The sequence below is a fragment of the Salvelinus alpinus genome, chromosome 2 (genome assembly GCF_045679555.1).
Source record: "Salvelinus alpinus chromosome 2, SLU_Salpinus.1, whole genome shotgun sequence".
Taxonomy (NCBI): domain Eukaryota; kingdom Metazoa; phylum Chordata; class Actinopteri; order Salmoniformes; family Salmonidae; genus Salvelinus; species Salvelinus alpinus.
Genome location: NC_092087.1, coordinates 115,699,607 through 115,771,695, shown reverse-complemented (window position 1 = coordinate 115,771,695; position 72,089 = coordinate 115,699,607). Strand labels below are relative to the sequence as shown.

At 41.8% G+C, this 72,089-nt stretch overlaps 3 protein-coding genes and 1 long non-coding RNA gene across 4 annotated transcripts; 1 reads left to right on the top strand and 3 right to left on the bottom strand.

Moving 5' to 3' along the window:
- Positions 1–16,485: 16,485 nt before the first annotated feature.
- Positions 16,486–47,736, bottom strand: LOC139547788 (protein mel-28-like). The gene is made up of 8 exons (XM_071356861.1): positions 46,835–47,736; positions 44,608–45,013; positions 41,618–42,391; positions 38,105–38,279; positions 37,655–37,923; positions 20,070–20,236; positions 18,565–18,813; positions 16,486–18,465 (listed from the first exon to the last, which is right to left on the bottom strand). Exons 1-8 carry the CDS (start codon positions 47,387–47,389, stop codon positions 18,202–18,204), a joined length of 2,859 nt encoding a protein of 952 aa, XP_071212962.1. The 5' UTR covers positions 47,390–47,736; the 3' UTR covers positions 16,486–18,201.
- LOC139550595 (uncharacterized) lies at positions 47,239–48,277 on the top strand. Its single transcript, XR_011670085.1, has 2 exons — positions 47,239–47,371; positions 48,138–48,277. It is a non-coding gene; the product is annotated as an uncharacterized lncRNA (long non-coding RNA).
- Positions 48,278–48,650: 373 nt separating this feature from the next.
- On the bottom strand, positions 48,651–50,330 carry LOC139542250 (uncharacterized abhydrolase domain-containing protein DDB_G0269086-like). The gene has a single exon (XM_071347458.1). The coding sequence runs from the start codon at positions 50,328–50,330 to the stop codon at positions 48,651–48,653; it is 1,680 nt and encodes a 559-aa protein (XP_071203559.1).
- Positions 50,331–50,861: 531 nt separating this feature from the next.
- Positions 50,862–63,688, bottom strand: LOC139548600 (zinc finger protein 678-like). Its single transcript, XM_071358389.1, has 2 exons — positions 62,898–63,688; positions 50,862–55,673 (listed from the first exon to the last, which is right to left on the bottom strand). Exons 1-2 carry the CDS (start codon positions 63,256–63,258, stop codon positions 54,580–54,582), a joined length of 1,455 nt encoding a protein of 484 aa, XP_071214490.1. The 5' UTR covers positions 63,259–63,688; the 3' UTR covers positions 50,862–54,579.
- Positions 63,689–72,089: the final 8,401 nt, after the last annotated feature.

Here is a 72,089-nt window from a genome sequence, read left to right as displayed (position 1 = left end):
CTAAACTGATGCAGTCCCCAACATATCACTAGTCTACCTGGTTGCACCTCCTCTATCCACTACTAAACTGATGCAGTCCCAACATATTACTAGTCTTCCTGGTTGCACCTCCTCTATCCACTACTAAACTGATGCAGTCCCAACATATTACTAGTCTTCCTGGTTGCACCTCCTCTATCCACTACTAAACTGATGCGGTCCCAACATATTACTAGTCTTCCTGGTTGCACCTCCTCTATCCACTACTAAACTGATGCGGTCCCAACATATTACTAGTCTTCCTGGTTGCACCTCCTCTATCCACTACTAAACTGATGCGGTCCCAACATATTACTAGTCTTCCTGGTTGCACCTCCTCTATCCACTACTAAACTGATGCAGTCCCCAACATATCACTAGTCTTCCTGGTTGCACCTCCTCTATCCACTACTAAACTGATGCAGTCCCAACATATCACTAGTCTTCCTGGTTGCACCTCCTCTATCCACTACTAAACTGATGCGGTCCCTCCATATTACTAGTCTTCCTGGTTGCACCTCCTCTATCCACTACTAAACTGATGCGGTCCCACCATAATACTAGTCTTCCTGGTTGCACCTCCTCTATCCACTACTAAACTGATGCAGTCCCAACATATTACTAGTCTTCCTGGTTGCACCTCCTCTATCCACTACTAAACTGATGCGGTCCCAACATATTACTAGTCTTCCTGGTTGCACCTCCTCTATCCACTACTAAACTGATGCAGTCCCAACATATTACTAGTCTTCCTGGTTGCACCTCCTCTATCCACTACTAAACTGATGCGGTCCCAACATATTACTAGTCTTCCTGGTTGCACCTCCTCTATCCACTACTAAACTGATGCTGTCCCAACATATTACTAGTCTTCCTGGTTGCACCTCCTCTATCCACTACTAAACTGATGCAGTCCCAACATATTACTAGTCTTCCTGGTTGCACCTCCTCTATCCACTACTAAACTGATGCAGTCCCAACATATCACTAGTCTACCTGGTTGCACCTCCTCTATCCACTACTAAACTGATGCAGTCCCAACATATTACTAGTCTTCCTGGTTGCACCTCCTCTATCCACTACTAAACTGATGCAGTCCCAACATATCACTAGTCTTCCTGGTTGCACCTCCTCTATCCACTACTAAACTGATGCGGTCCCTACATATCACTAGTCTACCTGGTTGCACCCCCTCTATCCACTACTAAACTGATGCGGTCCCAACATATTACTAGTCTTCCTGGTTGCACCTCCTCTATCCACTACTAAACTGATACGGTCCCAACATATTACTAGTCTTCCTGGTTGCACCTCCTCTATCCACTACTAAACTGATGCGGTCCCTACATATTACTAGTCTTCCTGGTTGCACCTCCTCTATCCACTACTAAACTGATGCAGCCCCAACATATTACTAGTCTTCCTGGTTGCACCTCCTCTATCCACTACTAAACTGATGCGGTCCCAACATATTACTAGTCTTCCTGGTTGCACCTCCTCTATCCACTACTAAACTGATGCGGTCCCTACATATTACTAGTCTTCCTGGTTGCACCGCCTCTATCCACTACTAAACTGATGCAGTCCCAACATATTACTAGTCTTCCTGGTTGCACCTCCTCTATCCACTACTAAACTGATGCAGTCCCCAACATATCACTAGTCTTCCTGGTTGCACCTCCTCTATCCACTACTAAGCTGATGCGGTCCCAACATATTACTAGTCTTCCTGGTTGCACCTCCTCTATCCACTACTAAACTGATGCAGTCCCCAACATATCACTAGTCTTCCTGGTTGCACCTCCTCTATCCACTACTAAGCTGATGCGGTCCCAACATATTACTAGTCTTCCTGGTTGCACCTCCTCTATCCACTACTAAACTGATGCGGTCCCAACATATTACTAGTCTTCCTGGTTGCACCTCCTCTATCCACTACTAAACTGATGCGGTCCCAACATATTACTAGTCTTCCTGGTTGCACCTCCTCTATCCACTACTAAACTGATGCGGTCACCAACATATCACTAGTCTACCTGGTTGCACCTCCTCTATCCACTACTAAACTGATGCGGTCCCAACATATTACTAGTCTTCCTGGTTGCACCTCCTCTATCCACTACTAAACTGATGCTGTCCCTACATATTACTAGTCTTCCTGGTTGCACCTCCTCTATCCACTACTAAACTGATGCGGTCCCAACATATTACTAGTCTTCCTGGTTGCACCTCCTCTATCCACTACTAAACTGATGCGGTCCCAACATATTACTAGTCTTCCTGGTTGCACCTCCTCTATCCACTACTAAACTGATGCAGTCCCTACATATTACTAGTCTTCCTGGTTGCACCTCCTCTATCCACTACTAAACTGATGCGGTCCCCAACATATCACTAGTCTTCCTGGTTGCACCTCCTCTATCCACTACTAAGCTGATGCGGTCCCAACATATTACTAGTCTTCCTGGTTGCACCTCCTCTATCCACTACTAAACTGATGCAGTCCCCAACATATCACTAGTCTTCCTGGTTGCACCTCCTCTATCCACTACTAAGCTGATGCGGTCCCAACATATTACTAGTCTTCCTGGTTGCACCTCCTCTATCCACTACTAAACTGATGCAGTCCCCAACATATCACTAGTCTTCCTGGTTGCACCTCCTCTATCCACTACTAAGCTGATGCGGTCCCAACATATTACTAGTCTTCCTGGTTGCACCTCCTCTATCCACTACTAAACTGATGCGGTCCCCAACATATTACTAGTCTTCCTGGTTGCACCTCCTCTATCCACTACTAAACTGATGCGGTCCCAACATATTACTAGTCTTCCTGGTTGCACCTCCTCTATCCACTACTAAACTGATGCGGTCACCAACATATCACTAGTCTACCTGGTTGCACCTCCTCTATCCACTACTAAACTGATGCGGTCCCAACATATTACTAGTCTTCCTGGTTGCACCTCCTCTATCCACTACTAAACTGATGCTGTCCCTACATATTACTAGTCTTCCTGGTTGCACCTCCTCTATCCACTACTAAACTGATGCGGTCCCAACATATTACTAGTCTTCCTGGTTGCACCTCCTCTATCCACTACTAAACTGATGCGGTCCCAACATATTACTAGTCTTCCTGGTTGCACCTCCTCTATCCACTACTAAACTGATGCAGTCCCTACATATTACTAGTCTTCCTGGTTGCACCTCCTCTATCCACGACTAAACTGATGCGGTCCCAACATATTACTAGTCTTCCTGGTTGCACCTCCTCTATCCACTACTAAACTGATGCAGTCCCAACATATTACTAGTCTTCCTGGTTGCACCTCCTCTATCCACTACTAAACTGATGCGGTCCCAACATATTACTAGTCTTCCTGGTTGCACCTCCTCTATCCACTACTAAACTGATGCGGTCCCAACATATTACTAGTCTTCCTGGTTGCACCTCCTCTATCCACTACTAAACTGATGCGGTCCCAACATATTACTAGTCTTCCTGGTTGCACCTCCTCTATCCACTACTAAACTGATGCGGTCCCTACATATTACTAGTCTTCCTGGTTGCACCGCCTCTATCCACTACTAAACTGATGCAGTCCCAACATATTACTAGTCTTCCTGGTTGCACCTCCTCTATCCACTACTAAACTGATGCAGTCCCCAACATATCACTAGTCTTCCTGGTTGCACCTCCTCTATCCACTACTAAGCTGATGCGGTCCCAACATATTACTAGTCTTCCTGGTTGCACCTCCTCTATCCACTACTAAACTGATGCAGTCCCCAACATATTACTAGTCTTCCTGGTTGCACCTCCTCTATCCACTACTAAGCTGATGCGGTCCCAACATATTACTAGTCTTCCTGGTTGCACCTCCTCTATCCACTACTAAACTGATGCGGTCCCAACATATTACTAGTCTTCCTGGTTGCACCTCCTCTATCCACTACTAAACTGATGCGGTCCCAACATATTACTAGTCTTCCTGGTTGCACCTCCTCTATCCACTACTAAACTGATGCGGTCCCAACATATTACTAGTCTTCCTGGTTGCACCTCCTCTATCCACTACTAAACTGATGCGGTCCCAACATATTACTAGTCTTCCTGGTTGCACCTCCTCTATCCACTACTAAACTGATGCGGTCCCTACATATTACTAGTCTTCCTGGTTGCACCGCCTCTATCCACTACTAAACTGATGCAGTCCCAACATATTACTAGTCTTCCTGGTTGCACCTCCTCTATCCACTACTAAACTGATGCAGTCCCCAACATATCACTAGTCTTCCTGGTTGCACCTCCTCTATCCACTACTAAGCTGATGCGGTCCCAACATATTACTAGTCTTCCTGGTTGCACCTCCTCTATCCACTACTAAACTGATGCAGTCCCCAACATATCACTAGTCTTCCTGGTTGCACCTCCTCTATCCACTACTAAGCTGATGCGGTCCCAACATATTACTAGTCTTCCTGGTTGCACCTCCTCTATCCACTACTAAACTGATGCGGTCCCAACATATTACTAGTCTTCCTGGTTGCACCTCCTCTATCCACTACTAAACTGATGCGGTCCCAACATATTACTAGTCTTCCTGGTTGCACCTCCTCTATCCACTACTAAACTGATGCGGTCACCAACATATCACTAGTCTACCTGGTTGCACCTCCTCTATCCACTACTAAACTGATGCGGTCCCAACATATTACTAGTCTTCCTGGTTGCACCTCCTCTATCCACTACTAAACTGATGCTGTCCCTACATATTACTAGTCTTCCTGGTTGCACCTCCTCTATCCACTACTAAACTGATGCGGTCCCAACATATTACTAGTCTTCCTGGTTGCACCTCCTCTATCCACTACTAAACTGATGCGGTCCCAACATATTACTAGTCTTCCTGGTTGCACCTCCTCTATCCACTACTAAACTGATGCGGTCCCAACATATTACTAGTCTTCCTGGTTGCACCTCCTCTATCCACTACTAAACTGATGCAGTCCCTACATATTACTAGTCTTCCTGGTTGCACCTCCTCTATCCACTACTAAACTGATGCAGTCCCCAACATATCACTAGTCTTCCTGGTTGCACCTCCTCTATCCACTACTAAGCTGATGCGGTCCCAACATATTACTAGTCTTCCTGGTTGCACCTCCTCTATCCACTACTAAACTGATGCGTTCCCAACATATTACTAGTCTTCCTGGTTGCACCTCCTCTATCCACTACTAAACTGATGCGGTCCCAACATATTACTAGTCTTCCTGGTTGCACCTCCTCTATCCACTACTAAACTGATGCGGTCACCAACATATCACTAGTCTACCTGGTTGCACCTCCTCTATCCACTACTAAACTGATGCGGTCCCAACATATTACTAGTCTTCCTGGTTGCACCTCCTCTATCCACTACTAAACTGATGCTGTCCCTACATATTACTAGTCTTCCTGGTTGCACCTCCTCTATCCACTACTAAACTGATGCGGTCCCAACATATTACTAGTCTTCCTGGTTGCACCTCCTCTATCCACTACTAAACTGATGCGGTCCCAACATATTACTAGTCTTCCTGGTTGCACCTCCTCTATCCACTACTAAACTGATGCAGTCCCTACATATTACTAGTCTTCCTGGTTGCACCTCCTCTATCCACGACTAAACTGATGCGGTCCCAACATATTACTAGTCTTCCTGGTTGCACCTCCTCTATCCACTACTAAACTGATGCAGTCCCAACATATTACTAGTCTTCCTAGTTGCACCTCCTCTATCCACTACTAAACTGATGCGGTCCCAACATATTACTAGTCTTCCTGGTTGCACCTCCTCTATCCACTACTAAACTGATGCGGTCCCAACATATTACTAGTCTTCCTGGTTGCACCTCCTCTATCCACTACTAAACTGATGCAGTCCCAACATATTACTAGTCTTCCTAGTTGCACCTCCTCTATCCACTACTAAACTGATGCGGTCCCTACATATTACTAGTCTTCCTGGTTGCACCTCCTCTATCCACTACTAAACTGATGCGGTCCCAAGATATTACTAGTCTTCCTGGTTGCACCTCCTCTATCCACTACTAAACTGATGCGGTCCCCAACATATTACTAGTCTTCCTGGTTGCACCTCCTCTATCCACTACTAAACTGATGCGGTCCCCAACATATTACTAGTCTTCCTGGTTGCACCTCCTCTATCCACTACTAAACTGATGCAGTCCCAACATATTACTAGTCTTCCTGGTTGCACCTCCTCTATCCACTACTAAACTGATGCAGTCCCAACATATCACTAGTCTTCCTGGTTGCACCTCCTCTATCCACTACTAAACTGATGCGGTCCCTACATATCACTAGTCTACCTGGTTGCACCCCCTCTATCCACTACTAAACTGATGCGGTCCCAACATATTACTAGTCTTCCTGGTTGCACCTCCTCTATCCACTACTAAACTGATACGGTCCCAACATATTACTAGTCTTCCTGGTTGCACCTCCTCTATCCACTACTAAACTGATGCGGTCCCTACATATTACTAGTCTTCCTGGTTGCACCTCCTCTATCCACTACTAAACTGATGCAGTCCCAACATATCACTAGTCTTCCTGGTTGCACCTCCTCTATCCACTACTAAACTGATGCGGTCCCTACATATCACTAGTCTACCTGGTTGCACCCCCTCTATCCACTACTAAACTGATGCGGTCCCAACATATTACTAGTCTTCCTGGTTGCACCTCCTCTATCCACTACTAAACTGATGCGGTCCCAACATATTACTAGTCTTTCTGGTTGTACCTCCTCTATCCACTACTAAACTGATGCAGTCCCAACATATTACTAGTCTTCCTGGTTGCACCTCCTCTATCCACTACTAAACTGATGCAGTCCCCAACATATCACTAGTCTTCCTGGTTGCACCTCCTCTATCCACTACTAAGCTGATGCGGTCCCAACATATTACTAGTCTTCCTGGTTGCACCTCCTCTATCCACTACTAAACTGATGCAGTCCCCAACATATCACTAGTCTTCCTGGTTGCACCTCCTCTATCCACTACTAAGCTGATGCGGTCCCAACATATTACTAGTCTTCCTGGTTGCACCTCCTCTATCCACTACTAAACTGATGCGGTCCCAACATATTACTAGTCTTCCTGGTTGCACCTCCTCTATCCACTACTAAACTGATGCGGTCCCAACATATTACTAGTCTTCCTGGTTGCACCTCCTCTATCCACTACTAAACTGATGCGGTCACCAACATATCACTAGTCTACCTGGTTGCACCTCCTCTATCCACTACTAAACTGATGCGGTCCCAACATATTACTAGTCTTCCTGGTTGCACCTCCTCTATCCACTACTAAACTGATGCTGTCCCTACATATTACTAGTCTTCCTGGTTGCACCTCCTCTATCCACTACTAAACTGATGCGGTCCCAACATATTACTAGTCTTCCTGGTTGCACCTCCTCTATCCACTACTAAACTGATGCGGTCCCAACATATTACTAGTCTTCCTGGTTGCACCTCCTCTATCCACTACTAAACTGATGCAGTCCCTACATATTACTAGTCTTCCTGGTTGCACCTCCTCTATCCACGACTAAACTGATGCGGTCCCAACATATTACTAGTCTTCCTGGTTGCACCTCCTCTATCCACTACTAAACTGATGCAGTCCCAACATATTACTAGTCTTCCTAGTTGCACCTCCTCTATCCACTACTAAACTGATGCGGTCCCAACATATTACTAGTCTTCCTGGTTGCACCTCCTCTATCCACTACTAAACTGATGCGGTCCCAACATATTACTAGTCTTCCTGGTTGCACCTCCTCTATCCACTACTAAACTGATGCAGTCCCAACATATTACTAGTCTTCCTGGTTGCACCTCCTCTATCCACTACTAAACTGATGCGGTCCCTACATATTACTAGTCTTCCTGGTTGCACCTCCTCTATCCACTACTAAACTGATGCGGTCCCAAGATATTCCTAGTCTTCCTGGTTGCACCTCCTCTATCCACTACTAAACTGATGCGGTCCCCAACATATTACTAGTCTTCCTGGTTGCACCTCCTCTATCCACTACTAAACTGATGCGGTCCCCAACATATTACTAGTCTTCCTGGTTGCACCTCCTCTATCCACTACTAAACTGATGCAGTCCCCAACATATTACTAGTCTTCCTGGTTGCACCTCCTCTATCCACTACTAAACTGATGCAGTCCCCAACATATTACTAGTCTTCCTGGTTGCACCTCCTCTATCCACTACTAAACTGATGCGGTCCCAACATATTACTAGTCTACCTGGTTGCACCTCCTCTATCCACTACTAAACTGATGCGGTCCCAACATATTACTAGACTTCCTGGTTGCACCTCCTCTATTCACTACTAAACTGATGCGGTCCCAACATATTACTAGTCTTCCTGGTTGCACCTCCTCTATCCGCTACTAAACTGATGCGGTCCCAACATATTACTAGTCTTCCTGGTTGCACCTCCTCTATCCACTACTAAACTGATGCGGTCCCAACATATTACTAGTCTTCCTGGTTGCACCTCCTCTATCCACTACTAAACTGATGCAGGCCCAACATATTACTAGTCTTCCTGGTTGCACCTCCTCTATCCACTACTAAACTGATGCGGTCCCAACATATTACTAGTCTTCCTGGTTGCACCTCCTCTATCCACTACTAAACTGATGCAGTCCCCAACATATTACTAGTCTTCCTGGTTGCACCTCCTCTATCCACTACTAAACTGATGCAGTCCCAACATATTACTAGTCTTCCTGGTTGCACCTCCTCTATCCACTACTAAACTGATGCGGTCCCTACATATTACTAGTCTTCCTGGTTGCACCTCCTCTATCCACTACTAAACTGATGCAGTCCCTACATATCACTAGTCTACCTGGTTGCACCTCCTCTATCCACTACTAAACTGATGCGGTCCCAACATATTACTAGTCTTCCTGGTTGCACCTCCTCTATCCACTACTAAACTGATGCAGGCCCAACATATTACTAGTCTTCCTGGTTGCACCTCCTCTATCCACTACTAAACTGATGCGGTCCCTACATATTACTAGTCTTCCTGGTTGCACCTCCTCTATCCACTACTAAACTGATGCAGTCCCAACATATTACTAGTCTTCCTGGTTGCACCTCCTCTATCCACTACTAAACTGATGCGGTCCCAACATATTACTAGTCTTCCTGGTTGTACCTCCTCTATCCACTACTAAACTGATGCAGTTCCAACATATTACTAGTCTTCCTGGTTGCACCTCCTCTATCCACTACTAAACTGATGCAGTCCCAACATATTACTAGTCTTCCTGGCTGCACCTCCTCTATCCACTACTAAACTGATGATGTCCCAACATATCACTAGTCGTCCTGGTTGCACCTCCTCTATCCACTACTAAACTGATGCAGTCCCAACATATTACTAGTCTACCTGGTTGCACCTCCTCTATCCACTACTAAACTGATGCAGTCCCAACATATTACTAGTCTTCCTGGTTGCACCTCCTCTATCCACTACTAAACTGATGCAGTCCCCAACATATCACTAGTCTTCCTGGTTGCACCTCCTCTATCCACTACTAAGCTGATGCGGTCCCAACATATTACTAGTCTTCCTGGTTGCACCTCCTCTATCCACTACTAAACTGATGCAGTCCCCAACATATCACTAGTCTTCCTGGTTGCACCTCCTCTATCCACTACTAAGCTGATGCGGTCCCAACATATTACTAGTCTTCCTGGTTGCACCTCCTCTATCCACTACTAAACTGATGCGGTCCCAACATATTACTAGTCTTCCTGGTTGCACCTCCTCTATCCACTACTAAACTGATGCGGTCCCAACATATCACTAGTCTTCCTGGTTGCACCTCCTCTATTCACTACTAAACTGATGCAGTCCCAACATATTACTAGTCTTCCTGGTTGTACCTCCTCTATCCACTACTAAACTGATGCAGTCCCAACATATTACAAGTCTTCCTGGTTGCACCTCCTCTATCCACTACTAAACTGATGCGGTCCCAACATATTACTAGTCTTCCTGGTTGCACCTCCTCTATCCACTACTAAACTGATGCGGTCCCACCATATTACTAGTCTACCTGGTTGCACCTCCTCTATCCACTACTAAACTGATGCGGTCCCAACATATTACTAGTCTTCCTGGTTGCACCTCCTCTATCCACTACTAAACTGATGCAGTCCCAACATATTACTAGTCTTCCTGGTTGCACCTCCTCTATCCACTACTAAACTGATGCGGTCCCAACATATCACTAGTCTTCCTGGTTGCACCTCCTCTATCCACTACTAAACTGATACGGTCCCACCATATTACTAGTCTACCTGGTTGCACCTCCTCTATCCACTACTAAACTGATGCAGTCCCACCATATTACTAGTCTACCTGGTTGCACCTCCTCTATCCACTACTAAACTGATGCGGTCCCAACATATTACTAGTCTTCCTGGTTGCACCTCCTCTATCCACTACTAAACTGATGCAGTCCCAACATATTACTAGTCTTCCTGGTTGCACCTCCTCTATCCACTACTAAACTGATGCAGTCCCTACATATTACTAGTCTTCCTGGTTGCACCTCCTCTATCCACTACTAAACTGATGCAGTCCCAACATATTACCAGTCTTCCTGGTTGCACCTCCTCTATCCACTACTAAACTGATGCGGTCCCAACATATTACTAGTCTTCCTGGTTGCACCTCCTCTATCCACTACTAAACTGATGCAGTCCCCAACATATTACTAGTCTTCCTGGTTGCACCTCCTCTATCCACTACTAAACTGATGCAGTCCCAACATATTACCAGTCTTCCTGGTTGCACCTCCTCTATCCACTACTAAACTGATGCGGTCCCAACATATTACTAGTCTTCCTGGTTGCACCTCCTCTATCCACTACTAAACTGATGCAGTCCCCAACATATTACTAGTCTTCCTGGTTGCACCTCCTCTATCCACTACTAAACTGATGCAGTCCCCAACATATTACTAGTCTTCCTGGTTGCACCTCCTCTATCCACTACTAAACTGATGTGGTCCCAACATATCACTAGTCTTCCTGGTTGCACCTCCTCTATCCACTACTAAACTGATGCAGTCCCAACATATTACTAGTCTTCCTGGTTGCACCTCCTCTATCCACTACTAAACTGATGCGGTCCCTCCATATTACTAGTCTTCCTGGTTGCACCTCCTCTATCCACTACTAAACTGATGCGGTCCCAACATATTACTAGTCTTCCTGGTTGCACCTCCTCTATCCACTACTAAACTGATGCGGTCCCAACATATTACTAGTCTTCCTGGTTGCACCTCCTCTATCCACTACTAAACTGATGCGGTCCCAACATATTACTAGTCTTCCTGGTTGCACCTCCTCTATCCACTACTAAACTGATGCGGTCCCAACATATTACTAGTCTTCCTGGTTGCACCTCCTCTATCCACTACTAAACTGATGCGGTCCCAACATATTACTAGTCTTCCTGGTTGCACCTCCTCTATCCACTACTAAACTGATGCGGTCCCAACATATTACTAGTCTTCCTGGTTGCACCTCCTCTATCCACTACTAAACTGATGCGGTCCCAACATATTACTAGTCTTCCTGGTTGCACCTCCTCTATCCACTACTAAACTGATGCGGTCCCAACATATCACTAGTCTTCCTGGTTGCACCTCCTCTATCCACTACTAAACTGAAGGGAACATTTTAGCATTTGCCATATGGTTAGTGAGAAACACATACAAATGTACGGTCCCTTACTAGACGTCCGGCAACGTTTCTAAAATTCGCGGACAGGCCGCACGGGGGATCTTTCAGGAAGTCATCGAACAAAGTCTCTCGGACATTCGGTTTCCGTTTAATAAAATTAACACATTTTGGTCATTTTTCCGCTGTCCAGGAAATTCCCACCAGAGGGAAAATAAATCACATTGCAAATGCACGTGGCCTTTTCTCCTAAACGGAAAAGATTTCGAAGACGAAACTTGGTGAGGAGGTTTGGAGTAATGGGCAGTTGGCCCCGAACAAGAGATTCTTTCTGGGATTAAAGGTCAAAAACGCAAAATAAGGTGCTAATTTAACTGCTTCACGTTAAAGTACATAAACGGTGTCAGGAAAAAAATAAACATTTATCTATCGTAATTTAAGTAAAATCGTACATTGTACAATTGGTCGTGTTCACAAAAATGAGTTTTTTTCCCAAAAAAGTTACAGATCCAGTTGCAGTGTGTTCAGATGAACATTTTTTAAGTCTCGAAGCTCTGCGAGAATTCTGGGATTTTATGTGATTTTATGAAATAACACACACTCATTTAACCCTCTGTAAAGAAGTCAGTTCTTAACATAAAGACTTAAAACTCAATATTATATAAGAGCCTACCCCAAGGAGGGTATGTGTTCACTTTCAGCTTCCTATGTCAACCGGAAATACCTTAAAATGGTGTCATAGAGTCAGTTTCGAAGGGTTAAAAAGGTCAGATCTTTTCAAAACTTCTTATGTGTGATTAGGCAACCCTCATGAACTGTAAATCAGTCATTTCTCCCAACAGATGTCAAAGAAAAGCTCTCACACACACACACACACACACAGCAAGGATGGAGTGAAAAAGTACGGTGCTTAAAGACACACAAAGCCTGCAATGGCATTACTATTATCTCCAGTCCGTGCCGAGTTCAACGAGATGCCCCGCTTGACCGTAGCTAGCTCGGTCTGAGCGCAGCAACAGTGACAAGAAAAAGGACCCAAATGACCCTTTGACCTCAATTTCGTTTTTTTTTGCTTTTGGGAGACAGAGAGAGAACCGTTAAGTTTAGAAGGACAATTCAATCACAGGAATGTTCCTACGGTCCTCCCGATCTGTGCAAGCCTAACATTGACCGTGTGGCATTAACCCTTAACAGTTAAAAGATTACAATGACATCTCTCCCCATAGGAATACATTGCCTGCTCCTCTAAATTCAACCTGAAGCCTATGTGGGTTATGAATGTCTTATGAACCTGTCTTCGAAGACAATCCATCAGGCCACTATGAGGTCTACCTGTGTTGATTCTAAGCTTCCTGGACCAACCGGAAGTGGTTAAATTCACCCTAAAAGGTGTCTTGATATACATGACCTGCAATTGTGAAAATCACAGCATTCAACCCTATGTAGATCAGTCAATTCTTAACGTATAGACTTTAAACTCAGGATTCTGTAACAGCATACCCCAATCAAGATATGTGTTTACCTATAGCTTCCTGTGCCAACCGGAAGTGCCTTAAAATGGTGTCATGGGTGCTGTTTAGAAGGGATAAAAGGTCAGAACTTTTCAAAACTTCATATGTGTGATTAGGCAACCCTCATGAACTGTAAATCAGTAATTTCTCTAAACAGATGTCAAAGAAAAGCTCTCTCTCTCTCACTCACACACACACACACACACACACACACACACACACACACACACACACAAAGCAATGATGTAGTGAAAAAGTACGGTGCTTAAAGACACACAGAGCCAACAATGGCATGACCATTATCTCTAGGCCGTGCCGAGTTCAACGAGACGCCCCGCTTGACCGTAGCTCACTTGGTCTGAGCGCAGCGACAGTGACAAGAAGAATTCCCCAAATGACCCTTTGACCTCAATTTCAAGTCTTTTGCTTTTGGGAGACAGAGAGAGAACCGTTAAGGTTAGAAGCACAATTTGACCTCAGGGACGTTCTTAAGGTCCTCCCAATCTGTGCAAGCCTAACCTTGACCTTGTGGCGTTAACCCTTAACAGTGAAAACAGGTTTTTTCATCTCACAGTTTACAATGACATCTCTCCCCATAGGAATACATTGCCTGCTCCTCTAAATTCAACCTGAAGCCTATGTGGGTTATGAATGTCTTATGAATCTGTCTTTGATGACAAAACTCAGGATTCTGTAAAAGCCTACTCCAATGAGGATATGTGTTGACTTTCTAGCTTCCTGTGCCAACCAGAAGTGCCATAATTGGTGTCAAAGGGGCTGTTTCGAAAGGTGTAAAAAGTCAAATATTTTCAAAACTTCTTGTGTGATTAGGCAACCCTCATGAACTGTAAATCAGTCATTTCTCCCAACAGATGTCAAAGAAAAGCTCTCTCTCACACACACACACACACACACACACACACACACACACACACACACACACACACACACACACACACACACACACACACACACACACACACACACACACACACACACACACACACACACAGCAAGGATGGAGTGACAAAGTACGGTGCTTAAAGACACACAGAGCCTGCAATGGCATTCCCATTATCTCTAGGCCGTGCCGAGTTCAACGAGATGCCCCGCTTGACCGTAGCTCGCTCGGTCTGAGCGCAGCGACAGTGACAAGAAGAATTCCCCAAATGACCCTTTGACCTCAATTTCAAGTCTTTTGCTTTTGGGAGACAAAGCGAGAACCGTTAAGGTTAGAAGCACAATTTGACCTCAGGAACGTTCCCAAGGCATGGACAAAAGTGGATTTTCAGCACCAATTAAGGTCTTGCTCGGGAACCGAATGACCTATCGAGCCGAAACTTGGGATTCGCGTTCGCCTCACATTGGCCTAATGTCAGAACTGGACCTGCAGCTAGAACGTAACTACGTGTTATATGTTTTTATTATGGTTTAAATAGAAGGCGCTGTGAATTTTGGGCCTGCTCTGAAATATGTGATAGTTGGCTTCTAAACGAGTTGGAAAAAGTGAGTTTGGAGTCAGATCAGTTTGGTGTTTGAAAATATCTAATTGGCTGATGGTCACTGACTTGCTAGTTGACTTTTGTACATCTGTGGCATTGCGACACAAAACTGCACATTTTAGAGTGGCGTTTTATTGTTCCCAGCACAAGGTGCACCTGTGTAATGATCATGCTGTTTAATCAGCTTCTTGATATACCGCACCTGTCAGGTGGTTGAATTATCTTGGCAAACGAGAAATGCTGAACAAAATTTGAGAGAAAAAAAAGCTTTTTGTTGTGTGTATAAAACAAATTCTGTTATGTTTTATTTCAGCTCATGAAACATGGGACCAACACTGTTGTGTTTATATATTTGCTCAGTATACTTACTAAACATGGAGAGGACAGTTAGGCCTATCGTCAACCAATCCTCTTAAATCCTTCGGGGATAAATTCCAGCTAAACATGGAGAGGACAGTTAGGCCTATAGTCAACCACTCCTCTTAAATCCTTTGGGGCTAAATTCCAGCTAAACATGGACAGGACAGTTAGGCCTATCGTCAACCAATCCTCTTAAATCCTTCGGGGATAAATTCCAGCTAAACATGGAGAGGACAGTTAGGCCTATAGTCAACCAATCCTCTTAAATCCTTTGGGGATAAATTCCAGCTAAACATGGAGAGGACAGTTAGGCCTATCGTCAACCAATCCTCTTAAATCCTTCGGGGCTAAATTCCAGCTAAACTTGGAGAGGATAGTTAGGCCTATAGTCAACCAATCCTCTTAAATCCTTCGGGGCTAAATTCCAGCTAAACTTGGAGAGGATAGTTAGGCCTATAGTCAACCAATCCTCTTAAATCCTTCGTGGGCTAAATTCCAGCTAAACATGGAGAGGACAGTTAGGCCTATCGTCAACCAATCCTCTTAAATCCTTTGGGGATAAATTCCAGCTAAACATGGAGAGGACAGTTAGGCCTATCCTGTTTTAAATCTCACTTCCTGTTTGACATTCCCTGAGATGTGATCTGATGTTATTTCACTCCATCCTGTTTTAAATCTCACTTGAAGTTTGACATTCCCTGAGATGTGATCTGATGTTATTTCACTCCGTCCTGTTTTAAATCTCACTTCCTGTTTGACATTCCCTGAGATGTGATCTGATGTTATTTCACTCCGTCCTGTTTTAAATCTCACTTCCTGTTTGACATTCCCTGAGATGTGATCCTGTTACTTCACTCCATCCTGTTTTAAATCTCACTTCCTGTTTGACATTCCCTGAGATGTGATCTGATGTTACTTCACTCCATCCTGTTTTAAATCTCACTTCCTGTTTGACATTCCCTGAGATGTGATCTGATGTTATTTCACTCCGTCCTGTTTTAAATCTCACTTCCTGTTTGACATTCCCTGAGATGTGATCTGATGTTACTTCACTCCATCCTGTTTTAAATCTCACTTCCTGTTTGACATTCCCTGAGATGTGATCTGATGTTATTTCACTCCGTCCTGTTTTAAATCTCACTTCCTGTTTGACATTCCCTGAGATGTGATCTGATGTTATTTCACTCCATCCTGTTTTAAATCTCACTTCCTGTTTTAAATCTCACTTCCTGTTTTAAATCTCACTTCCTGTTTTAAATTCACAGTCTGAAATGAAAACAACACAGTGGACAACTAGTAACAATATTTTATTTAATAATCTGAACGAGAAATCAGATGAAATGACATTAAAGGACTTTTAATAATGTGTGTGTCTGTGTGTCTGTGTGTGTGTGGTGTGTATACATGTGAGAAAGTCGAACATTCTTCAGAAGACAGCTCCCCTCTTCTATCTGACTGTCAGAGGTCAACCCTCCTCTTCTATCTGACTGTCAGAGGTCAACCCTCCTCTTCTATCTGACTGTCAGAGGTCAACCCTCCTCTTCTATCTGACTGTCAGAGGTCAACCCTCCTCTTCCATCTGACTGTCAGAGGTCAACCCCCCTCTTCCATCTGACTGTCAGAGGTCAACCCCCCTCTTCCATCTGACTGTCAGAGGTCAACCCTCCTCTTCTATCTGACTGTCAGAGGTCAACCCCCCTCTTCTATCTGACTGTCAGAGGTCAACCCCCCTCTTCCATCTGACTGTCAGAGGTCAACCCCCCTCTTCCATCTGACTGTCAGAGGTCAACCCCCCTCTTCCATCTGACTGTCAGAGGTCAACCCCCCTCTTCCATCTGACTGTCAGAGGTCAACCCCCCTCTTCCATCTGACTGTCAGAGGTCAACCCCCCTCTTCCATCTGACTGTCAGAGGTCAACCCCCCTCTTCCATCTGACTGTCAGAGGTCAACCCCCCTCTTCCATCTGACTGTCAGAGGTCAACCCCCCTCTTCCATCTGACTGTCAGAGGTCAACCCCCCTCTTCCATCTGACTGTCAGAGGTCAACCCCCCTCTTCTGACTGTCAGAGGTCAACCCCCCTCTTCTGACTGTCAGAGGTCAACCCCCCTCTTCTGACTGTCAGAGGTCAACCCCCCTCTTCTGACTGTCAGAGGTCAACCCCCCTCTTCTGACTGTCAGAGGTCAACCCCCCTCTTCCACCTGACTGTCAGAGGTCAACCCTCCTCTTCCATCTGACTGTCAGAGGTCAACCCTCCTCTTCTGACTGTCAGAGGTCAACCCTCCTCTTCCACCTGACTGTCAGAGGTCAACCCTCCTCTTCCACCTGACTGTCAGAGGTCAACCCTCCTCTTCCATCTGACTGTCAGAGGTCAACCCTCTTCTTCCATCTGACTGTCAGAGGTCAACCCTCTTCTATCTGACTGTCAGAGGTCAACCCTCTTCTATCTGACTGTCAGAGGTCAACCCTCTTCTATCTGACTGTCAGAGGTCAACCCTCCTCTTCCATCTGACTGTCAGAGGTCAACCCTCCTCTTCCATCTGACTGTCAGAGGTCAACCCTCCTCTTCTATCTGACTGTCAGAGGTCAACCCTCCTCTTCTATCTGACTGTCAGAGGTCAACCCCCCTCTTCTATCTGACTGTCAGAGGTCAACCCTCCTCTTCTATCTGACTGTCAGAGGTCAACCCTCCTCTTCCATCTGACTGTCAGAGGTCAACCCTCCTCTTCCATCTGACTGTCAGAGGTCAACCCTCCTCTTCCATCTGACTGTCAGAGGTCAACCCTCCTCTTCCATCTGACTGTCAGAGGTCAACCCTCCTCTTCCATCTGACTGTCAGAGGTCAACCCTCCAGCGTGACAAAGTGGGAGGCGAGCGGCGACATACTCCTCAGTTTGAGGAGACCCCCCCCATGCCTGAGTATCAATCTGTTTGTTCTTCAGTGTTAAACGGTGTACGAGTGCATCTTTGTAATCTAATGCGTTGTCTCTGAATGATCTTATTTTACTAGAGTTTGTCCGGCCGTCCGTTCCTGCTCCTCCCCGGCGGACGTGTCAGACTCCTGGTACTCCTCGGTCTCTTCCTCTTTCGTCTTCCGCCTTCTTTCTCTGGAGGGTTGGTATCTTCTCCCTTCAACGCCGTCTCAAGGAAGGCGCTGGTCTCACCGGCTTCGGAAGGATTCGTAGCGTAACGTTTGTCTTCCATCTGGCTGTCGTGGCACATGAAGTCGGCCAACATTTCCCCGTCGGCATTCGAGAGAACGTTTTTAACCTGTAAAGAACACAAACAAAGAGACACACAGATAAAATATGATGTCATTGATGGTTTTTCAAATCTTTTATTTATATTTCCCCCCCCCATCTGACTGACGTGACTGACGACGGAAGTCCGCAGATCAGTGAAGGAAGGGCTGTCAGGCAGGCCCATCTCCTTCCACGCCTCCCTCAGGTAGACGGGCAGGTTCTTGATCTCAGTGTTGGTGGAATTGAAAAAGAAGAACTGGTCTTTCTTTCCACCCGGGAGGTAGCGCTTGACTTTCAGGAAGTCTGTAAACCAAGAGTACTCCTCTTTATCCAGCGACATCTGGATCGTGGTTTGCATTTGTTTTGCGTTTCCCACCTATTAGAAAAGGGACAACAAAACAACAAACAGATATTAACGCTTAGGTGCCTGCAAGTCGTTTCCAAAACCAACCAATCACGTTCAGGTGTACGGTTATAGACTTACGTTGATCAGATAGGCCCCAGACAGGCCCCACTGGGCCACGTTCAGGTGTACGGTTGGTTATAGACTTACGTTGATCAGATAGGCCCCAGACAGGCCCCACTGGGCCACGTTCAGGTGTACGGTTGGTTATAGATTTACGTTGATCAGATAGGACCCAGACAGGCCCCACTGGGCCACGTTCAGGTGTACGGTTGGTTATAGACTTACGTTGATCAGATAGGACCCAGACTTACGTTGATCAGATAGGACCCAGAAAGGCCCCACTGGGCCTCGTTCAGGTGTATGGTTATAGACTTACGTTGATCAGATAGGCCCCAGACAGGCCCCACTGGGCCACGTTCAGGTGTATGGTTATAGACTTACGTTGATCAGATAGGCCCCAGACAGGCCGTACTGGGCCACGTTCAGGTGTATGGTTATAGACTTACGTTGATCAGATAGGACCCAGACAGGCCCCACTGGGCCACGTTCAGGTGTATGGTTATAGACTTACGTTGATCAGATAGGACCCAGACAGGCCCCACTGGGCCACGTTCAGGTGTACGGTTGGTTATAGACTTACGTTGATCAGATAGGACCCAGACAGGCCCCACTGGGCCACGTTCAGGTGTATGGTTATAGACTTACGTTGATCAGATAGGCCCCACTGGACCACGTTCAGGTGTATGGTTATAGACTTACGTTGATCAGATAGGACCCAGACAGGCCCCACTGGGCCACGTTCAGGTGTACGGTTGGTTATAGACTTACGTTGATCAGATAGGCCCCAGACAGGCCCCACTGGGCCACGTTCAGGTGTATGGTTATAGACTTACGTTGATCAGATAGGACCCAGACAGGCCCCACTGGGCCACGTTCAGGTGTATGGTTATAGACTTACGTTGATCAGATAGGCCCCAGACAGGCCCCACTGGGCCACGTTCAGGTGTACGGTTGGTTATAGACTTACGTTGATCAGATAGGCCCCAGACAGGCCCCACTGGGCCACGTTCAGGTGTACGGTTGGTTATAGACTTACGTTGATCAGATAGGACCCAGACAGGCCCCACTGGGCCACGTTCAGGTGTATGGTTATAGACTTACGTTGATCAGATAGGCCCCAGACAGGCCCCACTGGGCCACGTTCAGGTGTATGGTTATAGACTTACGTTGATCAGATAGGCCCCAGACAGGCTCCACTGGACCTCCTCCACCTCCTTCACCATCATGTTTCTATAAAGGCCCGGGCTGTGGCCGTACATGGAGGTAAAATAGGCACACAGGAATCCGTAAAACCGGTTCTGGTTCGTCTGTGTCTTTGTTTCTTCCAAGGTTTCTGTGGGAACAGAAATAAAAACAGGACAGCTTCCATAATGTCCTGTAGACATCTATAATAATAACAGACAGCTTCTATAATGTCCTGTAAACATCTATAATAATAACAGACAGCTTCCATAATGTCCTGTAGACATCTATAATAATAACAGACAGCTTCCATAATGTCCTGTAAACATCTATAATAATAACAGACAGCTTCCATAATGTCCTGTAGACATCTATAATAATAACAGACAGCTTCCATAATGTCCTGTAGACATCTATAATAATAACAGACAGCTTCTATAATGTCCTGTAAACATCTATAATAATAACAGACAGCTTCCATAATGTCCTGTAGACATCTATAATAATAACAGACAGCTTCTATAATGTCCTGTAAACATCTATAATAATAACAGACAGCTTCTATAATGTCCTGTAAACATCTATAATAATAACAGACAGCTTCCATAATGTCCTGTAGACATCTATAATAATAACAGACAGCTTCCATAATGTCCTGTAGACATCTATAATAATAACAGACAGCTTCCATAATGTCCTGTAAACATCTATAATAACAACAGACAGCTTCCATAATGTCCTGTAGACATCTATAATAATAACAGACAGCTTCCATAATGTCCTGTAGACATCTATAATAATAACAGACAGCTTCCATAATGTCCTGTAAACATCTATAATAATAACAGACAGCTTCCATAATGTCCTGTAGACATCTATAATAATAACAGACAGCTTCCATAATGTCCTGTAGACATCTATAATAATAACAGACAGCTTCTATAATGTCCTGTAGACATCTATAATAATAACAGACAGCTTCCATAATGTCCTGTAAACATCTATAATAATAACAGACAGCTTCTATAATGTCCTGTAAACATCTATAATAATAACAGACAGTTTCCATAATGTCCTGTAGACATCTATAATAATAACAGACAGCTTCCATAATGTCCTGTAGACATCTATAATAATAACAGACAGCTTCTATAATGTCCTACATCTATAATAATAACAGACAGCTTCCATAATGTCCTGTAAACATCTATAATAACAACAGACAGCTTCCATAATGTCCTGTAAACATCTATAATAATAACAGACAGCTTCCATAATGTCCTGTAAACATCTATAATAACAACAGACAGTTTCCATAATGTCCTGTAGACATCTATAATAATAACAGACAGCTTCCATAATGTCCTGTAAACATCTATAATAATAACAGACAGCTTCCATAATGTCCTGTTGACATCTATAATAATAACAGACAGCTTCCATAATGTCCTGTAGACATCTATAATAATAACAGACAGCTTCTATAATGTCCTACATCTATAATAATAACAGACAGCTTCCATAATGTCCTGTAAACATCTATAATAACAGACAGCTTCCATAATGTCCTGTAGACATCTATAATAATAACAGACAGCTTCCATAATGTCCTGTAGACATCTATAATAATAACAGACAGCTTCCATAATGTCCTGTAAACATCTATAATAATAACAGACAGTTTCCATAATGTCCTGTAAACATCTATAATAACAACAGACAGCTTCCATAATGTCCTGTAAACATCTATAATAATAACAGACAGTTTCCATAATGTCCTGTAAACATCTATAATAATAACAGACAGCTTCTATAATGTCCTGTAGACATCTATAATAATAACAGACAGCTTCTATAATGTCCTGTAGACATCTATAATAATAACAGACAGCTTCTATAATGTCCTGTAGACATCTATAATAATAACAGACAGCTTCCATAATGTCCTGTAAACATCTATAATAACAACAGACAGCTTCCATAATGTCCTGTAGACATCTATAATAACAACAGACAGCTTCCATAATGTCCTGTAAACATCTATAATAATAACAGACAGCTTCCATAATGTCCTGTAAACATCTATACTAATAACAGACAGTTTCCATAATGTCCTGTAAACATCTATAATAATAACAGACAGCTTCTATAATGTCCTGTAGACATCTATAATAATAACAGACAGCTTCCATAATGTCCTGTAGACATCTATAATAATAACAGACAGCTTCCATAATGTCCTGTAAACATCTATAATAATAACAGACAGCTTCTATAATGTCCTGTAAACGTCTATAATAATAACAGACAGCTTCTATAATGTCCTGTAAACATCTATAATAATAACAGACAGCTTCCATAATGTCCTGTAAACATCTATAATAATAACAGACAGCTTCCATAATGTCCTGTAGACATCTATAATAATAACAACAGACAGCTTCTATAATGTCCTGTAAACATCTATAATAATAACAGACAGCTTCTATAATGTCCTGTAGACATCTATAATAATAACAGACAGCTTCCATAATGTCCTGTAAACATCTATAATAATAACAGACAGCTTCCATAATGTCCTGTAGACATCTATAATAATAACAGACAGCTCCCATAATGTCCTGTAAACATCTATAATAATAACAACAGACAGCTTCCATAATGTCCTGCAAACATCTATAATAACAACAGACAGTTTCTATAATGTCCTGTAAACATCTATAATAATAACAGACAGCTTCCATAATGTCCTGTAAACATCTATACTAATAACAGACAGCTTCTATAATGTCCTGTAAACATCTATAATAATAACAGACAGTTTCCATAATGTCCTGTAGACATCTATAATAATAACAGACAGCTTCCATAATGTCCTGTAGACATCTATAATAATAACAGACAGCTTCTATAATGTCCTACATCTATAATAATAACAGACAGCTTCCATAATGTCCTGTAAACATCTATAATAACAACAGACAGCTTCCATAATGTCCTGTAAACATCTATAATAATAACAGACAGCTTCCATAATGTCCTGTAAACATCTATAATAATAACAGACAGCTTCCATAATGTCCTGTAAACATCTATAATAACAACAGACAGCTTCCATAATGTCCTGTAGACATCTATAATAATAACAGACAGCTTCTATAATGTCCTACATCTATAATAATAACAGACAGCTTCCATAATGTCCTGTAAACATCTATAATAATAACAGACAGCTTCCATAATGTCCTGTAAACATCTATAATAATAACAGACAGTTTCCATAATGTCCTGTAGACATCTATAATAATAACAGACAGCTTCCATAATGTCCTGTAAACATCTATAATAACAGACAGCTTCCATAATGTCCTGTAGACATCTATAATAATAACAGACAGCTTCCATAATGTCCTGTAGACATCTATAATAATAACAGACAGCTTCCATAATGTCCTGTAAACATCTATAATAATAACAGACAGTTTCCATAATGTCCTGTAGACATCTATAATAACAACAGACAGCTTCTATAATGTCCTGTAAACATCTATAATAATAACAGACAGCTTCCATAATGTCCTGTAAACATCTATAATAATAACAGACAGCTTCTATAATGTCCTGTAGACATCTATAATAATAACAGACAGCTTCCATAATGTCCTGTAGACATCTATAATAATAACAGACAGCTTCCATAATGTCCTGTAAACATCTATAATAACAACAGACAGCTTCCATAATGTCCTGTAGACATCTATAATAATAACAGACAGCTTCTATAATGTCCTACATCTATAATAATAACAGACAGCTTCCATAATGTCCTGTAAACATCTATAATAATAACAGACAGCTTCTATAATGTCCTGTAAACATCTATAATAACAACAGACAGCTTCCATAATGTCCTGTAAACATCTATAATAATAACAGACAGCTTCTATAATGTCCTACATCTATAATAATAACAGACAGCTTCCATAATGTCCTGTAAACATCTATAATAATAACAGACAGCTTCCATAATGTCCTGTAAACATCTATAATAATAACAGACAGCTTCCATAATGTCCTGTAAACATCTATAATAATAACAGACAGCTTCCATAATGTCCTGTAGACATCTATAATAATAACAGACAGCTTCTATAATGTCCTGTAAACATCTATAATAATAACAGACAGCTTCTATAATGTCCTGTAAACATCTATAATAATAACAGACAGCTTCCATAATGTCCTGTAGACATCTATAATAACAACAGACAGCTTCCATAATGTCCTGTAAACATCTATAATAATAACAGACAGCTTCCATAATGTCCTGTAAACATCTATACTAATAACAGACAGCTTCCATAATGTCCTGTAGACATCTATAATAACAACAGACAGCTTCCATAATGTCCTGTAGACATCTATAATAATAACAGACAGCTTCCATAATGTCCTGTAAACATCTATAATAATAAAAGACAGCTTCTATAATGTCCTGTAAACATCTATAATAATAACAGACAGCTTCCATAATGTCCTGTAGACATCTATAATAATAACAGACAGCTTCCATAATGTCCTGTAGACATCTATAATAATAACAGACAGTTTCCATAATGTCCTGTAAACATCTATAATAATAACAGACAGCTTCTATAATGTCCTGTAGACATCTATAATAATAACAGACAGCTTCCATAATGTCCTGTAGACATCTATAATAATAACAGACAGCTTCCATAATGTCCTGTAGACATCTATAATAATAACAGACAGCTTCCATAATGTCCTGTAGACATCTATAATAATAACAGACAGCTTCCATAATGTCCTGTAGACATCTATAATAATAACAGACAGCTTCCATAATGTCCTGTAGACATCTATAATAATAACAGACAGCTTCCATAATGTCCTGTAGACATCTATAATAATAACAGACAGCTTCCATAATGTCCTGTAAACATCTATAATAATAACAGACAGCTTCTATAATGTCCTACATCTATAATAATAACAGACAGCTTCCATAATGTCCTGTAGACATCTATAATAATAACAGACAGCTTCTATAATGTCCTGTAAACATCTATAATAATAACAGACAGCTTCCATAATGTCCTGTAAACATCTATAATAATAACAGACAGCTTCTATAATGTCCTACATCTATAATAATAACAGACAGCTTCTATAATGTCCTGTAAACATCTATAATACTAACAGACAGCTTCCATAATGTCCTGTAAACATCTATAATAATAACAGACAGCTTCTATAATGTCCTGTAGACATCTATAATAATAACAGACAGCTTCCATAATGTCCTGTAAACATCTATAATAACAACAGACAGCTTCCATAATGTCCTGTAAACATCTATAATAATAACAGACAGCTTCCATAATGTCCTGTAGACATCTATAATAATAACAGACAGCTTCTATAATGTCCTGTAAACATCTATAATAATAACAGACAGCTTCCATAATGTCCTGTAGACATCTATAATAATAACAGACAGCTTCCATAATGTCCTGTAAACATCTATAATAATAACAGACAGCTTCCATAATGTCCTGTAGACATCTATAATAATAACAGACAGCTTCCATAATGTCCTGTAGACATCTATAATAATAACAGACAGCTTCTATAATGTCCTGTAAACATCTATAATAATAACAGACAGCTTCCATAATGTCCTGTAGACATCTATAATAATAACAGACAGCTTCTATAATGTCCTGTAAACATCTATAATAATAACAGACAGCTTCTATAATGTCCTGTAAACATCTATAATAATAACAGACAGCTTCCATAATGTCCTGTAGACATCTATAATAATAACAGACAGCTTCCATAATGTCCTGTAGACATCTATAATAATAACAGACAGCTTCCATAATGTCCTGTAAACATCTATAATAACAACAGACAGCTTCCATAATGTCCTGTAGACATCTATAATAATAACAGACAGCTTCCATAATGTCCTGTAGACATCTATAATAATAACAGACAGCTTCCATAATGTCCTGTAAACATCTATAATAATAACAGACAGCTTCCATAATGTCCTGTAGACATCTATAATAATAACAGACAGCTTCCATAATGTCCTGTAGACATCTATAATAATAACAGACAGCTTCTATAATGTCCTGTAGACATCTATAATAATAACAGACAGCTTCCATAATGTCCTGTAAACATCTATAATAATAACAGACAGCTTCTATAATGTCCTGTAAACATCTATAATAATAACAGACAGTTTCCATAATGTCCTGTAGACATCTATAATAATAACAGACAGCTTCCATAATGTCCTGTAGACATCTATAATAATAACAGACAGCTTCTATAATGTCCTACATCTATAATAATAACAGACAGCTTCCATAATGTCCTGTAAACATCTATAATAACAACAGACAGCTTCCATAATGTCCTGTAAACATCTATAATAATAACAGACAGCTTCCATAATGTCCTGTAAACATCTATAATAACAACAGACAGTTTCCATAATGTCCTGTAGACATCTATAATAATAACAGACAGCTTCCATAATGTCCTGTAAACATCTATAATAATAACAGACAGCTTCCATAATGTCCTGTTGACATCTATAATAATAACAGACAGCTTCCATAATGTCCTGTAGACATCTATAATAATAACAGACAGCTTCTATAATGTCCTACATCTATAATAATAACAGACAGCTTCCATAATGTCCTGTAAACATCTATAATAACAGACAGCTTCCATAATGTCCTGTAGACATCTATAATAATAACAGACAGCTTCCATAATGTCCTGTAGACATCTATAATAATAACAGACAGCTTCCATAATGTCCTGTAAACATCTATAATAATAACAGACAGTTTCCATAATGTCCTGTAAACATCTATAATAACAACAGACAGCTTCCATAATGTCCTGTAAACATCTATAATAATAACAGACAGTTTCCATAATGTCCTGTAAACATCTATAATAACAACAGACAGCTTCCATAATGTCCTGTAGACATCTATAATAACAACAGACAGCTTCCATAATGTCCTGTAAACATCTATAATAATAACAGACAGCTTCCATAATGTCCTGTAAACATCTATACTAATAACAGACAGTTTCCATAATGTCCTGTAAACATCTATAATAATAACAGACAGCTTCTATAATGTCCTGTAGACATCTATAATAATAACAGACAGCTTCCATAATGTCCTGTAGACATCTATAATAATAACAGACAGCTTCCATAATGTCCTGTAAACATCTATAATAATAACAGACAGCTTCTATAATGTCCTGTAAACGTCTATAATAATAACAGACAGCTTCTATAATGTCCTGTAAACATCTATAATAATAACAGACAGCTTCCATAATGTCCTGTAAACATCTATAATAATAACAGACAGCTTCCATAATGTCCTGTAGACATCTATAATAATAACAACAGACAGCTTCTATAATGTCCTGTAAACATCTATAATAATAACAGACAGCTTCTATAATGTCCTGTAGACATCTATAATAATAACAGACAGCTTCCATAATGTCCTGTAAACATCTATAATAATAACAGACAGCTTCCATAATGTCCTGTAGACATCTATAATAATAACAGACAGCTCCCATAATGTCCTGTAAACATCTATAATAATAACAACAGACAGCTTCCATAATGTCCTGCAAACATCTATAATAACAACAGACAGTTTCTATAATGTCCTGTAAACATCTATAATAATAACAGACAGCTTCCATAATGTCCTGTAAACATCTATACTAATAACAGACAGCTTCTATAATGTCCTGTAAACATCTATAATAATAACAGACAGTTTCCATAATGTCCTGTAGACATCTATAATAATAACAGACAGCTTCCATAATGTCCTGTAGACATCTATAATAATAACAGACAGCTTCTATAATGTCCTACATCTATAATAATAACAGACAGCTTCCATAATGTCCTGTAAACATCTATAATAACAACAGACAGCTTCCATAATGTCCTGTAAACATCTATAATAATAACAGACAGCTTCCATAATGTCCTGTAAACATCTATAATAATAACAGACAGTTTCCATAATGTCCTGTAAACATCTATAATAATAACAGACAGCTTCCATAATGTCCTGTAAACATCTATAATAACAACAGACAGCTTCCATAATGTCCTGTAGACATCTATAATAATAACAGACAGCTTCTATAATGTCCTACATCTATAATAATAACAGACAGCTTCCATAATGTCCTGTAAACATCTATAATAATAACAGACAGCTTCCATAATGTCCTGTAAACATCTATAATAATAACAGACAGTTTCCATAATGTCCTGTAGACATCTATAATAATAACAGACAGCTTCCATAATGTCCTGTAAACATCTATAATAACAGACAGCTTCCATAATGTCCTGTAGACATCTATAATAATAACAGACAGCTTCCATAATGTCCTGTAGACATCTATAATAATAACAGACAGCTTCCATAATGTCCTGTAAACATCTATAATAATAACAGACAGTTTCCATAATGTCCTGTAGACATCTATAATAACAACAGACAGCTTCTATAATGTCCTGTAAACATCTATAATAATAACAGACAGCTTCCATAATGTCCTGTAAACATCTATAATAATAACAGACAGCTTCTATAATGTCCTGTAGACATCTATAATAATAACAGACAGCTTCCATAATGTCCTGTAGACATCTATAATAATAACAGACAGCTTCCATAATGTCCTGTAAACATCTATAATAACAACAGACAGCTTCCATAATGTCCTGTAGACATCTATAATAATAACAGACAGCTTCTATAATGTCCTACATCTATAATAATAACAGACAGCTTCCATAATGTCCTGTAAACATCTATAATAATAACAGACAGCTTCTATAATGTCCTGTAAACATCTATAATAACAACAGACAGCTTCCATAATGTCCTGTAAACATCTATAATAATAACAGACAGCTTCTATAATGTCCTACATCTATAATAATAACAGACAGCTTCCATAATGTCCTGTAAACATCTATAATAATAACAGACAGCTTCCATAATGTCCTGTAAACATCTATAATAATAACAGACAGCTTCCATAATGTCCTGTAAACATCTATAATAATAACAGACAGCTTCCATAATGTCCTGTAGACATCTATAATAATAACAGACAGCTTCTATAATGTCCTGTAAACATCTATAATAATAACAGACAGCTTCTATAATGTCCTGTAAACATCTATAATAATAACAGACAGCTTCCATAATGTCCTGTAGACATCTATAATAACAACAGACAGCTTCCATAATGTCCTGTAAACATCTATAATAATAACAGACAGCTTCCATAATGTCCTGTAAACATCTATACTAATAACAGACAGCTTCCATAATGTCCTGTAGACATCTATAATAACAACAGACAGCTTCCATAATGTCCTGTAGACATCTATAATAATAACAGACAGCTTCCATAATGTCCTGTAAACATCTATAATAATAACAGACAGCTTCTATAATGTCCTGTAAACATCTATAATAATAACAGACAGCTTCCATAATGTCCTGTAGACATCTATAATAATAACAGACAGCTTCCATAATGTCCTGTAGACATCTATAATAATAACAGACAGTTTCCATAATGTCCTGTAAACATCTATAATAATAACAGACAGCTTCTATAATGTCCTGTAGACATCTATAATAATAACAGACAGCTTCCATAATGTCCTGTAGACATCTATAATAATAACAGACAGCTTCCATAATGTCCTGTAGACATCTATAATAATAACAGACAGCTTCCATAATGTCCTGTAGACATCTATAATAATAACAGACAGCTTCCATAATGTCCTGTAGACATCTATAATAATAACAGACAGCTTCCATAATGTCCTGTAGACATCTATAATAATAACAGACAGCTTCCATAATGTCCTGTAGACATCTATAATAATAACAGACAGCTTCCATAATGTCCTGTAAACATCTATAATAATAACAGACAGCTTCTATAATGTCCTACATCTATAATAATAACAGACAGCTTCCATAATGTCCTGTAGACATCTATAATAATAACAGACAGCTTCTATAATGTCCTGTAAACATCTATAATAATAACAGACAGCTTCCATAATGTCCTGTAAACATCTATAATAATAACAGACAGCTTCTATAATGTCCTACATCTATAATAATAACAGACAGCTTCTATAATGTCCTGTAAACATCTATAATACTAACAGACAGCTTCCATAATGTCCTGTAAACATCTATAATAATAACAGACAGCTTCTATAATGTCCTGTAGACATCTATAATAATAACAGACAGCTTCCATAATGTCCTGTAAACATCTATAATAACAACAGACAGCTTCCATAATGTCCTGTAAACATCTATAATAACAACAGACAGCTTCCATAATGTCCTGTAGACATCTATAATAACAACAGACAGCTTCCATAATGTCCTGTAAACATCTATAATAACAACAGACAGCTTCCATAATGTCCTGTAGACATCTATAATAACAACAGACAGCTTCCATAATGTCCTGTAAACATCTATAATAATAACAGACAGCTTCTATAATGTCCTGTAAACATCTATAATAACAACAGACAGCTTCCATAATGTCCTGTAAACATCTATAATAACAACAGACAGCTTCCATAATGTCCTGTAGACATCTATAATAACAACAGACAGCTTCCATAATGTCCTGTAAACATCTATAATAACAACAGACAGCTTCCATAATGTCCTGTAAACATCTATAATAATAACAGACAGCTTCCATAATGTCCTGTAGACATCTATAATAATAACAACAGACAGCTTCCATAATGTCCTGTTGACATCTATAATAATAACAGACAGCTTCTATAATGTCCTGTAAACATATATAATAATAACAACAGACAGCTTCTATAATGTCCTGTAGACATCTATAATAATAACAGACAGCTTCTATAATGTCCTACATCTATAATAATAACAGACAGCTTCCATAATGTCCTGTAAACATCTATAATAATAACAGACAGCTTCCATAATGTCCTGTAGACATCTATAATAATAACAGACAGTTTCTATAATGTCCTGTAGACATCTATAATAATAACAGACAGCTTCCAAAATGTCCTGTAAACATCTATACTAATAACAGACAGCTTCCATAATGTCCTGTAGACATCTATAATAATAACAGACAGCTTCTATAATGTCCTGTATACATCTATAATAATAACAGACAGCTTCTATAATGTCCTGTAGACATCTATAATAACAACAGACAGCTTCTATAATGTCCTGTAGACATCTATAATAATAACAGACAGCTTCTATAATGTCCTGTAGACATCTATAATAATAACAGACAGCTTCCATAATGTCCTGTAGACATCTATAATAATAACAACAGACAGCTTCTATAATGTCCTGTAGACATCTATAATAATAACAGACAGCTTCCATAATGTCCTGTAAACATCTATAATAATAACAGACAGCTTCCATAATGTCCTACATCTATAATAATAACAGACAGCTTCTATAATGTCCTGTAAACATCTATAATAACAACAGACAGCTTCCATAATGTCCTGTAAACATCTATAATAATAACAGACAGCTTCTATAATGTCCTGTAGACATCTATAATAATAACAGACAGCTTCCATAATGTCCTGTAGACATCTATAATAATAACAGACAGCTTCCATAATGTCCTGTAGACATCTATAATAATAACAGACAGCTTCCATAATGTCCTGTAAACATCTATAATAATAACAGACAGCTTCTATAATGTCCTACATCTATAATAATAACAGACAGCTTCCATAATGTCCTACATCTATAATAATAACAGACAGCTTCCATAATGTCCTGTAGACATCTATAATAATAACAGACAGCTTCTATAATGTCCTACATCTATAATAATAACAGACAGCTTCCATAATGTCCTGTAAACATCTATAATAATAACAGACAGCTTCCATAATGTCCTGTAGACATCTATAATAATAACAGACAGTTTCCATAATGTCCTGTAGACATCTATAATAATAACAGACAGCTTCCATAATGTCCTGTAAACATCTATAATAACAACAGACAGCTTCTATAATGTCCTGTAAACATCTATAATAATAACAGACAGCTTCCATAATGTCCTGTAGACATCTATAATAATAACAGACAGCTTCTATAATGTCCTACATCTATAATAATAACAGACAGCTTCTATAATGTCCTACATCTATAATAATAACAGACAGCTTCTATAATGTCCTACATCTATAATAATAACAGACAGCTTCTATAATGTCCTACATCTATAATAATAACAGACAGCTTCTATAATGTCCTACATCTATAATAATAACAGACAGCTTCTATAATGTCCTGTAGACATCTATAATAATAACAGACAGCTTCCATAATGTCCTGTAAACATCTATAATAATAACAGACAGCTTCTATAATGTCCTGTAAACATCTATAATAATAACAGACAGCTTCCATAATGTCCTGTAGACATCTATAATAATAACAGACAGCTTCCATAATGTCCTGTAGACATCTATAATAATAACAGACAGCTTCCATAATGTCCTGTAGACATCTATAATAACAACAGACAGCTTCCATAATGTCCTGTAGACATCTATAATAATAACAGACAGCTTCTATAATGTCCTGTAGACATCTATAATAACAACAGACAGCTTCCATAATGTCCTGTAAACATCTATAATAACAACAGACAGCTTCCATAATGTCCTGTAAACATCTATAATAATAACAGACAGCTTCCATAATGTCCTGTAGACATCTATAATAACAACAGACAGCTTCCATAATGTCCTGTAGACATCTATAATAATAACAGACAGCTTCCATAATGTCCTGTAAACATCTATAATAATAACAGACAGCTTCTATAATGTCCTGTAAACATCTATAATAATAACAGACAGCTTCCATAATGTCCTACATCTATAATAATAACAGACAGCTTCCATAATGTCCTGTAAACATCTATAATAATAACAGACAGCTTCCATAATGTCCTGTAGACATCTATAATAATAACAGACAGCTTCCATAATGTCCTGTAAACATCTATAATAATAACAGACAGCTTCTATAATGTCCTGTAGACATCTATAATAATAACAGACAGCTTCCATAATGTCCTGTAAACATCTATAATAATAACAGACAGCTTCCATAATGTCCTGTAGACATCTATAATAATAACAGACAGCTTCCATAATGTCCTGTAAACATCTATAATAATAACAGACAGCTTCCATAATGTCCTGTAGACATCTATAATAATAACAGACAGCTTCCATAATGTCCTGTAGACATCTATAATAATAACAGACAGTTTCCATAATGTCCTGTAGACATCTATAATAATAACAGACAGCTTCTATAATGTCCTGTAAACATCTATAATAATAACAGACAGCTTCCATAATGTCCTGTAGACATCTATAATAATAACAGACAGCTTCCATAATGTCCTGTAGACATCTATAATAATAATAACAGACAGCTTCCATAATGTCCTGTAGACATCTATAATAATAACAGACAGCTTCCATAATGTCCTGTAGACATCTATAATAATAACAGACAGTTTCCATAATGTCCTGTAAACATCTATAATAATAACAGACAGCTTCCATAATGTCCTGTAGACATCTATAATAATAACAGACAGCTTCCATAATGTCCTGTAAACATCTATAATAATAACAGACAGCTTCTATAATGTCCTACATCTATAATAATAACAGACAGCTTCTATAATGTCCTACATCTATAATAATAACAGACAGCTTCCATAATGTCCTGTAGACATCTATAATAATAACAGACAGCTTCCATAATGTCCTGTTGACATCTATAATAATAACAGACAGCTTCCATAATGTCCTGTAGACATCTATAATAATAACAGACAGCTTCCATAATGTCCTGTAGACATCTATAATAATAACAGACAGCTTCCATAATGTCCTGTAAACATCTATAATAATAACAGACAGCTTCCATAATGTCCTGTAGACATCTATAATAATAACAGACAGCTTCCATAATGTCCTGTAGACATCTATAATAATAACAGACAGCTTCTATAATGTCCTGTAAACATCTATAATAATAACAGACAGCTTCTATAATGTCCTGTAAACATCTATAATAATAACAGACAGTTTCCATAATGTCCTGTAGACATCTATAATAATAACAGACAGCTTCCATAATGTCCTGTAGACATCTATAATAATAACAGACAGTTTCCATAATGTCCTGTAGACATCTATAATAATAACAGACAGCTTCTATAATGTCCTGTAGACATCTATAATAATAACAGACAGTTTCCATAATGTCCTGTAGACATCTATAATAATAACAGACAGCTTCCATAATGTCCTGTAAACATCTATAATAATAACAGACAGCTTCTATAATGTCCTGTAAACATCTATAATAATAACAGACAGCTTCCATAATGTCCTGTAGACATCTATAATAATAACAGACAGCTTCTATAATGTCCTGTAAACATCTATAATAATAACAGACAGCTTCCATAATGTCCTGCAGACATCTATAATAATAACAGACAGCTTCCATAATGTCCTGTAGACATCTATAATAATAACAGACAGCTTCCATAATGTCCTGTAGACATCTATAATAACAACAGACAGCTTCCATAATGTCCTGTTGACATCTATAATAATAACAGACAGCTTCTATAATGTCCTGTAAACATCTATAATAATAACAGACAGCTTCCATAATGTCCTGTAAACATCTATAATAACAACAGACAGCTTCCATAATGTCCTGTAGACATCTACAATAATAACAGACAGCTTCTATAATGTCCTGTAAACATCTATAATAATAACAGACAGCTTCCATAATGTCCTGTAAACATCTATAATAATAACAGACAGCTTCTATAATGTCCTGTAAACATCTATAATAACAACAGACAGCTTCCATAATGTCCTGTAGACATCTACAATAATAACAGACAGCTTCTATAATGTCCTGTAAACATCTATAATAACAACAGACAGCTTCCATAATGTCCTGTAGACATCTATAATAATAACAGACAGCTTCTATAATGTCCTGTAAACATCTATAATAATAACAGACAGCTTCTATAATGTCCAACATCTATAATAATAACAGACAGCTTCCATAATGTCCTGTAAACATCTATAATAACAACAGACAGCTTCCATAATGTCCTGTAGACATCTACAATAATAACAGACAGCTTCTATAATGTCCTGTAAACATCTATAATAACAACAGACAGCTTCCATAATGTCCTGTAGACATCTACAATAATAACAGACAGCTTCCATAATGTCCTGTAGACATCTATAATAACAACAGACAGCTTCTATAATGTCCTGTAAACATCTATAATAATAACAGACAGCTTCCATAATGTCCTGTAAACATCTATAATAACAACAGACAGCTTCTATAATGTCCTGTAGACATCTATAATAATAACAGACAGCTTCCATAATGTCCTGTAAACATCTATAATAATAACAGACAGCTTCCATAATGTCCTGTAAACATCTATAATAATAACAGACAGCTTCTATAATGTCCTGTAAACATCTATAATAATAACAGACAGCTTCTATAATGTCCTGTAGACATCTATAATAATAACAGACAGCTTCCATAATGTCCTGTAGACATCTATAATAATAACAGACAGCTTCCATAATGTCCTGTAGACATCTATAATAACAACAGACAGCTTCCATAATGTCCTGTAGACATCTATAATAATAACAGACAGCTTCTATAATGTCCTGTAGACATCTATAATAATAACAGACAGCTTCTATAATGTCCTGTAAACATCTATAATAATAACAGACAGCTTCTATAATGTCCTGTAAACATCTATAATAATAACAGACAGCTTCTATAATGTCCTGTAAACATCTATAATAATAACAGACAGCTTCTATAATGTCCTGTAGACATCTATAATAATAACAGACAGCTTCCATAATGTCCTGTATACATCTATAATAATAACAGACAGCTTCCATAATGTCCTGTATACATCTATAATAATAACAGACAGCTTCCATAATGTCCTGTAGACATCTATAATAATAACAGACAGCTTCCATAATGTCCTGTTGACATCTATAATAATAACAGACAGCTTCCATAATGTCCTGTAGACATCTATAATAATAACAGACAGCTTCCATAATGTCCTGTAGACATCTATAATAATAACAACAGACAGCTTCTATAATGTCCTGTAGACATCTATAATAACAACAGACAGCTCCCATAATGTCCTGTAGACATCTATAATAATAACAGACAGCTTCCATAATGTCCTGTAGACATCTATAATAATAACAGACAGCTTCTATAATGTCCTGTAAACATCTATAATAACAACAGACAGCTTCTATAATGTCCTGTAGACATCTATAATAATAACAGACAGCTTCCATAATGTCCTGTAGACATCTATAATAATAACAGACAGCTTCCATAATGTCCTGTAGACATCTATAATAATAACAGACAGCTTCTATAATGTCCTGTAGACATCTATAATAATAACAGACAGCTTCCATAATGTCCTGTAGACATCTATAATAATAACAGACAGCTTCTATAATGTCCTGTAGACATCTATAATAATAACAGACAGCTTCTATAATGTCCTGTATACATCTATAATAATAACAGACAGCTTCCATAATGTCCTGTAAACATCTATAATAATAACAGACAGCTTCTATAATGTCCTGTAGACATCTATAATAATAACAGACAGCTTCCATAATGTCCTGTAGACATCTATAATAATAACAGACAGCTTCTATAATGTCCTGTAGACATCTATAATAATAACAGACAGCTTCTATAATGTCCTGTAAACATCTATAATAATAACAGACAGCTTCTATAATGTCCTGTAAACATCTATAATAATAACAGACAGCTTCCATAATGTCCTGTAGACATCTATAATAACAACAGACAGCTTCCATAATGTCCTGTAGACATCTATAATAATAACAGACAGCTTCCATAATGTCCTGTAGACATCTATAATAATAACAGACAGCTTCTATAATGTCCTGTAAACATATATAATAATAACAACAGACAGCTTCTATAATGTCCTGTAAACATCTATAATAATAACAGACAGCTTCCATAATGTCCTGTAAACATATATAATAATAACAACAGACAGCTTCTATAATGTCCTGTAGACATCTATAATAACAACAGACAGCTCCCATAATGTCCTGTAGACATCTATAATAATAACATACAGCTTCTATAATGTCCTGTAAACATCTATAATAACAACAGACAGTTTCCATAATGTCCTGTAGACATTATTATAGTAACATCAAAGATTAAGAAAAACTTACTCAGCACTTGAGGGATCTTGTCCCTGGCAAGAGACCGGCACTTCATCAGGCTCTTTATAGACACCACCTTGCCTTTCTTGTTGGAAACTGATCCTTTCACGGACTTGTTAATCTCCTTCATCGCCCGGTTGATCTCCCTCCAATGGTTTCTGGTCAGCCGACAGCCAGGAGGAGGGGTCTCCTCGGAGTACCGGAGAAACGCACCGATAGTGCAGGTGTGATGGGTGACCGTGGCGACGGCCTTGTTCTTCTGAAGGGTCTGGAACCATCTAACACACACACACACACACACACACACACACACACACACACACACACACACACACACACACACACACACACACACACACACACACACACACACACACACACACACACACACACACAATCAATTAGTGTGTTGTTAATGAACGCTGATGAGACTAAAGAGAAAGAAAGACCTCTGCTCACCTCCTCATGTTGTCCTGGTTTGTCAGGAAAGTGAGGGTGGATGGATAGATCTCATCCTTCGCCATGTCCTTCAAAAATTGCTGCACCGTCTTCAGCTTGGCGGCACAATTTTGCTTCAGCTTATTGTTTGGATTGGGGCCTTCACAGGTCTTCCTGAACCCCTCTATAAACACACCTAATCAAAGAAACATCATATGTTAGACTGGGGACCTTCACAGGTCTTCCTGAACCCCTCTATAAACACACCTAATCAAAGAAACAGCATATGTTAGACTGGGGACCTTCACAGGTCTTCCTGAACCCCTCTATAAACACACCTGATCAAAGATACATCATATGTTAGACTGGGACCATCACAGGTCTTCCTGAACCCCTCTATAAACACACCTAAATTTGGACTTAAGACACAAGGCAACAGAAATCAGACCGGCTGTTTTTCTAATCCATTTCAAACACAAATACAAATACACAAACAAAAATGCCCTTAACAAGTTTACTTAACCCTTATTTTACCAGGTATAAGATAAGTAGCATAGACTCACTGTGTGCAATAATAGTGTTAATAGCCAGACACAGTGGAGGACAGGTAGGGGTCTGGGGCAGAGTGAAGCAGGCCAGACACAGCGGAGGACAGGTGGGATCTGGGGCAGAGTGAAGCAGGCTAGACACAGCGGAGGACAGGTAGGGGTCTGGGGCAGAGTGAAGCAGGCCAGACACAGCGGAGGACGGGTAGGGGTCTGGGGCAGAGTGAAGCAGGCCAGACACAGCGGAGGACGGGTAGGGGTCTGGGGCAGAGTGAAGCAGGCCAGACACAGCGGAGGACGGGTGGGGTCTGGGGCAGAGTGAAGCAGGCCAGACACAGCGGAGGACTGGTAGGGGTCTGGGGCAGAGTGAAGCAGGCCAGACACAGCGGAGGACAGGTAGGGGTCTGGGGCAGAGTGAAGCAGGCCAGACACAGCGGAGGACGGGCGGGGTCTGGGGCAGAGTGAAGCAGGCCAGACACAGAGGAGGACAGGTGGGGTCTGGGGCAGAGTGAAGCAGGCGAGACACAGCAGAGGACGGGTAGGGTCTGGGGCAGAGTGAAGCAGGCCAGACACAGCGGAGGACGGGTGGGGTCTGGGGCAGAGTGAAGCAGGCCAGACACAGCGGAGGACGGGTGGGGTCTGGGGCAGAGTGAAGCGGGCCAGACACAGCGGAGGACGGGTGGGGTCTGGGGCAGAGTGAAGCGGGCCAGACCAAGCGGAGGACGGGTAGGGGTCTGGGGCAGAGTGAAGCAGGCCAGACACAGCGGAGGACGGGTGGGGTCTGGGGCAGAGTGAAGCAGGCCAGACACAGCGGAGGACGGGTGGGGTCTGGGGCAGAGTGAAGCAGGCCAGACACAGCGGAGGACGGGTAGGGGTCTGGGGCAGAGTGAAGCGGGCCAGACACAGCGGAGGACAGGTAGGGGTCTGGGGAAGAGTGAAGCGGGCCAGACACAGCGGAGGACGGGCGGGGTCTGGGGCAGAGTGAAGCGGGCCAGACACAGCGGAGGACGGGCGGGGTCTGGGGCAGAGTGAAGCAGGCCAGACACAGCGGAGGACGGGTGGGGTTTGGGGCAGAGTGAAGCAGGCCAGACACAGCGGAGGACGGGTAGGGGTCTGAGGCAGAGTGAAGCAGGCCAGACACAGCGGAGGACGGGTAGGGGTCTGGGGCAGAGTGAAGCAGGCCAGACACAGCGGAGGACAGGTAGGGGTCTGGGGCAGAGTGAAGCAGGCCAGACACAGCGGAGGACAGGTAGGGGTCTGGGGCAGAGTGAAGCAGGCCAGACACAGCGGAGGACAGGTAGGGGTCTGGGGCAGAGTGAAGCAGGCCAGACACAGCGGAGGACAGGTAGGGGTCTGGGGCAGAGTGAAGCAGGCCAGACACAGCGGAGGACGGGTGGGGTCTAGGGCAGAGTGAAGCAGACCAGACACAGCGGAGGACAGGTAGGGGTCTAGGGCAGAGTGAAGCAGGCCAGACACAGCGGAGGACAGGCCCTACAGAAGTGACCCTAAAGTTACAGGACCTTCAGAAAATATTCACACCGCTTCACTTTTTCCACTTATTGTCGTGTCACAACTTGAATTTAACATGAATTAAATTTAAGATTATTTATTTTTTGTCACAATACCCCATAATGTCAAAGTGGAATTAAATTTTTCACATTCTTTTTTATTACAAATTAATTAAAAATGAAAAGCTGAAATGTGTTGAGTCGATAAGTTTTCAAACCCTTATGTAATGGTACGCCGAGGAGTAAAAATGCCCTTAACAAGTTTACTTAACCCTTATTTTACCAGGTATAAGATAAGTAGCATAGACTCACTGTGTGCAATAATAGTGTTTAAAATTATTTTTGAATGACTACCTCACCTCAGTCGAGCAGTGAATTTCAAACACAGATTCAACCACAAAGATCAGGGAGGTTTTCCAATGCCACGTAAAGAAGAGCACCTATTGGTAGCTGGGTAAAAAAAAACGTGAGTACCACTCTCCGTATTATCAAGCATAGTGGTGTCTGCGTCATGTTATGGGTATGCTTGTCATTGTTAAGGACTGGAGAGTTTTTCAGGATAAAAAAATAAACAGAACGGCACTAAGCACAGGCACAATCCTAGAGGAAATCCTGGTTCAGTCTGCTTTCCACCAGACACTGGGAAATGAATTCACCTTTCAGCAGGACAATAACCTAAAACACAAGGCCAAATCTACACTGGAGTTACTTAACAAGAAGACAGTGAATGTTCCGGAGCGGCCAAGTTTACAGTTTTGACTTAAATCTACGGAAAGACCTGGAAATGGCTGTCTAGCAACGATCAACAAACAATTTGACAAAACTTCAAGAATTTTTTAAAGAATAATGTTGCACAATTCTGGTGTGGAAAGTTCTTAGAGACTCACCCAGAAAGACTCTGTAATCGCTGTAATCGCTGCCAAAGGTGCTTCTAAAATGTATTTACTCAGGGGTGTGAATACTTATGTAAATTATATATTTCTGTATTTTAAATTTTAAATAAATTTGCAAACATTTCTACAAACATGTTTTGATTTTGTCATAATGGGGTCTGTAGACAGGGGGAGAGAAATCAATTTCATCCATTTTGAATTCAGGCTGTAACGTAACAAAATGTGGAATCAGTCAAGGGGTCTGAATACTATCTGAAGGCTCTGGAACTGTGATTAGCTGGACCCAAACACTTTAATACAACGTCAACACAAAGAAAAACAGTGGAATCAGTCAAGGGGGGGTCTGAATACGTTCTGAAGGCTCTGGAACTGTGATTAGCTGGACCCAAACACTTTATACAACGTCAACACAAAGAAAAACAGTGGAATCAGTCAAGGGGGGGGTCTGAATACTTTCTGGAGGCTCTGGAACTGTGATTAGCTGGACCCAAACACTTTATACAACGTCAACACAAAGAAAAACAGTCGCCCTTTTAGGCTTTTCCAAATACTTTTCAAATACAAAAACTATTTAAAGACAGTACTTACTCAGAGCAGAGCCCGGGAAGGGACTTTGGCTGCTAGATCCGGGCGCCGTGGCTTCCTCTGTCTGGGCCCTTGAACCCACGACTCGGTCCTCCTGCAGCTCCTCTTGTTCTGTGTCTGACGTAGGAGGAGATGGCTCGGTCTGAAACCTGGACCTCTTTGCTGACCTGGCCTTTGCTGATCTCGCCCTGACACTCTGCCTTTTCAGTAGCTGGTACCTCTTCCTCGCTCTATTAAATTCAGAGGTCAGTCTCAGGTTGTCCTCTCTAATGGATTGGTTGGTCGCACTTCTCTTGGTCAGGGCCTCGTCCCGCTCTTGCAAAGCTTTCCGCAGCCTCAGGATCGACGCTCGGCAGTGGCAGGAATAATCTTTGCAGCTCACCTTCTTCTTCTCCTCTTCGTCTTCCTGCTTCGTTTCCCCCTCCACAATATCCAAACGGGTGGTCAGCGGGACGACGGGGTTGGACGCCCTCAACGCGGCCAGCCGCTCCATGGTCAGCCGTCTCCTCAGTTCCTGTATAGCCCGTCTCCTCTGCGATCTGTTGAGCTCTGTGTGCGACTCCATGTGTCGATCCAGCCTGCTGAGCCGGGTGGAGCATCCCGTCAATGGACACGGCTGCTGTCTGATATTGACACGGCCCGACCGCCAATTACAAAGGAGGACCCTCTCCTCCGTGTTCCTCACGTTGTGCGTGTACCTCAGGTGCTGACTGAAGCCGATCACAACCTTGGGGCAGAGCGGACAGGAACGACCCGCAAAGCGCCCCGGAGATTTCTCTAGTATGGAAAATAAAAGGTCAAAAGAACAGAACATTAAAAAAAAAAACACAATCAGTGATCACAAGTAGAATGCTCCAGACTGATTAGTTGTTGCTTAGAAACAACACCTGAGACCACACCTTCTCACTCTAGAACCTCTTTAACCCCGCCTTCCACTCCTCCTCCCACTAAAACACCCCTCCTCCTCCCACTAAAACACCCCTCCTCCTCCCACTAAAACACCCCTCCTCCTCCCACTAAAACACCCCTCCTCCTCCCACTAAAACACCCCTCCTCCTCCCACTAAAACACCCCTCCTCCTCCCACTAAAACACCCCTCCTCCTCCCACTAAAACACTCCTCCTCCCACTAAAACACCCCTCCTCCTCCCACTAAAACACCCCTCCTCCTCCCACTAAAACACCCCTCCTCCTCCCACTAAAACACCCCTCCTCCTCCCACTAAAACACCACCCCTCCTCCCACTAAAACACTCCTCCTCCCACTAAAACACTCCTCCTCCCACTAAAACACTCCTCCTCCCACTAAAACACCCCTCCTCCCACTAAAACACTCCTCCTCCCACTAAAACACCCCTCCTCCTCCCACTAAAACACCCCTCCTCCTCCCACTAAAACACTCCTCCTCCTCCCACTAAAACATCCCTCCTCCTCCCACTAAAACACTCCTCCTCCCACTAAAACACTCCTCCTCCCACTAAAACACCCCTCCTCCCACTAAAACACCCCTCCTCCCACTAAAACACTCCTCCTCCCACTAAAACACTCCTCCTCCCACTAAAACACCCCTCCTCCCACTAAAACACTCCTCCTCCCACTAAAACACCCCTCCTCCTCCCACTAAAACACCCCTCCTCCTCCCACTAAAACACTTCTCCTCCCACTAAAACACCCCTCCTCCCACTAAAACACCTCTCCTCCCACTAAAACACCCCTCCTCCCACTAAAACACTCCTCCTCCCACTAAAACACCCCTCCTCCTCCCACTAAAACACTCCTCCTCCCACTAAAACACTCCTCCTCCCACTAAAACACTCCTCCTCCCACTAAAACACTCCACCTCCCACTAAAACACCCCTCCTCCCACTAAAACACTCCTCCTCCCACTAAAACACTCCTCCTCCCACTAAAACACCACCCCTCCTCCCACTAAAACACCACCCCTCCTCCCACTAAAACACTCCTCCTCCCACTAAAACACTCCTCCTCCCACTAAAACACCCCTCCTCCCACTAAAACACCCCTCCTCCCACTAAAACACCCCTCCTCCCACTAAAACACTCCTCCTCCCACTAAAACACCCCTCCTCCCACTAAAACACCCCTCCTCCCACTAAAACACTCCTCCTCCTCCCACTAAAACACTCCTCCTCCTCCCACTAAAACACCCCTCCTCCTCCCACTAAAACACCCCTCCTCCTCCCACTAAAACACTCCTCCTCCCACTAAAACACTCCTCCTCCCACTAAAACACCCCTCCTCCCACTAAAACACCCCTCCTCCCACTAAAACACTCCTCCTCCCACTAAAACACCCCTCCTTCCACTAAAACACTACTCCTCCCACTAAAACACTCCTCCTCCCACTAAAACACCCCTCCTCCTCCCACTAAAACACCCTCCTCCTCCCACTAAAACACTCCTCCTCCCACTAAAACACCCCTCCTCCTCCCACTAAAACACCCCTCCTCCTCCCACTAAAACACCCCTCCTCCTCCCACTAACACACTCCTCCTCCTCCCACTAAAACACCCCTCCTCCTCCCACTAAAACACCCCTCCTCCCACTAAAACACTCCTCCTCCCACTAAAACACCCCTCCTCCCACTAAAACACCCCTCCTCCTCCCACTAAAACACCCCTCCTCCTCCCACTAAAACACCCCTCCTCCTCCCACTAAAACACCCCTCCTCCTCCCACTAAAACACCCCTCCTCCTCCCACTAAAACACCCCTCCTCCCACTAAAACACTCCTCCTCCCACTAAAACACTCCTCCTCCCACTAAAACACCCCTCCTCCCACTAAAACACTCCTCCTCCCACTAAAACACCCCTCCTCCCACTAAAACACTCCTCCTCCCACTAAAACACCCCTCCTCCCACTAAAACACTCCTCCTCCCACTAAAACACTCCTCCTCCCACTAAAACACCCCTCCTCCCACTAAAACACCCCTCCTCCCACTAAAACACTCCTCCTCCCACTAAAACACTACTTACTGGTGTTAATCAGGTCTCCTGTCTCCTCCTCCTCCTCCTCTTCCTCCTCCACCAATGTGCCAGTTATCTCTCCCTCCTCCTCCTCTTCCACCAATGGACAGGTTATCTCTCCCTCCTCCTCCTCTTCCTCCTCCTCCACCAATGTACCAGTTATCACTCCCTCCTCCTCCTCCTCTTCCTCCTGCTCCACCAATGTACCAGTTATCACTCCCTCCTCCTCCTCCTCTTCCTCCTCCTCTTCCACCAATGTACCAGTTATCACTCCCTCCTCCTCCTCTTCCTCCTCCTCTTCCACCAATGTACCAGTTGTCACTCCCTCCTCCTCCTCCTCCTCTTCTTCTTCCTCCTCCTCTTCCACCAACGTGCCAGTTATCGCTCCCTCCTCCTTCCCTCCAAAAACTGCATCCTACAAATCAAATCAAATGTTATTTGTCACATACACGTGTTTAGCAGATGTCATTGCGGGTGTAGCGAAATGCTTTGTGTTTCTAGCTCCGACAGTAATATCTAACTAAATGCTTGTGTTCCTAGCTCCAACAGTGCAGTAATATCTAACTAAATGCTTGTGTTCCTAGCTCCAACAGTGCTGTAATATCTAACTAAATGCTTTGTGTTTCTAGCTCCAACAGTCCAGTAATATCTAACTAAATGCTTTGTGTTCCTAGCTCCAACAGTAATATCTAACTAAATGCTTGTGTTCCTAGCTCCAACAGTAATATCTAACTAAATGCTTGTGTTCCTAGCTCCAACAGTGCTGTAATATCTAACTAAATGCTTGTGTTCCTAGCTCCAACAGTGCAGTAGTATCTAACGAAATGCTTGTGTTTCTAGCTCCAACAGTGCTGTAATATCTAACTAAATGCTTGTGTTTCTAGCTCCAACAGTGCAGTAATATCTAACGAAATGCTTGTGTTCCTAGCTCCAACAGTGCAGTAATATCTAACTAAATGCTTGTGTTCCTAGCTCCAACAGTACAGTAGTATCTAACTAAATGCTTGTGTTCCTAGCTCCAACAGTAGTATCTAACTAAATGCTTGTGTTCCTAGCTCCAACAGTGCAGTAATACCTAACTAAATGCTTGTGTTCCTAGCTCCAACAGTGCAGTAGTATCTAACTAAATGCTTGTGTTCCTAGCTCCAACAGTGTAGTAATATCTAACTAAATGCTTGTGTTCCTAGCTCCAACAGTACAGTAATATCTAACTAAATGCTTGTGTTCCTAGCTCCAACAGTACAGTAATATCTAACTAAATGCTTGTGTTTCTAGCTCCAACAGTAATATCTAACTAAATGCTTGTGTTCCTAGCTCCAACAGTAGTATCTAACTAAATGCTTTGTGTTCCTAGCTCCAACAGTCCAGTAATATCTAACTAAATGCTTGTGTTCCTAGCTCCAACAGTAATATCTAACTAAATGCTTGTGTTTCTAGCTACAACAGTCCAGTAGTATCTAACTAAATGCTTGTGTTCCTAGCTCCAACAGTAATATCTAACTAAATGCTTGTGTTCCTAGCTCCAACAGTGCAGTAATACCTAACTAAATGCTTGTGTTCCTAGCTCCAACAGTGCAGTAGTATCTAACTAAATGCTTGTGTTCCTAGCTCCAACAGTGTAGTAATATCTAACTAAATGCTTGTGTTCCTAGCTCCAACAGTACAGTAATATCTAACTAAATGCTTGTGTTCCTAGCTCCAACAGTACAGTAATATCTAACTAAATGCTTGTGTTTCTAGCTCCAACAGTAATATCTAACTAAATGCTTGTGTTCCTAGCTCCAACAGTAGTATCTAACTAAATGCTTTGTGTTCCTAGCTCCAACAGTCCAGTAATATCTAACTAAATGCTTGTGTTCCTAGCTCCAACAGTAATATCTAACTAAATGCTTGTGTTTCTAGCTACAACAGTCCAGTAGTATCTAACTAAATGCTTGTGTTTCTAGCTCCGACAGTGCAGTAGTATCTAACAACTTCACAACAATATATATAACTATATGGATGAGCGATGTCAGAGCAGCATAGACTGAGATACTGTTTATACATATGAGATGAGAAATGCCAACATTATTAAAGTGACTAGTGTTCCATTTTTAAAGTGGCTAGTGATTCCAAGTCTGTGTATGTAGGCAGCAGCCTCTAATGTGCTACTGATGGCTATTTAACAGTCTGATGGCCTTGAGATAGAAGCTGCTTTTCAGTCTCTCGGTCCCTGCTTTGATGCACCTGTACTGACCTCGCCTTCTGGATGATAGCGGGGTGAACAGGCAGCGGCTCGGGTGGTTGTTGTCCTTGGTGATCTGTTTTCCCTTCCTGTGACATCGGGTGGTGTAGGTGTCCTGGAGGGCATGTCGTTTGCCCCTGGTGATGCGTTGGGCAGATCGCACCACCCTCTGGAGAGCCTTGCGGTTGCGGGCGGAGCAGTTGCCGTACCAGGCGGTGATACAGCCCGATAGGATGCTCTCGATTGGGCATCGACTTTCTCTTCCTCCTCAGTAACATCCTCCTCTGTCACTCTGAACGCCTCTTCCTCTTCTGTCACTGAAACGTCTTTCTCTTCTTCTTTTACTGTAACATCCTCCTCCTCTTTCACTCTGAACGCGTCTTCCTCTTCTTTCACTGTAACGTCTTTCTCTTCTTCTTTCACGGTAACACCCTCTACTTCTTGTTTTACTGTCACAGCCTCTTCTTCCTCCTCTTCTTTCACGACATCGTTCAGCCCCAGACCTTCTTTCTCCGTCCAGCAGACCTCCTCTTCTTCAACAGGATGCAGGTAGTTTTGTGAACTCATGGTCGGGGATGTTAGCTAACTACCTGGTGAAATAAATAAAATAGCTAGTTAACATGTGCGACTAGCCTAATGCTAGGCTATTTGAGCTATTTATCTTGCTGATTAGAAACGTACATATGAAATTAAATGAGCGGCAACTATCTATACGACAGAAATGTGTTTTAAAACACAGTGAAAAATCATACACTGAAAGCGTCTCAAGAGCTATAATGTTTCGGCTATGTTGGCTGGCAAACTCCCGAGATGTGTCTGACTGGCTGTTGTTGATGACGAAGAAACACCTCGTCCACTAGATTATACGTCACAGCACATCCGCCATCTGCTGACTGGAGTGGGCTAAACGCAGTTTAGGAAAGACAAAGCTGAAATGTCCCTTTTTTGGGGGCGAAACAACATAGAAATATGTGTTATAAACCTGTCATTCTCATTGAAAGCAAGTCTAAGAAGCGGTAGATCTGTTATGTTTCTGTTACACGTTTGAATCCAGCAATTCCAAAGGGTTACATATTTCAATACAGAAATATTGTTTTTCACAAGTATTTCACTACACCCGCAATAACATTGTCACCGGTGCTGTTTTGTCGTGATGGTAACACCTTTTTGATTCGACGACCGGAGTTCGAATCGCAGACAGCGTCATGATTGATGAAATGTCATTCTAACCAGAATAATGGGACGTGCTCATTATAAATACATTGTGATTTAGTTCCGGGATCAGACTAACTTTTTCTTATGATTTTGTTTGCAGAGCATACAGGCTTGGCAGTTTATCGGAGAAGGAGGTGTACGGCGTGTCATCCCTGCGTGTCGTCTCTTCCATAAAGCCCGCATACCCAGAATCAAAGGCATTTAACATAGGGTTTGAATAAAACCAGTTAATATAGTAAATCTAGCCTGCTGTCATTTTTTTCAAGACATAGACCTTAATACCTGCGCCTTATGTAAAAAAAAAAAAAAAAAGTATTAGTTGGCTTGTCCACTATAACAACAGGTTCAAGCGTAACCAGATAAACTTGGCTTTGAAGATAAAACTACTTTCACCGCGCACTAATCCAGTGTCCCTGTCGCTAGACTAGTGACTTCAACTAGCTTTGGCTGCCATCTAGTGGAAATGAATGATAACTACACTGGACAGCTAGTTGTCAGAGTCAAAGTAGACTTTTAATAATATATGACATTCAGCAGACGCCTTTTATCCAAAGCGAACTGGCTACATGGTAGTGGAAACAGATCATAGAAACAGGATTCGAATGTTGATATATCATGGATGGTCAGTCCTTACCTCTATAGCTCTGTCTATGAATTTGAGAGTGGTCTCCATATCAGGAACACCAGCCTCCTCCTTCTCCATATCAGGAACACCAGCCTGCTCCTTCTCCATATCAGGAACACCAGCCTGCTCCTTCTCCATATCAGGAACACCAGCCTGCTCCTTCTCCATATCAGGAACACCAGCCTGCTCCTTCTCCATATCAGGAACACCAGCCTGCTCCTTCTCCATATCAGGAACACCAGCCTGCTCCTTCTCCATATCAGGAACACCAGCCTGCTCCTTCTCCATATCAGGAACACCAGCCTGCTCCTTCTCCATATCAGGAACACTAGCCTGCTCCTTCTCCATATCAGGAACACCAGCCTGCTCCTTCTCCATATCAAAAACACCAGCCTGCTCCTTCTCTATATCAGGAACACCAGCCTGCTCCTTCTCCATATCAAAAACACCAGCCTGCTCCTTCTCCATATCAAAAACACCAGCCTGCTCCTTCTCTATATCAGGAACACCAGCCTGCTCCTTCTCCATATCAGGAACACCAGCCTGCTCCTTCTCCATATCAGGAACACCAGCCTGCTCCTTCTCCATATCAGGAACACCAGCCTGCTCCTGCTCCATATCAGGAACACCAGCCTGCTCCATCTCCATATCAGGAACACCAGCCTGCTCCTTCTCCATATCAGGAACACCAGCCTGCTCCTGCTCCATATCAGGAACACCAGCCTGCTCCATCTCCATATCAGGAACACCAGCCTGCTCCTTCTCCATATCAGGAACACCAGCCTGCTCCTTCTCCATATCAGGAACACCAGCCTGCTCCTTCTCCATATCAGGAACACTAGCCTGCTCCTTCTCCATATCAGGAACACCAGCCTGCTCCTTCTCCATATCAAAAACACCAGCCTGCTCCTTCTCTATATCAGGAACACCAGCCTGCTCCTTCTCCATATCAAAAACACCAGCCTGCTCCTTCTCCATATCAAAAACACCAGCCTGCTCCTTCTCTATATCAGGAACACCAGCCTGCTCCTTCTCCATATCAGGAACACCAGCCTGCTCCTTCTCCATATCAGGAACACCAGCCTGCTCCTTCTCCATATCAGGAACACCAGCCTGCTCCTGCTCCATATCAGGAACACCAGCCTGCTCCATCTCCATATCAGGAACACCAGCCTGCTCCTTCTCCATATCAGGAACACCAGCCTGCTCCTTCTCCACATCCAGAACACCAGCCTGCTCCTTCTCCATATCAGGAACACCAGCCTGCTCCTTCTCCATATCAGGAACACCAGCCTGCTCCTTCTCCATATCAGGAACACCAGCCTGCTCCTTCTCCATATCAGGAACACCAGCCTGCTCCTTCTCCATATCAGGAACACCAGCCTGCTCCTTCTCCATATCAGGAACACCAGCCTGCTCCTTCTCCATATCAGGAACACCAGCCTGCTCCTTCTCCATATCAGGAATACCAGCCTGCTCCTTCTCCATATCAGGAATACCAGCCCACTCCTTCTCCATATCAGGAACACCAGCCTGCTCCTTCTCCATATCAGGAACACCAGCCTGCTCCTTCTCCATATCAGGAACACCAGCCTGCTCCTTCTCCATATCAGGAACACCAGCCTCCTCCTTCTCCATATCAGGAACACCAGCCTGCTCCTTCTCCATATCAGAACACCAGCCTGCTCCTTCTCCATATCAGGAACACCAGCCCGCTCCATCTCCATATCAGGAACGTTCTGACTGACACGTTGTGTTATCTACCTTCCAGCCATCCATTCAGACCTGCCCTGACGTTCTGACTGATACGTTCTGACTGACACCATCCAGCCCTCCATTCAGAATAACGCATTTCTATAAGTACATAGATGTAGATAATGAATGTCCACTAGTGGCTAACATAGTTCAAAAATATTAATTAAATCTTTATTCAGATACAAAATGTTGCATTAATAAAATTATTTTTACAATAAGCATCTGTGTTTTTTCCGACTTGGCGGAATAATACTGATGGGAACATTCATGAAGTAGCTAGTAAATGTTTTAATAATACTGATGGGACATTCATGAAGTAGCAAGGAAATGTTTTAATAATACTGATGGAACATTCATGAAGTAGCAAGGAAATGTTTTAATAATACTGATGGAACATTCATGAAGTAGCAAGGAAATGTTTTAATAACACTGATGGGACATTCATGAAGTAGCAAGGACATGTTTTAATAATACTGATGGAACATTCATGAAGTAGCAAGGAAATGTTTTAATAACACTGATGGGACACTGATGAAGTAGCAAGGAAATGTTTTAATAATACTGATGGAACATTCATGAAGTAGCAAGGAAATTATTTAATAACACTGATGGGACACTGATGAAGTAGCAAGGAAATGTTTTAATAATACTGATGGAACATTCATGAAGTAGCAAGGAAATTATTTAATAACACTGATGGGACACTGATGAAGTTGCAAGTAAATGTTTTAATAATACCGATGGGAACATTCATGAAGTACCGAGGAAATGTGTTTTTTTTTGTCAACAACTTATCATCGTTATCAGAACAATGTCATCACATGTTCATACACCTTTAGCGTGAAGACTAAGGGCTCTATTTAATCCTCTACGCCGAAGTTCAGCTTTACAGTGTGATTGAAATTTAAAAGGCAATGTTCCGGCTTTAGCGGCCACTGCGTTCAAGGTGAACCGTGCACGTGTCGGCTCAATCCGAAATGACCTTTTACATTTTTATAGCGGAACCTGTAACACTTCAGTTTTACAGACTGAATAGAGCCCTAGTGCACAAATTAATGAAATGAAACCAGAGTACTAAATACATGGAGGTTAGAATTAAGAAATACACACTGGGATCATGCTTGCGAACATAAGCAACCGTTTCCATTTAAAACAGGTTCTCCGGCACAAAATGCTGATCGGGACATTAAAATCCTAAATTTACTGAAGAATGAATTGAATAAGGAACTACCTCTTCCTTCAGCCTTGCACACAAACACAGTGCTGTTGCCTAACAACCAGACTGTATAGTCTATATTTCATGGACTATATTACAGGGACACCTAAATGTAGAACCGACAATGTTGATATTGCCTAATAACCATATTGTGGAAAGAATATGGTATGTTTACAGGTTTAACTCTCCTTATCACCCTACAGATGGCAGTATTACAGTCTCATTATCACCCTACAGATGGCAGTATTGCAGTCTCATTATCATCCTACAGATGGCAGTATCGCAGTCTCATTATCACCCTACAGATGGCAGTATTGCAGTCTCATTATCATCCTACAGATGGCAGTATCGCAGTCTCATTATCACCCTACAGATGGCAGTATTGCAGTCTCATTATCATCCTACAGATGGCAGTATCGCAGTCTCATTATCACCCTACAGATGGCAGTATTGCAGTCTCATTATCATTCTACAGATGGCAGTATTGCAGTCTCATTATCTTCCTACAGATGGCAGTATTGCAGTCTCATTATCATCCTACAGATGGCAGTATTGCAGTCTCATTATCACCCTACAGATGGCAGTATTGCAGTCTCATTATCATCCTATAGATGGCAGTATTGCAGTCTCATTATCATCCTACAGATGGCAGTATTGCAGTCTCATTATCATCCTACAGATGGCAGTATTGCAGTCTCATTATCATCCTATGGATGGCAGTATTGCAGTCTCATTATTCCTATAGATGGCAGTATTGCAGTCTCATTATCATCCTATAGATGGCAGTATTGCAGTCTCATTATCATCCTACAGATGGCAGTATTGCAGTCTCATTATCATCCTATAGATGGCAGTATTGCAGTCTCATTATCATCCTACAGATGGCAGTATCGCAGTCTCATTATCATCCTACAGATGGCAGTATCGCTGTCTCATTATCACCCTACAGGTGGCAGTATCGCAGTCTCATTATCACCCTACAGGTGGCAGTATTGCAGTCTCATTATCACCCTACAGATGGCAGTATTGCAGTCTCATTATCACCCTACAGATGGCAGTATTGCAGTCTCATTATCATCCTATAGATGACAGTATTGCAGTCTCATTATCATCATATAGATGGCAGTATTGCAGTCTCATTATCATCCTACAGATGGCAGTATTGCAGTCTCATTATCATCCTACAGATGGCAGTATTGCAGTCTCATTATCATCCTACAGATGGCAGTATTGCAATCTCATTATCATCCTATAGATGGCAGTATTGCAGTCTCATTATCATCCTATAGATAGCAGTATTGCAGTCTCATTATCACCCTACAAAATCTACAAAAATAATCAACTTTGTCACAGAGAACTAAATTCGGTGACGGACAATCGATTGTGAGAAACGCCATATACTTCTTATGTGATACATGTGGGTTGTGGTTTGTGTCACAGTTGTACTTTATCTGAGATCTCTGCCTTTCAGCTTACTGCTCCTGCAACCAACACAGGCATAGGGTTAACATAGGGTTAACGTGTGCCAAGCATAGGGTTAACGTGTGCCAAGCATAGGGTTAACATAGGGTTAACGTAGGGTTAACGTGTGCCATGCATAGGGTTAACATAGGGTTAACGTGTGCCAAGCATAGGGTTAACGTGTGCCAAGCATAGGCTTAACATAGGGTTAACATAAGGTTCACGTGTGCCAAGCATAGGGTTAACATAGGGTTAACATAGGGTTAATGTGTGCCAAGCATAGGGTTAACGTGTGCCAACCATAGGGTTAACATAGGGTTAACGTGTGCCAAGCATAAGGTTAACATAGGGTTAACGTGTGCCAAGCATAGGGTTAACATAGGGTTAACGTGTGCCAAGCATAGGGTTAACATAGGGTTAACATAGGGTTAACATAGGGTTAACGTGTGCCATGCATAGGGTTAACATAGGGTTAACGTGTGCCAAGCATAGGGTTAACATAGGGTTAACATAGGGTTAACGTGTGCCAAGCATAGGGTTAACATAGGGTTAACATATGGTTAACGTGTGCCAAGCATAGGGTTAACATAGGGTTAACGTGTGCCAAGCATAGGGTTAACATAGGGTTAACATAAGGTTAACGTGTGCCATGCATAGGGTTAACATAGGGTTAACGTGTGCCAAGCATAGGGTTAACATAGGGTTAACATAGGGTTAACGTGTGCCATGCATAGGGTTAACATAGGGTTAACATAAGGTTAACGTGTGCCAAGCATAGGGTTAACATAGGGTTAACATAAGGTTAACGTGTGCCAAGCATAGGGTTAACATAGGGTTAACATATGGTTAACGTGTGCCAAGCATAGGGTTAACGTGTGCCATGTTATCTGATGAGAATCGCTTCAATTTAGCCTGCAAGTAAATCCCTGATTGTAATTAGCTGATACGCATTTTCTGCCAGAGAACCTGGTTTAAAATTTTAAATGGTTGCTTATAAACCATTTATATTCATCCATTTAATAATTACATTTTACAACTTTCCAAATCATTAACATCGAAGTGTTTATATTTCTATTCAAATCAATCCAAATCCATAATCAAAATAAAATACACATTTTAAAATGTAACTTTATTGTTATTGTAATCATGTCTCAAGAGGAAAAAACTAAAGTAGGCCTATTTTTGGGGGAAGATTTGATATAAACAATATGATTTAATGTGACATAAAACAATTTAGTGTGTCAAAAAAAATGACACTCAAAAACATAAGTCAGAACACAGCCTGTCTATTCTCTCATGTGATTTCAGGTTCTCTGTCCGGGAAAATGTCTTTCCACAATTAGGTTCCCTAACTAAAACTCTTTCCAAACGGTGTGTTTATGTTCTCATGCCTTTTTTAGGTTCCCTAACTTGGAACAATGTTAAGGCTTCTCTGCAGAGTGTATTCTCTCATGCCTTTTTCAGGTTCCCTAACTTGGAACAATGTTAAGGCTTCTCTGCAGAGTGTATTATTTTATGTTTGTTTAAGTTCCCTAACTGGGTAAAACTCTTTCCACAATGGGAACAGGGGTAAGGCTTCTCTGCAGAGTGTATTCTCTTATGTTTGTTCAGGTTCCCTAACTGGATAAAACTCTTTCCACAATGGGAGCAGTGGTAAGGTGTCTCTCCAGAGTGTATTCTCTCATGTTCTTTTAGGTTCCCTAACTTGGTAAAATCCTTTCCACATTGGGCGCAATGGTAAGGTTTCTCCCCGGTGTGTGTCCTCTCGTGCTCTTTCAGATTATCTAACAACCTAAAATACTTTCCACAATGGGAACAGGGGTACGGTTTCTCTCCAGAGTGTATTTTCTTATGTTTGTTCAGGCTCCCTAACTGGGTAAATCTCTTTTCACAATGGGAGCAGTGGTAAGGCTTATCTCTAGAGTGTATTATCTCATGCTTTTTTAGGTTCCCTAACTGGCTAAAATCCTTTCCACACTGGGAGCATTGGTAAGGTTTCTCCCCCGTGTGTGTCCTCTCGTGCTCTTTCAGATTATCTAACAACCTGAAATTCTTTCCACAATGGGAACAGGGGTACGGTTTCTCTCCAGAGTGTATTTTCTTATGTTTGTTTAGGTTCCCTAACTGGGTAAAACTAATTCCACACTGGGAGCAATGGTAAGGTTTCTCCCCTGTGTGTGTCCTCTCGTGCTCCTTCAGAGTATCTAACAACCTAAAATTCTTTCCACAATGGGAACAGGGGTAAGGCTTCTCTCCAGAGTGTATTCGCTTGTGTTTGTTCAGGCTTCCTAACCACATAAAACTATTTCCACACTGGGAGCAGTGATAAGGCTTTTCTCCTGTGTGTATTCTCTTATGTTTGTTCAGGCTCCCTAACAAAGTAAAACTCTTTCCACACTGGGAGCATTGGAAGGGCTTTTCTCCTACGTGTGTCCTTTTATGCTCTTTCAGCTTCCATGACCACTTAAAACTCATATTACAGTGGGAGCAGTGGTGTTGTCTTGCAGGTTTGGGAGGCTCTGGGTCTGGTTCCCCTGAAGGACTCTTCCTGCTGTCAGAGTGAGAGGCTGGTCTCTTTCCTGCCAAAAATAAAGAGTATTTGGTTAAAAAGAGACCTGAATGAAACCTCATGATAAAACTGTCTTCCTATGAGGTTTAATCTAGACTAGATCCCTCATTATAAAACAGTACATTTGGATCGTGGATAATGATTGGTTAATAGCCGTTAGTTATTCATGATGATCCCTGGGTAATGCCTGTTAACTTCTTATGGCTGCAGAGGCAGTATTGAGTAGCTTGGATGAAAGGTGCCCAGAGTAAACGGCCTGCTCCTCAGTCATAGTTGCTAATATATGCATATTATTATTAGTATTGGATAGAAAACACTCTGAAGTTTCTAAAACTGTTTGAATTATGTCTGTGAGTATAACAGAACTCATATGGCAGGCAAAAACCTGAGAAAAAACAGGAAGTGGAAACTGAGGCTGGTAGATTTTCAACCAAGCTCCCATTGAAATCACAGCGAGATATGGATGAGTTTTCACTTCCTACAGCTTCCACTAGATGTCAACAGTCTGTAGAACTTTGTCTGATGACTCTACTGTGAAGGGGGGCTGAAGGAGACAGGAATGAGTCACCACTGCCATGAGGTGACCATTCTTTGACCATGCGTGTTCATATTGGAGGGAGCTCCGTTCCATCGCTCATCTGAAGTCAATGTAATTCTCCGGTTGGAACGTTATTCAAGATTTATGTTAACAACATTCTAAAGATTGATTCAATACATCGTTTGACATGTTTCTACGGACTGTTACGGAACTTTTGGACATTGTCAGGTTTTAGTGAACGCACTTCCCTGATGTTGGATTTGTATACCAAACACGCGACAAAAAAAAACTATTTGGACATAAATTATGGACATTACCGAAAAAAAAGAACATTTCTGAACGCTGTTTTCAGATGATTGAATATTGTGTTTTGCCGTAAAGCTTTTTGAAATCTGACACAGCGGTTGCATTAAGAACAAGTGTATCTTTAATTCTTTGTAAAACATGTATCTTTCATCAAAGTTTATGATGAGTATTTCTGTTATTTGACGTGGCTCTCTGCAATTTCTCTGGATATTTTGGAGGCATTTCTGAACATGGCGCCAATGTAAACGGAGGTTTTTGGATATAAATATGAACTTAATCGAACAAGACATATGTATTATGAAGTCCTATGATGAAGATCATCAAAGGTTAGTGATTAATTTGATCTCTATTTGTGCCATTTGTGACTCCTCTCTTTGGCTGGAAAAATGGCTGAATTTTTCTTTGAGTTGGTGGTGACCTAACATAAATCCATTTGTGGTGCTTTTGCCGAAAAGCCTATTTGAAATCGGACACTTTGGTGGGATTAACAACAAGATTACCTTTAAAATGGTATAAGACACGTGTATGTTTGAGGAATTTTAATTATTAAATTTCTGTTGTTTGAATTTGGAGCCCTGCACTTTCACTGGCTGTTGTCATATCGATCCCGTTACCGGGTTTGCAGCCATAAGAAGTTAACAGTTGTATTTTAATTATCCCTATACATCCACTGTCCCACAGCCAAGCCAGGCAATTCATAAACTAATCTCCACTGTCCCACAGCCCAGCCAGGCAATTCATAAACTAATCTCCACTGTCCCACAGCCAAGCCAGGCAATTTATAAATGAATCTCCACTGTTCCACAGCCAAGCCAGGCAATTCATAAACTAATCTCCACTGGAAAAAGCATCTAGACATTATTACCCCATTCTTCAGTTGGTTTGTAACAGAGGGGATTTGTATCAACTTTGCCATCTGCCTCTCGGACCTCTGAAAGTCATTTTGTAGGTAAAATAAAACATGGTATAGAACTTATTTTGGTGATTTATTATTGAATAGAAATTTCTAATCGAATTTCCCTGTTGGTTTGCTACTAGAATGGAACATAAAAGGGAGACTGCACTTCCTGATTGGGCCTTGTGTTTTTAATCAATGCTCATTAAGAAGTGCTAGCGGCCGTGACTGAGGGCAAACAACGGTTGTCTTGGAGGTGTTATTTGATGTTTCTTGGGTGTATTTGCCATTCAAATCACAACAGACAAGGGCAGTAGTGAGTCAAATGAGGTAAGCTAACTTTGCTGGAGAGAATAAAGTTTTGAAGTTGAGGACTTCTCCCCTTCTCACTGACTCGCCATCTCTAATTCAGTTTTATGTGTAGGCTAAAGGCTAGACTTGTGTTTAGCCAAGCTGACAGCAGCTAGCTAGAATAGCTTGGTGATAGCTGCAGCTGGCTATCCTCTCTAGCTGATATTTCTCTGTCAAATCAGTTAGCTGACAGCAGCTAGCTAGCATAGCTTGGTGATAGCTGCAGCTGGCTATCCTCTCTAGCTGATATTTCTCTGTCAAATCAGTTAGCTGACAGCAGCTAGCTAGCATAGCTTGGTGATAGCTGCAGCTGGCTGTCCTCTCTAGCTGATATTTCTCTGTCAAATCAGTTAGCTGACAGCAGCTAGCTAGCATAGCTTGGTGATAGCTGCAGCTGGCTATCCTCTCTAGCTAATATTTCTCTGTCAAATCAGTTAGCTGACAGCAGCTAGCTAGCATAGCTTGGTGATAGCTAATAGCTGGCTATCCTCTCTAGCTAATATTTCCCTGTCAAATCAGTTAGCTGACAGCAGCTAGCTAGCATAGCTTGGTGATAGCTGCAGCTGGCTATCCTCTCTAGCTAATATTTCTCTGTCAAATCAGTTATGCTAAAATGGCAAGAGAGTGTCTGGACTGTGTTTCATAAGACACTAGTTCTACAACACCTTGCTACAAAAGTAGCTGTTAACTTAGTTTCAACGTTTCATCACTCATGTAAATAAATACACGTTTCCGTGGAAACGATATCAACAACTGCCAGTTGAATGCCCGGTCATCAGTTCTTCAAAACATGACTCTATAACATATATACATAACTGTCTAGTTGTGTCTCATCTCTCATGTCCGCTGTTAGATCTTTCCTGGGGGCAAATCCCAGAACTATACTGAACTACAGTATTAATGCTCAATTCTAATTATTATTTCACCTCCAGGGCCTATTTATTGTACATAGATTTCTCTATTGTGTTATTGACTGTACGTTTGTTTATGTGTAACTTCTGTGTTGTTGTTTGTGTCGAACTGCTTTGCTTTATCTTGGCCAGGTCGCAGTTGTAAATGAGAACTTGTTCTCAACTGGCCTACCTGGTTAAATAAAGGTGAAGAAAAAATTTATACAAACATGCTACAATTTCAATGATTTTCCTTACAGTTCATATAAGGAAATCAGTCAATTTAAATAAATTAAGTGGGCCCTAATCTATAGATTTCACATGACTGGGAAAACTGATATGCATCGGTTGGTCACAGATACCTTAAAAAAAAGGTAGGGCCGTGGATCAGAAAACCAGTCAGTATCTGGTGTGACCACCATTTGCCTCATGCAGCGTGACACATCTCCTTTGCATAGAGTTGATCAGGCTGTTGATTGTGGCCTGTGGAATGTTGTTCCTCTCCTCTTCAATGGCTGTGTGAAGTTGCTGGATATTGGTGGGAACTGGAACACGCTGTCGTACACGTCGATCCAGAGCATCCCAAACATGCTCAATGGGTGACATGTCTGCAGGCCATGGAAGAACTGGGACATTTTCAATTGTGTACAGATCCTTGCGACATTATCATACAGATAACGAGGTGATGGTGGCAGATGAATGGCACGACAATGGGCCTCAGGATCTTCTCACGGTATCTCTTTGCATTCATATTGCCATTGATAAAATGCAATTGTGTTCGTTGTTCGTAGCTTATGCCTTCCCATACAATAACCCCACCACCACGGGGCACTCTGTTCACAACGTTGACATTAGCAAACCGCTCGCCCACACGACGCTATACATGCTGTCTGCCATCTACCCGGTACAGTTGAAACCGAGATTCATCCGTGACACGTCTCATGTGTGCCAGTAGCCATCGAAGGTGATGGCTGAAGTCGGTTGTGACACTGAACTGCAGTCAGGTCAAAACCCTGGTGAGGTTTTGACCTGACTGCAGTCATCTGCGTGACCCGACGAGCACGCAGATGAGCTTCCCTGAGACGGTTTCTGACAGTTTGTGCAGAAAATCTTTGGTTTTGCCGAAACCCACAGTTTCATCAGCTGTCCGGGTGGCTGGTCTGCAGTTATGAGGCCGGTTGGATGTACTGCCAAATTCTCTAAAACGACATTGGAGGCGGCTTATGGTAGAGAAATTAACATTCAATTCTCTGGAAACAGCGCTGGTGGACATTCCTGCAGTCAGCATGCCAATTGAACACTCCCTCAAAACGTGAGACATCTGTGTTGTGTGACAAAACTGTACATATAAGTGGCCTTTTATTGTCCCCAGCATAAGGTGTGTAATGACAATGGTGTTTAATCAGCTTTTTGATATGCCACACCTGTCAGGTGGATTGATCATCTTGGCCCACGGAGAAATGCTCACTAACAGGGATGTAAACAAATTTGTGCACAACATTTGAGAGAAAAAAAAGCTTTTAGTGCGTATGAAAAATGTCTGGAATCTTTTATTTCAGCTCCTTAAAACATGGGACCAACACTTTACATGTTGCGTTTATATTTTTTGTTAAGTGTACTAACATCCATACAGATGAAGGCTACACGTGGACATAAACAGCTTGAGTGTAGATACTCTAGCTCCGATCACAGCCATTCAACTCTAACTGTTTTAAAGTCAACATTGGCCTCATGGTGAAATCCCTGAGCAGTTTCCTTCCTCTACGGCAACTGAGTTAGGTAGGACGCCTGTATCTTTGTAGTGACTGGGTGTATTGATAAATCTAAAGTAGGGCTGGGCGGTATACCATTTTTTGCGAAATATCAATATTGATGCACGGACCGGTTTGGGTTTTTAACTTTACCTTCTATACCGGTATTTGAATGTTTGGTTTGTTAAATGTGATACGCAGTGTATAACGTCCATTTTTATAGTTTACTTCGCTACTTGAGTCATCTCTCTCTCTCCACACAGACCTAGCCACGTCCCCCTGTCACTCAAGGAGCGCATTTCACGTATGTCAACAACGAGACACTTGCGTTCAGTCTGCATGGTCAATGCAGCAATGTTGATGACAACGATGCAGTTGTCACTTTTCTTCTTAATATAAATCTACTAGTGTTCTTTAATTACACTATTAGCTTGTTTTCTTGCAACTGCAAACAGCTAGTTTGTCTTTTATTAGCATGTTGTTCCTCAATCTTGTTAGCGGCTAATGCTAATCGCTAGCTAACTAATAAATGTACTGAGTAAGAGCAAGCGTAATTAGCTATACAGTCTGATAATACCAGTGATGGTGTAGACCTAAATCAGCGTGTTGTTTGTGCAACAGCGTCTTCTAAATTAAAGAGGTAAAACGCAAAGCAAGAATATGTTAGCTAAGTTGCATGAAGTAGCTAAGAGGAAAACATTCAATGTAGCGAAAGATTATAGGGTCCCCCTAGGAAACACCTATCAACACATTAGTTCCTACCCTGTCACAATAACTCCTCCTTGGCGTTTTCATTCGTTGTCATGTCAACACAACACTGTATTCAAAGTGCCCACTATTATATTCTAACTATATAATTAGAATAGACATTCTAGTCCCATGATTCCAACAGTTAAAGTCAAGTGTTTTGCTCTAAATCGCAAGTCTAATCGCAACATTTGGTTAAAAATAAGGCCCAGATGACCTGCCCGTATCGTGCAGCCCTACGTGGCAGTGTGGAAATGATCTCAAATACAGGAATTGATGAAAAGTCTGACTTTTTTGGGGTGGTTGAAGTTGAACTGAACAGTATAAACCAATCAGAATGGAGAAAGACCCATTGAAATCACTTAGAATATATGTATGTTGCCACCTTAAAATCACTACTCATAAAGCAAATGTATAACTTTTATTATTAAAAAACATAAAATACAGTCAAATACAGTCCATTTCTTTTAAAATACCATGACAGAATATTTTGGCCATATCGCCCAGCCCTAATCTAAAGTGTAGTTAATAACTTCACCATGCTCAAAGGGATATTCAATGTCTGATTTAAAAAAAAAAAAACTTTTTTAACCCATCTACCAATAGGTGCCCTTTGTGAGGCCAAACGTTTTAGAACACCTCCTCATTCAAGGGTTTTTCTTTATTTTTACTATTTTCTACATTGTAGAATAATAGTGAAGACATCAAAACTATGAAATAACACATATGGAATCATGTAGTAACCAAAAAAAGTGTTAAACAAATCAGAATATATTTTATATTTGAATCAGAATATATTTTATATTTGAGATTATGCATATAGCCACCACTTTGTCATGATGACAGCATTGCACACTCTTGGCATTCTCTCTACCAGCTTCATGAGGTAGTCACCTGGGATGCATTTCAATTAACAGGTAAGTCATGACACACCTCAACAGGCCAGGTAAGTCATGACACATCTCAACAGGTGGTCCAGGTAAGTCATGGCACATCTCAACAGGTGGTCCAGGTAAGTCATGACATGGCACATCTCAACAGGTGGTCCAGGTAAGTCATGACACGACACATCTCAACAGGTGGTCCAGGTAAGTCATGACACATCTCAACAGGTGGTCCAGGTAAGTCATAACACATCTCAACAGGTGGTCCAGGTAAGTCGTGACATAACACAAGTTCCTCTATTTGTTCCTCAAGCAATTGAAGAATGACATCACAATTTCTCATCAGACCAACTCATTTAAGTTTTGCTTAAAACTCATTTTGTTCAAAACATTTTTATTTGTTTACCCTTTAGTGTGTGTCATTTACTATATTTATATTTATTTAACGCTTTTCAACAGGAAAAGTTACAACAACAAACAAATCACAGGAGGACGTCTAACAATTCCTACAGTACAGAACAACATATTCAAGTGTAGAATTACCTTTTAAAACCACACATTATTTCACTAACTGCAGAGATAGTCCTCCTGTTAAAATGTATTTACTGGTGTTAATCAGATCAATGTCCCTGTTTTATAAGATAGTACTCACTGTATTTACTGGTGTTAATCAGATCAATGTCCCTGTTTTATAAGATAGTACTCACTGTATTTACTGGTGTTAATCAGATCAATGTCCCTGTTTATTAAGATAGTACTCACTGTATTTACTGGTGTTAATCAGGTCAATGTCCCTGTTTTATAAGATAGTACTCACTGTATTTACTGGTGTTAATCAGATCAATGTCCCTGTTTTATAAGATAGTACTCACTGTATTTACTGGTGTTAATCAGTTCTCCAGTCTTCTGTTCTTCTTCTTCGTCCTCCTCCAATGTGACAGTAATCTCCCCCTCCTCTTCCTCCTTCACTCCAATAACGTCTTCCTCTTCTTTCACTGTGACAGTCATCTCCCCCTCCTCTTCCTTCATTACATAAACTGCATCTTCCTTTTCCTTCACAGTAACATCCTCCTCCTCTTTCACTCTGAACGCGTCTTCCTCTTCTTTCACTGTAACGTCTTCCCTTTCTTCTTTCACTGTAACAAACTCACCTTCTACTTCTTTCTTAACGGTAACTGTCTCCTCTTCCATGAGCTTTCCTTTCCAATTCTCAGTGTATCTTAGTAAACTCATGTTCGGCGATGTTAGCTAGCTAGCTACCATTAGCGACTAGGCTAGTGTTAACTTAACCAGACAGCTAACTGACTAACAGCAACAACGTCAATACGAAATTAAATGGGATAACTAGTTCTTTCCAAAGAAGTGTGTTTAAAACATAGTTGCAAAGAAAATTGAACCACGAAATTGTCTAAAGAACTTGAATGTTCCGACTTTGTTGGCTAGCGAGCTACCGAGGTGGCTGCAGTTGTTGAAGAAGCGTTCCGTCCACTAGATTATACGTCACACTAGAAACATCGCCTGAAAGACACATATCGCCATTTGCTGTCTGAAGGGAGGAAACGTAGTTGAGGAAGGAAAACTTTTTTTCTTCCTTCATTGAATTATAATATTATAAAGCAGTTTAGGGAAACGTTTTTTTCCTCTCAATTAAATATGAATATTATATCAACACGTACAGAGAGCAACAAGTGTTGTTTGATTAGTTCAGATATAATAAACAGATATTATTATTTTTTTAAACACCTACAGTTATTGACACCCTTGATAAAGATGAGGAAAAAAATTACTGTAAAAAAATAAATAATCAAATACTTGATTGTATGAAAAACATTTTTGGGTTTTAATGTAATACAATCGCTAAGAGATCGAGCCGAACATAGAGCTCCTTGGCAACACACGCCAATGGTGGGTTTATAGTCAAATTAGAATACATCAGCATAAAATGACTCCATACAGACATGGCGGCAGGTAGCCTAGTGGTTAGAGCATTGTTTCCCCCGTCAACTGCGTTTCCTCCCTCCAGACAGCAGATGGCGATATGTGTCTTTCAGGCGATGTTTCTCGTGTGACGTATATTCTAGTGGCCTCGGTAGCTTGTTAGCCAACATTGTTGAAACATTCAATCTCTTCAGACAATTTTGTTGTTTATTTGCAACTATGTTTTAAACACACTTCTGTGGAAAGAACTAGTTATCCCATTTAATTTCGTATTGGCGTTGTTAGTCAGTTAGCTGGCTGGTTAAGTTAGCATTAGCCTGGAATCCTAGAGCTGACCATCCCTCGCAATGTGTTCTAGAATCTCATAAACCATCCCTCGCAACGTGTTCTAGAATCTCTTAAACCATCCCTCGCAACGTGTTCTAGAATCTCATAAACCATCCCTCGCAACGTGTTCTAGAATCTCATAAACCATCCCTCGCAACGTGTTCTAGAATCTCATAAACCATCCCTCGCAACGTGTTCTGGAATCTCATAAACCATCCCTCGCAATGTTTTCTAGAATCTCATAAACCATCCCTCGCAACGTGTTCTAGAATCTCATAAACCATCCCTCGCAACGTGTTCTAGAATCTCATAAACCATCCCTCGCAACGTGTTCTAGAATCTCATAAACCATCCCTCGCAACGTGTTCTAGAATCTCATAAACCATCCCTCGCAACGTGTTCTAGAATCTCATAAACCATCCCTCGCAACGTGTTCTAGAATCTCATAAACCATCCCTCGCAACGTGTTCTAGAATCTCATAAACCATCCCTCGCAATGTGTTCTAGAATCTCATAAAACATTTTAGAAAATGGCTCAGTGTATTTCTATTTATATCTGTTTATTACGGATCCCCATTAGTTCCTGCAAAGGCAGCAGCAACTCTTCCAGGGGTTTATTATGAATCCCCGTTAGTTCCTGCCAAGGCAGAAGCTACTCTTCCTGGGGTTTATTATGGATCCCCGTTAGTTCCTGCAAAGGCAGCAGCAACTCTTCCAGGGGTTTATTATGGATCCCCATTAGTTCCTGCCAAGGCAGCAGCTACTCTTCCTAGGGTTTATTATGGATCCCTGTTAGTTCCTGCCAAGGCAGCAGCTACTCTTCCTAGGGTTTATTATGGATCCCTGTTAGTTCCTGGCAAGGCAGCAGCTACTCTTCCTGGGGTTTATTATGGATCCCCATTAGTTCCTGCCAAGGCAGCAGCTACTCTTCCTGGGGTTTATTATGGATCCCCATTAGATCTGGGAAAGGGTACTGAATGCTTTTCACAAGCAATAACATCTGCTAACCATGTGTATTTGACCAATAACATTTTATTTGATTTGAAGTTTGCAAAAAGGCACCTAAAGGACTCTCAGACCATGAGAAACAAGATTCTCTGAATGCCAATCGTCACATCTGGAGAAAACCTGGCACCATCCCTACGGTGAAGCATGGTGGTGGCAGCATCATGCTGTGGAGACGTTTTTCAGCGGCAGGGACTGGGAGACTAATCAGGATTGAGGGAAAGATGAACGGAGCAAAGTACAGAGACCTGCTCCAGAGCACTCAGTACCTCAGACTGGGGCGAAGGTTCAACTTCCAACAGGACAACAACCCTTAGCACACAGCCTACACAACGCAGGAGTGGCTTCGGGACAAGTCTCTGAATGTCCTTGAGTGGCCCAGCCACTCTGCAGAGAAGAATGGGATCTGCAGAGAAGAATTGGAGAAACTCCCCAAATACAGGTGTGCCAAGCTTGAAGCCTCATACCCATGAAGACTCAAGGCTCAAGGCTCATCGCTGCCAAAGTTGCTTCAACAAAGTACTGAGTAAAGGGTCTGAATACTTTGTAAATGTGATATTGGAAGTTTTTTTTTAAATATAAAAACCTGTTTTTGCTTTGTCATTATGGGGTATTGTGATGTCATTATGGGGTATTGTGATGTCATTATGGGGTATTGTGATGTAGATTGAGGGGAAAAAACGATTGAATCAATGTTAGAAAAAGGCTGTGATGTAACAAAATGTGGAAAAAAGTCAAGGGGTCTGAATACTTTCTGAATACACTGCAACCACCTCTCCCACAATGCACTGTATACTAATGGCTATGCTGTGGTGGAATCTGATTTGAATATTTTACGAATATAAAGTAGGTTGTGCAGGTGTAGGCGTGGTCATGGAAAGAGCAGGTGTTCCTAATATTTTGTAAACTCCGTGTATATAATGATCGACTACTAGTGGCGTTCCTAATGTTTTGTAAACTCAGTATAATGATCGACTACTAGTGGCGTTCCTAATGTTTTGTAAACTCAGTATAATGATCGACTACTAGTGGCGTTCCTAATGTTTTGTAAACTCAGTGTATATAATGATCGACTACTAGTGGCGTTCCTAATGTTTTGTAAACTCAGTGTATATAATGATCGACTACTCGTGGCGTTCCTAATGTTTTGTAAACTCAGTGTATATAATGATCGACTACTAGTGACGTTCCTAATGTTTTGTAAACTCAGTGTATATATCGACTACTAGTGGCGTTCCTAATGTTTTGTAAACTCAGTGTAATGATCGACTACTAGTGGCGTTCCTAATGTTTTGTAAACTCAGTGTATATAATGATCGACTACTAGTGGCGTTCCTAATGTTTTGTAAACTCAGTGTATATAATGATCGACTACTCGTGGCGTTCCTAATGTTTTGTAAACTCAGTGTATATAATGATCGACTACTAGTGGCGTTCCTAATGTTTTGTAAACTCAGTATAATGATCGACTACTAGTGGCGTTCCTAATGTTTTGTAAACTCAGTGTATATAATGATCGACTACTAGTGGCGTTCCTAATGTTTTGTAAACTCAGTATAATGATCGACTACTAGTGGCGTTCCTAATGTTTTGTAAACTCAGTATAATGATCGACTACTAGTGGCGTTCCTAATGTTTTGTAAACTCAGTGTATATAATGATCGACTACTAGTTGCGTTCCTAATGTTTTGTAAACTCAGTGTATATAATGATCGACTACTAGTGGCGTTCCTAATGTTGTGTAAACTCAGTATAATGATCCACTACTAGGGGCGTTCCTAATGTTGTGTAAACTCAGTATAATGATCGACTACTAGGGGCGTTCCTAATGTTGTGTAAACTCAGTATAATGATCGACTACTCGTGGCGTTCCTAATGTTTTGTAAACTCAGTGTATATATCGACTACTAGTGGCGTTCCTAATGTTTTGTAAACTCAGTATAATGATCGACTACTAGTGGCGTTCCTAATGTTTTGTAAACTCAGTATAATGATCGACTACTAGTAGCGTTCCTAATGTTTTGTAAACTCAGTATAATGATCGACTACTAATGTTTTGTAAACTCAGTATAATGATATTTATAATTTGGGAAGATCGATGAGGCAGCTAGTGAATGTTCTTCATGTCAACAACTTATCAACGTTATCAGAACAACGTCATCACATTTTCATACAGCTTTAGTTTGAAGACTAGTACACTGGGGGGGGTCACGACGTGGCCCTTTCTCTCATTCTGAGGGGGGGGTCACGACGTGGCCCTTTCTCTCATTCTGAGGGGGGGGTCACGACGTGGCCCTTTCTCTCATTCTGAGGGGGGGGTCACGACGTGGCCCTTTCTCTTATTCTGGGGGGGGGTCACGACGTGGCCCTTTCTCTCATTCTGAGGGGGGGTCACGACGTGGCCCTTTCTCTCATTCTGAGGGGGGGTCACGACGTGGCCCTTTCTCTCATTCTGAGGGGGGGTCACGACGTGGCCCTTTCTCTCATTCTGAGGGGGGGTCACGACGTGGCCCTTTCTCTCATTCTGAGGGGGGGTCACGACGTCGCCCTTTCTCTCATTCTGAGGGGGGGTCACGACGTGGCCCTTTCTCTCATTCTGAGGGGGGGTCACGACGTGGCCCTTTCTCTCATTCTGAGGGGGGGGTCACGACGTCGCCCTTTCTCTCACTCTGAGGGGGGGGTCACGACGTGGCCCTTTCTCTCATTCTGAGGGGGGGTCACGACGTGGCCCTTTCTCTCATTCTGAGGGGGGGTCACGACGTGGCCCTTTCTCTCATTCTGAGGGGGGGGTCACGACGTGGCCCTTTCTCTCATTCTGAGGGGGGGGGGGTCACGACGTGGCCCTTTCTCTCATTCTGAGGGGGGGTCACGACGTGGCCCTTTCCCCCATTTTGAGGGGGGGTCACTACTTGGCCCTTTCTCTCGTTTGGAGGGGGGGTCACGACGTGGCCCTTTCTCTCATTCTGAGGGGGGGTCACGACGTCGCCCTTTCTCTCATTCTGAGGGGGGGTCACGACGTCGCCCTTTCTCTCATTCTGAGGGGGGGTCACGACGTGGCCCTTTCTCTCATTCTGAGGGGGGGGTCACGACGTGGCCCTTTCTCTCATTCTGAGGGGGGGGTCACGACGTGGCCCTTTCTCTCATTCTGAGGGGGGGGTCACGACGTCGCCCTTTCTCTCATTCTGAGGGGGGGGTCACGACGTCGCCCTTTCTCTCATTCTGAGGGGGGGGTCACGACGTGGCCCTTTGGGGGTGTATATCGTGGCTCCCCCCCTCTCTCATTCTGAGGGGGGGGGGGGTCACGACGTGGCCCTTTGGGGGTGTATATCGTGGCTCCCCCCTCTCTCATTCTCTCTCTCCTACCACAAGTTTTATGGTCATAAATTCCTGGCAGAGACTCTCTCCCCCTGATCATACAGAAAGAGAGGGGGTATAAACCTATGGAGGTTCCCTTAGTTCTTTATTTAACTAGACAGTTAAAGAACACATTCCTTTTCTCAATGACGGCCTATGAACAGTGGGTTAACTGCCTTGTTCAGGGACAGAAGGACAGATTTCTACTTTGACAGCTCAGGGATTCGATCTAGCAACCTTTCGGTTACAGGTCCAACGCTCTAACCATTAGGCTACCTTTGTTCAACTCTTATTCCCCAAAATTGGAGGATTAAACAATATTTCTATTTTTGGAGAATGTGGGAATGGTCCGTGGGTATTTAAAGAACAATCCTGTCAAAGTTGTTTTATTTTTGTGACATCAGGAAGGACGGAAGCACAAAATAACGGCAGCTTTGGAAGTGTACATTTCTCAGTTATTAGTTTTCTACCTGAATGTCGTGTAAAATATATGATTGGATATGAAACTATCTGTGAGACGATGTAATGTCACGTTGGCCTTCTAAGATACTTGTCATAAACCTTTCAAAGTTCCATGAATGGAGCCCAAAATGTCAGCCATCTTGGTCAGGGTAGAAATCCAGAACCTGATTGTAATGAATGGGCAGTAGAGGCATAGGTGATGTGCTATATCAGAAATGGTGTGGGTGGACTAGCGGCCATTTTTACTGGTAGTAATTGGAAGCAGAGAGGATCTATTATATTGACAAGATAGTCGAGTCACCGCTCTAGCAATTTAAATATTTAATGTCCTGAAAGATGGACGAAATACTTGTTTAGTTATAAAGTTTTAATAACTAGTCAGTGGCCACACCCCCCGTGAGCCCAGACATTACGTCAGGCGTTATAGAACCGCCCATTTTTTTCCACAGAGTATTAAAAAAAAAACTTTCTACAAAATATACATTAAGTCAGAGAATGCCGGGACAGAGTCCCCACGTTGGAATGGCTACAATTCTATAGACCATACAGCTGTAGTTTTGGCTACACATCTGGAAAGGGTTAAACTCGGAGACTATCAAATCAAATCAAATCAAATTTTATTAGTCACATACACATGGTTAGCAGATGTTAATGCGAGTGTAGCGAAATGCTTGTGCTTCTAGTTCCGACAATGCAGTAATAACCAACAAGTAATCTAACCTAACAATTCCACAACTACTACCTTATACACACACACAAGTGTAAAGGGATAAAGAATATGTACATAAAGATATATGAATGAGTGGTGGTACAGAACGGCATGGCAAGATGCAGTAGATGGTATAGAGTACGGTATATACATATGAGATGAGTACTGTAGGGTATGTAAACATAAAGTGGCATAGTTTAAAGTGGCTAGTGGTACATGTATTACATAAAGATGGCAAGATGCAGTAGATGATATAGAGTACAGTATATACATATGAGATGGGTAATGTAGGGTATGTAAACATTATATTAAGTGGCATTGTTTAAAGTGGCTAGTGGTACATTTTTACATAATTTCCATCAATTCCCATTTTTAAAGTGGCTGGAGTTGAGTCAGTATGTTGGCAGCGGCCGCTAAATGTTAGTGGTGGCTGTTTAACAGTCTGATGGCCTTGAGATAGAAGCTGTTTTTCAGTCTCTCGGTCCCTGCTTTGATGCACCTGTACTGACCTCGCCTTCTGGATGATAGCGGGGTGAACAGGCAGTGGCTTGGGTGGTTGTTGTCCTTGATGATCTTTATGGCCTTCCTGTGACATCGGGTGGTGTAGGTGTCCTGGAGGGCAGGTAGTTTGCCCCCGGTGATGCGTTCTGCAGACCTCACTACCCTCTGGAGAGCCTTACGGTTGTGGGCGGAGCAGTTGCCGTACCAGGCGGTGATACAGCCCGACAGGATGCTCTCGATTGTGCATCTGTAGAAGTTTGTGAGTGCTTTTGGTGACAAGCCGAATTTCTTCAGCCTCCTGAGGTTGAAGAGGCGCTGCTGCGCCTTCTTCACAACGCTGTCTGTGTGGGTGGACCAATTCAGTTTGTCCGTGATGTGTACACCGAGGAACTTAAAACTTTCCACCTTCTCCACTACTGACCCGTCGATGTGGATAGGGGGGGTGCTCCCTCTGCTGTTTCCTGAAGTCCACAATCATCTCCTTTGTTTTGTTGACGTTGAGTGTGAGGTTATTTTCCTGACACCACACTCCGAGGGCCCTCACCTCCTCCCTGTAGGCCGTCTCGTCGTTGTTGGTGATCAAGCCTACCACTGTAGTGTCATCCGCAAACTTGATGATTGAGTTGGAGGCGTGCATGGCCACGCAGTCGTGGGTGAACAGGGAGTACAGGAGAGGGCTCAGAACGCACCCTTGTGGGGCCCCAGTGTTGAGGATCAGCGGGGTGGAGATGTTGTTACCTACCCTCACCACCTGGGGGCGGCCCGTCAGGAAGTCCAGGACCCAGTTGCACAGGGCGGGGTCGAGACCCAGGGTCTCGAGCTTGATGACGAGTTTGGAGGGTACTATGGTGTTAAATGCTGAGCTGTAATCGATGAACAGCATTCTCACATGGGTATTCCTCTTGTCCAGATGGGTTAGGGCAGTGTGCAGTGTGGTTGCGATTGCGTCGTCTGTGGACCTATTGGGTCGGTAAGCAAATTGGAGTGGGTCTAGGGTGTCCGGTAGGGTGGAGGTGATATGGTCCTTGACTAGTCTCTCAAAGCACTTCATGATGACGGAAGTGAGTGCTACGGGGCGGTAGTCGTTTAGCTCAGTTACCTTAGCTTTCTTGGGAACAGGAACAATGGTGGCCCTCTTGAAGCATGTGGGAACAGCAGACTGGGATAAGGATTGATTGAATATGTCCGTAAACACACCAGCCAGCTGGTCTGCGCATGCTCTGAGGACACGGCTGGGAATGCCGTCTGGGCCTGCAGCCTTGCGAGGGTTAACACGTTTAAATGTTTTACTCACCTCGGCTGCAGTGAAGGAGAGCCCGCAGGTTTTGGTAGGGGGCCGTGTCAGTGGCACTGTATTGTCCTCAAAGCGGGCAAAAAAGTTGTTTAGCCTGTCTGGGAGCAAGACATCCTGGTCCGCGACGGGGCTGGTTTTCTTTTTGTAATCCGTGATTGACTGTAGACCCTGCCACATACCTCTTGTGTCTGAGCTGTTGAATTGCGACTCGATTTTGTCTCTGTACTGGGACTTAGCCTGTTTGATTGCCTTGCGGAGAGAATAGCTACACTGTTTGTATTCGGTCATGCTTCCGGTCACCTTGCCCTGGTTAAAAGCAGTGGTTCGCGCTTTCAGTTTCACGCGAATGCTGCCGTCAATCCACGGTTTCTGGTTTGGGAATGTTTTAATCGTTGCTGTGGGTACGACATCGTCAATGCACTTCCTAATGAACTCGCTCACCGAATCAGCATATTCGTCAATATTGTTGTTGGA

What these genes read in the sequence shown, in the direction of transcription:
- LOC139542250 (XM_071347458.1), bottom strand. Translation starts at nt 50,330, where the DNA reads ATGGAGAAGGAGCAGGCTGGTGTTCCTGATATGGAGAAGGAGGAGGCT.
- LOC139547788 (XM_071356861.1), bottom strand. Translation starts at nt 47,389, where the DNA reads ATGAGTTCACAAAACTACCTGCATCCTGTTGAAGAAGAGGAGGTCTGC. An exon ending in CAAGATCCCTCAAGTGCTGA is followed by an intron (nt 20,237 to 37,654) that starts GTAAGTTTTTCT and finishes CTGTTCCCACAG; the next exon opens with AAACCTTGGAAGAAACAAAG. An exon ending in GGACTTCCGTCGTCAGTCAC is followed by an intron (nt 18,466 to 18,564) that starts GTCAGTCAGATG and finishes TGTTCTTTACAG; the next exon opens with GTTAAAAACGTTCTCTCGAA.
- LOC139548600 (XM_071358389.1), bottom strand. Translation starts at nt 63,258, where the DNA reads ATGAGTTTACTAAGATACACTGAGAATTGGAAAGGAAAGCTCATGGAA. An exon ending in GATTAACACCAGTAAATACA is followed by an intron (nt 55,674 to 62,897) that starts GTGAGTACTATC and finishes TATTTTTGGCAG; the next exon opens with GAAAGAGACCAGCCTCTCAC.